At 47.1% G+C, this 60,948-nt stretch overlaps 2 long non-coding RNA genes across 2 annotated transcripts; both read left to right on the top strand.

Annotated features, from left to right (window-relative positions):
• The first annotated feature begins 23,693 nt into the window (after positions 1-23,693).
• On the top strand, positions 23,694-25,265 carry LOC139438474 (uncharacterized). The gene is made up of 3 exons (XR_011648145.1): positions 23,694-23,920; positions 24,382-24,477; positions 25,098-25,265. It is a non-coding gene; the product is annotated as an uncharacterized lncRNA (long non-coding RNA).
• Positions 25,266-54,636: 29,371 nt separating this feature from the next.
• LOC139438473 (uncharacterized) lies at positions 54,637-56,208 on the top strand. Its single transcript, XR_011648144.1, has 3 exons — positions 54,637-54,863; positions 55,325-55,420; positions 56,041-56,208. It is a non-coding gene; the product is annotated as an uncharacterized lncRNA (long non-coding RNA).
• Positions 56,209-60,948: the final 4,740 nt, after the last annotated feature.

Below are 60,948 nucleotides of genomic sequence, written 5' to 3'. Positions count from 1 at the left end.
CGCTTTGGACAGTTCATATCGTTGTGAATATATCTCAATAAAACTGCTTAATACATCAATAATTGTGCTGGAGCTGCCAGAAAGGGAAGTTATATCCAGCAGGCAAACAGAGGGTGTGAAGAATTTTCTCATTAGTTTATTTTTCTTATTATTGAAATAATGAAAATATTCTAATGATGACCAAGGTAATGAATGCACATCCATGTAATTATACTAAATACCATGCATTGTACACTTTGAATGACTTGTATGCTTTCTTAATATCAATAAAACTGAATTGTTAAAACATACATGTATCAATAAAATTAATTTGTTAAAAAAAAACAAAAAGGACTGCTAATCCTCATCTAAAGATTTCATTGCTACGGTTTTCTTATAAAACCACTGAGAGTAGCACTGTATTCTTCCTCGTCACACTTAGCATCTGCTGAGCGACAGGGCACTAGGAGAACAGCCTGGTCATCTGCATGGAAGTGACAGGGCCCCAGCAGCCCTGCCTGGCTCCCCTTCCAGGAGGCAACCCTGTGAAAACCACCTTCAGAAGTGCAGGGGGAAGTGCAGGGGACAAGAGAAGGGGGTGGGCTGAGAAGGTCCAGCCATCTGTCCTGAGTGAGAGCAGCGGCTCCACAGCCCTGAGCTGCTTCCCTACAACGGGACCAACTCTTCTAAGAGGCCGAGAACAGTAAGCACAGAGGCGTCCTCTGCAGCCAGGCTCCTTTAAGGCCAGCTGGGTGACTGCTCCTGGTAGACAAAGCAGGCGACAGTGGTGTCCCCAAGACACCCAGGTCACCCCCCTGCCAAGGAGAGGCTCCTGGAGCTCCTGGAAATGCTCAGCACACCCCTGGGACCGTCAGCAGCCTCGGGCAGGCGGTCTGACCAGCAGGCGCCCTTTCCCAGGCTGTGCAGAGGGTCCTAGCAGGCACCCAAACTCAGTGGCCCCCACCGGCCAGCTGCCCTCCTCCGGCCCTAGCAAGCTATCACCTGAGCAAGAGCTCTCCAACCGTTTCCACCCAGCGTTACTCCAGGAAACCACACTTCTAAGAAAACCTGTAACCACCACCAAAAGGAAAGAGTGTCCTGGGACCAGGGGGAGCTCTGAGGGAAGCCAAGGCTGAGGCTGTCCTGGGCCTACAGTGCAGCCACAGCCAGGAGGGGACACAGTGGTGGGGGCCCTAGAACCCAGCCCTCACCTGCCCTGTGGAATCCCAGAAAGCAGAAAGGAATGAAACAGGACACACAGACAAGGAAAGGCTCAAGTGACTCACCAGGGCTGTGACCCCAAGAACGCAAATGCCTGAGAGCAGGAGGAGCCGCACCTGCAGACCTCTGGGGCCAGACACACACTTTTAGACGCACACTGTGGTGGTCCCTGCAAAGCTCCCAGGCCGGGCACAAACCTGCACCCAGAGGCCCCTCCCGCGAGGGCCCCACTCACTGTGCTCCCTGCAGGCACACACCGGGGGTCAGTCACGCTCCCCCTGGGCCTCCCAGGAGCCCTTCCCCAGGAGCCCCCAATTCCCCCTCAGCAGTGACCCCTGGAAGAGCCACTGCTGCAGGCCAGTCCCTGAGCCTGGCCTTTCCAGGTGGGAGAAGAAGAGGGAGAAGCAGCCTCCGCCTGGCTCCAGGGGCCATCTGAAGTGTAGGGCCTTGGCAAGGGGGCGCTGAAAGGGGAAGCACCCAGGGACCTGGGAGGGCCAGGAGGGTGCAGGGCAGGGCCAAGGGGTGGACCATGGTGGACCCTGGGCAGTGCAGGGAGGGAGGGGGGACTGTGGAGAGGGAGAAGGGACCATGGAGGGGAGGGGGGACCACAGGGGTGCAGGAGGGATCATGGGGGGCAGGAAGGGCTGTGGGGGGCAGGAGAGACCAAGGGGAGGCAGGAGGGACTGAGGGGGAAGGAGGGAATGTGGGGGTGGGCAGCTGGGACAGTGGGGGGAGAAAGGACCTTGGAGGGGACCATGGGCAGGGAAGACCATAGGCGGGAGGGACCAATGAGGAGGACAAACTTTGAGGGGACACTGAGGGTGGGGAATCATGGGGGGAGAGAGAAAGAGGGACTTTGGGAGGACAGGAGGAACTGTGGGGTGACAGGAGGACCGTGGGAGTGCTGGAAGGAAAGTTGGAGGAAGGGAAGACGGTGGGGGGACAGGAGGGACCATGTGGGGGGACCGGGGTTGGGGAGGATCATGGGAAGGAGGGAACATGGAGGAGGATGGACTTTGGGGGGGACACAGTGGGTGGGGGGACAATCACGGGGAGGAGGGACCGTAGGAGAGGAGGAGGAACTGTGGAAGGGCAGGAGGGACCGTGGGGGGGATGAGGGACCATGTGGGGGAGGAACTGTGGGGAGGCAGGGACCGCGAGGGGAGGTGATACTGTGGGGGGCACGAGGGAGTGTGGAGGTGGTAGGAGGGACTGCGGGGGCGAGGAGGACCATGGGGGTGGGGAAGAACCCTGGGGAGGAGGGAGGAGCCGTGGGAGTGGAGGGAGAATGGCACACCAGGAGGTGCGTGGGGGGAGCAGGAGGGACCATGGAGGAATAAGAGGGACCATGGGGGGATAGGAGGGACCTTGGCGGGGGAGAAGGGACCATGGGGGGATAGGAGGGACCTTGGCGGGGGAGGAGGGATCATGGGGGGGATAGGAGGGACCTTGGCCGGGGAGGAGGGGCCATGGGGGAGGCAGGAAGGGGGGGCAGGAGGAGCCATGTGGGGGTAGAAAGGATTGTGGGGAGGATGGACTGTGTGTGGGGGTGATTCATGGGAGGGGCAGGATGGCCTGTTTGGGGAGGGACAATGGGGGGACAGTAAGCGGGAAGGAGGGACCATGGGGGGATAGGAGGGACCTGGGGGGGACAGGAGGAACCTTGGCGGGGGAGGAGATACTGTGGGGGGGCAGGAGGGTTCGTGGAGGGAAGTAGAGGCCGTGAGGGGGCTAAAGGGACCTTGGGGGAAGGGACTGTGGGGGAGAAGGGAAGGTAGGGGTGCAGGAGTGACTGTGAAGGGGCAGGAGAGAACTTGAGAGTGAGGGACCTTGGTGAGGTGGGAGTAACCATGAGGATGGAGGGAGCGTGGGGCACCAGGAGGGACCATCAGGAAACAGGAGGTACTGTGCGGGGAAGAAGAGGGACCTGGGAGGGGACAGGAGGGACTGCGGGAGGAGGAGGGAGAGTGGGGGGACAGGAGGAGCCATGGGGGACAGGAGCCTTGGGGGGGGCAGAAAACATTGCGTGGGGGAGGGACCGTGGATGGGGGCTGGTTCATGGGGGGGATAAAGGAGGGGACTTTGGAGGGTCAGGGACCAAGGGGGGGCTGGACGGCCTGTTCGGGGAGGGACAACGGGGGGGTGGTCTTGGGGGAAAGGGACAGTAGACGGGGAAGAGGGACTTTGGGGTGAGGGCAGGAAGGACCATGGGAGCCAAGGAGGGACCTGGTGTGGAGAGGGACAGCGGGGGTTAGGAGGGAGAGTGGGGGGGAGGAAGTGGGGGGGGACAGGCGGGAGTGGGGGGGACAGGGAGCGTTGGGGGGGTAGGACCTTGCAGGAAGGGGGACTGTGAGGAAAAGGGGGGCTAAGTGGGAGGACGAAGCGCTGTGGGACTGGAGGAACCCTGGGGGCAACATTCAGGGGCCAGAGGGGCCCTGGGGGGGACACGGGGGACCGTGGGGGTGTTCAGGACCATGGGGGGCGCAGGAGGGGCGGGGGTGAGGGCGGGCCACCCTTCCCGTGAACCCCCGGGACCTTACTGTGCCAGGGGCCCGGCACCACAGTCCCGCCGGGCCAGGACCCCGACAGCAACCTGCGCCCCCCCCCCCCCGCACCCTGCGCCCCCCGCCGACTACAACCTGCACCACCCCCCGAGTGCACCACGCCCCACCCCGACTGCACCCCGTGCCCCCTCGACTGCACCCCCGCCCCCGGCACCGCGCCGCCCCGGAAGCAGCGCCCCCGCCAGGCCCCGCCCGGGCCCCACCAGGCCCTGAGGGCGCGCAGGACCGGGGCCCCGCACGACTTCCCGGGACCCGCGCCCCCGACGCCGCCAGCGGGGAGCTCCTCGCCCCCTTCTCCGCGCCCCGGGGGTCCCCGCCCGCCTGTCCCGCCCCGACGCCAACTCCGTCCCAAACTTACCGCTACCCGGGCGGGACACGGGCGGGGTCCCTGGGCAAGGGCCGAGCGCTCCCGCAGACCCCACGCCCGCCGACCACACGCTACCCGCCCTCGGGCTCCCGGGCGGCGCCCCCGGAACACCCAGCAGGGCCTCGTGCGCCCCACACGCCGCCAGCTCTTCTAGAGACCTCCGGCCCGGGACGGGGCGGGGCTTGAGGGGCGGAGCGTCTGCGTCGGCGCCAGCGCTTGAGCCAATGAGCTCCCGCCCCGCTCCGGGACGCCACGCCCCTACGGGGGCCTGTCCTACCCTTGACGGACAGCCACAGGCACCCAATCACCTACTACCCGGCTTGATCCCCGCACACCTGTGCAAAAACCAAACACCTACACCAATAATGACCAATAGAAGGAGGAAATCAAGAAATAAACCGTCATTTGTAATAATAATATAAAAACATCACATACTTAGGAATACATTTAAATAAAGATGTAAATGACAAACACAGAAGTCTACACTTTAATCAAAGAAGACGTAAACAAATGGAAAAATATTCCCTGTCCATCAATAGGAAGAATAAACGTCATTAAGGTGTCTAAACTGCCCGAAATAATCTACAGGGTGAATGCAATCCTAATAAAAATAAACACAGCATTTTTTACTGATTTGGAAATACTCCCTGTGAAATGTATTTGGAAGGGCAAGGTACCCTGAACAGTCACAGACATATTGAAAATGGAAAATGAAATCAAGGAAGGGCACTACCTGACGTTAAATCATACTACAAACCTACAGTGGTCAAAACTGCATTATACTGTCACAAGGACAGACATACTAACCAATGGAACTGGACTGAGAGTCGGGATATAGATCCTGACGTATAGAGTCACCTGATATTCGACAGGGCACCAAGCCCAATCAACTTGGGAGAGAACGGCCTCTGCAACAAATGAGCCTTGGAGAACTGCATATCCATATGCATAGGAATGAGAGATGAACACCTGATATAAAAATCAACACAAGGTGCATCAAAGATCTAAATAGAAAAGCCAAGACCATAAAGACCTTGTAAGATAACCTAAGGAAGAATCTACAGGACCTTGTGATAGGAAATGGCTTCATGAACTTCACACTCAAAGCAGGAGCAGAAAAAGAAATAATAGATGAAAGGGACCTCCTCAAAATTAAAACCTTTTGTACCTCAAAGAAGTTTCTCAAGAAAGTGACAAGGCAGCCTCCCTAATGCAAGGAAATATTTGGTAACCAGATACCTGAGGGAGCCTAATATCCAGCATATGGAAAGGAATCCTTGATCTCAAAATAAGGAGACAAACAACCCATTTTAAAAAATGGGCACGAGATTTGAACAGACATTTCTCCAAAGAAGAAATACAAATGGCTAAAAAGCACATGAAAAGATGCTCAACATCAATAATTAGAAGGGAAATGCAAATCAAATCTATAGTGAGATACCATCTTACACCCATTAGACTGGCTACTATTAAAAACGAAAGGACTTCAAGTGTTGGAGAGGATGTGGAGGAAGGGGAACCCTCATTCCCTGCTGGTGGGAATGTACAATGGCCAGGCATTGTGGAGGACAGATTGGCACTTCCTCCAAAAACTAACTATAGATCTGCCACATGACCCAGAAATTTCACTACTGAGTGTATACCTACAACTAAAAACAAGGATGCGAACAGATGTATGCACACCAGTATGCATACTGGCATTATGCATACTGGCATTATTCACTATTGCCAAATGGAATCACCCCAAATGCCCTTCAACAGACGAATGGATACACAAAATGTGGGATACACATACAATGGAATGCTACTCAGCTGTAAGAAGGAATACAGTGTGAACATACGGGATACCGTGGATGAATATTGAGAACCTTATGTTGAGTGAAGCAAGTCACGTCTTTAAGGACAAACATTACGTGACCTCTCAGATATGAGTTAAGCAAATCGAGCCGACTCAGAGAGCTACAGTCTGGAAGACAGGTTTACAGGAAAGAGAAGGTTGTGAGCGAATACCCACACAGGCAAAATCTATGATAACGTGGATAACGTGCGCAGGGAAGGGATATGGTAGGGGTATAAGTATACCATTGGGTTGAGCAGTGCAAGCGTCACAACTTCTAGGGTGGGAAGGATGGATCGGATGTCCATGGAACTCAGGGGAATGTTGGGGGAAGGAGCAGATGAACACTGGGGATTCACAGGTATGTGGCTGAATCTACAGTGCTGAGTAAACACTCTGGCAATATGACAAGGAAGGAATACTAGTTTAGGGGGCTGAATCGAGGCATCTGGCGTAGAATGCACCTGGAGCAGGCTTCTAGGGAGGGTGTGAGTGCTCATCATGTCACAGTGTGTTATACTGCTGAGTGGAGAGCCATACAATGAGTGGGAAGGGGTTGTACCCACTTCCTGGGGAGGCCTGATGTTCTCAAACAGAGGGGAGGGTGTCTCTCGAGAGCATGGGTGACAGACACCTAATGGGGGAGGACAGACTAGCGTGTCAAGCCCTCAGCATTGTTGCAAGTATCGACGAGTCTTGTTCTTCAAGTAGTGAAGCGTCATTGTCACGGTGGTCTCCGAGGGGAGGGGAACAGAGGAATAGGATAGATGGAAGAGGGAAACTGGGGGCAATGGAAGTGTTCTGCATGATCATCAAATGATGGATACGGGTCATGTTAAATTTCACTAAAAACTTATAAACCTGTACGGTCGGAAATATAAACCAAAATGTAAACTACTGACCATGGTTAGTAGCCATGTTTCAATACTTACACATCAGTAGAGCAAATGTAATGTCCACATGGAAAAAGATCATTGGTGGGGAAGGTATAAAGGGAGGATGTTGGGGTATATGGGAGTCCCTTATGTTCTGTATGTGACTTTAATGTGACCTAAAACTTCTTTGAAGACATAAAGAAGAAAATAAAGAGGTAAGACCCTGAGGAAAAAATGGAAGAGATGGCCTTGACACTGTACAGTCAAGACAACACCTATTACAGTGATGAAAGGAAAAACGTCAAAAAAATTTTTGTAGCATTTTTCCTTTTCCAATACCCCAATTTTTTTAAGTTTTCTTACTTTTTTCTAAATTAATATGTATTTGCATTGTAATGCTTAAACTAATCAGTATTATTTCATTTTCCTCTTAACGAAATCTGGCAATATATTAGGCTTAATTTTTTAAGAAGTTTTGGATAGCAGAGGCAGTCAGCTATGGCAGTGGAGGAGCACTGGTGTGGGTGTCATTGATGGGGATGCATGGGAGGGAGTTCACATTGGCAAGCATATGACTTAGACATATTTGGATGTTCATTGGGTATTGTCCTAGTGGGGAGAGTTTCACACTACAACTGATGGAGGGCTGGGTTCCCATCTGGGGAACTCTGCCACATTCCCCATGGAACAGCAACAATCCCCCAAGTGCAAGGGCAATGACCAGCTAAGAAGGATGGTCCAAGGATGGGCCCTTGATACTGAGGACTATGCTTATGACCCTGTTGCGCTTCAAGTGTCAGCTGGCCTAGTGTTGCAGGCTGCCTAAGAGTTACCTCTGAAATACCTCCACGTTGCTCCAATATGGCCACTCTCTAAATAAACAGTATATAAACGCATTACCTTCCCCCAAGCATAGGACATGACTCTCAGGGACGAGGCTCCCTGGCACCCAGGGATTACAACCAAGCACGAGCTGGTGATGCAGCTGGAAAAAGACCTTGAATTAAAGGGGAATTGGTAAAAACAAATGAGTTTATATGGCTAAGAGACTTCAAAATGAGTCGGGAGGTCATCAGAGGGCTTGTGCTTAAGCACTTCTCAGCAGGATCTCATAGACAGCCAAAGATGACACAACACAACCCCAGGTAGTGGTGCTCCCAGGGGCTATGGGGACACCCTCGTCCTATGGTCATGGCAGATACATGCAGGGTTCAGTGCCTTAAGAGTAGGCCCTAATTAGCAATTTGTCCTCCTGTGATGGAGTTAGACTCAGATATGACTTTCCACAGTGCCTCTTCTGTCCCTTTTTATTGAACTTCTGGTGGGTGCTGGGTTTGCTGTATGCCCAGGAGACTTCAATCTCTGGGCTATCCAGGTTCCACCTGAGCCTCAGTGGTGTTGCTGCACCACCTACACTCCACTTCATTGGACTTACCCAGGTCAGCTGAGAGGGAGATGAGGACGGACAACAACCACACCAGGGAACCAAGACAGTCTACGGCTGTGGGCACGAGAGTCACATCCACCAGCCATGTGGGAAAGAAGCCCCTTCTCAATCGAGAGAAGGAGTGGGCATCGCCATCCCAGGGTCCTAGGGATAGACAAAGAAAATATGGACTAGAGTGGACTTAATGGTATTCAACTACAGGAATTATTTTTACTCTAGCAATAGGAGCAATTGTATCATTGATGTGGACACAGTGGCCTCTGGAGTTGCTAAACGCAGGGAAAGGGAAAAGGAGGTGTGATGCGGAGGCATTTTCAGGACTTAGAGATGTGCTGATTGATATTGCAGGGACAGATGCAGGACATGACATATCCTACCAGAATCCACTGGATGGACTGAAGAGAGTTTAAACTACACTGTAAGTAATAGCCCATGCTGTGTAGCGGTGCTTCAAAATGTATTCATCAAATGCAATGCATGTACCACACTAATGAAAAAGTTCTTGATGTGGGATAAGTGTGGGGTGTGGGGTGGGGCATCGGGACCTCCTACCGCTTTTAATGTCACATTTTGTGTGATCTACGTATCTTTTGAAAGTAAATAAAAATATATATCTAGGCAAATTATGTCCAGATTGTATTAGTTTTGAAAGGATTGAAAGAAGTCAGTTAAATTAAAAAAAAGAGTACCTATATAAAAACAATGAGGGTGGCGGACTTGGCCCAGTGGTTAGGGCGTCTGTCTACCAGGCAGGAGGTCCGCGATTCAAACCCCGGGCCTCCTTGACCCGTGTGGAGATGGCCCATGTGCAGTGCTGACACGCGCAAGGACCACCATGCTGCACAGGGGTTTCCCCGCATGGGGAGCCCAACCCGCAAGGAGTACGCCCCGGAAGGAGAGCTGCACAGCGCAAAAGAAAGTGCAGCCTGCCCACGAATGGCACAGCACACACAGAGCACTGACACAACAAGATGATGCAACAAAAAGAAACACAGATTCCCGTGCGGCTGACAACAACAGAAGCAGACAAAGAAGAACACACAGCAAAACAGACACAGAGGACAACTGGGATGGGGGAGGGGAGGGGAGATAAATAAATAAATAAATAAATAAACCTTTAAAAAAAGAAGACACCAGTCACGAATTCCAAGAAGATAGCAGAATACAAAGACATGGGACTCTCTCCTCCTCCAGAAAAGTATCTGCAGGACAGGCTGAAACAGACTGGAAAAAAGATCTCTAGGCTTTAGGACAGCAGCTGAACGCTGGACAGCACCCAGAACAGAGACAGACAAAGGAGGGGAATCGCGGCAGAAGAACTGTGACTTGAAAGCAGCAGCTACTGCTCCTGGCACCCTCCCCGACTCTAAGGACTTTACAATACTCAGGCCTCTCAGCCAACTTTAGACAAAGGGGTCTCCAGGGATCCACAGCCCGTGGAAAGTGGATGGAGTGGGACACCATCTAAGGCTGCACATTCTAACCCACAAATCTGGTCTGCTGTGTCCCCACCAGCCTTTCCAGGCCAGGTGGGACCCCTCAATCTCACTCTCTTATAGCCAGGACTGAGTGTGGAGGACTCGCCTCTGCAGCAAAGAGGAGAGAGAGGGACACAGCCTAAGGCTGAAAACTTTGAACCCACAAATTTGGTCTGTGGAGTTCCAGGAGCTCTACTGGGCTGGGCAGTACTGGCCCATTGTTTGCCTTGGGAGCCTGCAAAGGACTAAGGAGATCTGACCCTCTCAATCTCCTACTCTACTAACCTGGAATGACTGTGGAGGACCCAGAGGGGAGTGGAACAATTTCCTACCCAGGAAAAGAGAGGGGATTGCCGAAGAAGGTTGAAGAATTCTTTCTGAGAAAGTTTAAATTACAAGGCTCTTCATCTCCAGGCAAGAACCTCTACCACATTGTTCCAGTCTGTGTCACAGCAAAAACACTCCAGCCAGGCACTGACCTGAAAGGGCTGCCAAAGAGTACCTTCTACTAGCAGAACTAGGTAGAACACATGAGTAAATTAAAAATAAATTGCAGAGGCTTTTGCTAGCCTTTATGGCTTCCCTCCGAAGGCCCCAGGAAGCAAGTCTGCAACTCATTACTGGGCATAGCAGTTTGATATTACTGATGAATTCCAAAAAGAAATATTGGATTATGCTCCTAAATTGGTCTTTTCCTCAGGGTATAGTACATTCTCTTGGTTTCAAAGGTTTATGTGATTAAATAATGATCAAGGCTTTGATGGGGCCACATCAGCAGGACGTTGCATCCCTGCCCCTTGGTGGATGGGACTCACAGAGAAAACAACATGTCAAAAGAGATGGCTGGAGTTTTTGAGCTGGAGCCCAGGAAATGAACACACAGGAGATCATCGCCAGAGGAACAGAGAGAGCTCTTTAGACACAGCTGAAGCCCAAGGGAGAGGACAGATATATTTGCCTGATACTCTACAGCTGACCTCGTAGAGAGAGGCAAAGCCTAGAGAGCCTTCTAGTCTAGAGCTGAACTTGTGGTGAACAGACAGGAGCTGGACGTGGAGAGAAATGAACCCCGGGAAGAGAGGAGCCCAGGAAGCCTGAACCCTGGCACACATCGGCAGCCATCTTCCTCCAACGTGTGGCAACAGACTTTGGTGAGAGAAGTAACTTGCACTTCAGAGCGTGGTAAATAAGCTTCTACCCCAAATAAATACCTTGTATAAAGGCAACAGATTAATGATATTTTGCATCAGCACCCCTTTGGCTGACACTGGGTGTGGAGCCCTGTTTTGAGCAAAGAACAGGGACAAGACAAACCATTCAGGAAGAACACAGAATCAAAGAGCAGCAATAACACACAGCCTCCCACCACCAAAGCCCAACAAAAAGAAAGAAACTGAGCATCTGAGGAAACTGCATCCTAATCAGATGTCTAGCATCAGCAAAAATTTACAAGCCAGACTAAAAAAATGGCAGACATGACCCAGGAAAAGGAATATAACAAAGCCTCAAAAGAGACACAGGATTTGAGAAAACTAATTAATGAGATGCATACACAGTTCCAAAATCAAATTGAAAGGAAAATATAGCTAAAGAAATTAATGAGATAGATCAAGAAGATACGAAACAAGCACACAAAAAAATGTGAAACCCGAAATAGAAAAGTAACAGAGCTAATGGGAAGGAAAGACACGGTAGATAAGATTAAAAACACATTAAAGACACACAGCAAACTCGAAATGAGAGAAGAAAGAATAAGTGATATCAAAGACAGAAGAGCTAAAATTATAGAGAGAAAGGAGTAGGAAAAAATGAACATGGGTTCACAGAGGTTGAATGACAACTCAAAAACCAACAACAAACATGTCATAAGAGATCCAGAAGGAGAAGAGAGGGGAGTGGGGGGGGGGAAGTATTTGAGGAAATAATAGTTGAAAATTTCCCAACTCCGAGGAAAGAAATTAAGCTACAAGTCTAAGAGGCCCACTGTATCCCAATCAGAATAAATCCAAATAGACCTATTCCAAGACACATACTACTGAGAAAATCAAACGTCAGAGATAAAGAGAAAATTCTGAGAGCAGTAAGAGAGAAGAGAACCATTACTTACAAGGGACACCCAGTAAGATTTAGTACAGATTCCTCATGAGAAACCATGGAGGCAAGCACACAGCACTATGATAAAATTAGGAGACCAAAAGAGAAAAACTGCCAGCCAAGAATTCTGCATTCAGCAAAATTGTCCTTCAAATATGAAGGTGGGTATACAATATTCACAAGCCAATGCAAATATAGTTCATAATAAAGAATCCATCTTGCAGGATATATTAAGGGAAGCCTTAGAACCTGAAAGAAAAAGGAGAGTGAAGCTTGGAGGAGAGAATAGAAGAATAGAAGGAGAACCAAAAAAGTAAAAAGACAGACCAAAATGTGTATGACATATGATAACTAAAGAAGAAAATGGTGGAAAGAAATAACCCATTTGCAGTAATATCACTGAATAAGAATAGATTAAACTCACCAATTAGGAAATATAGGCTGAAAGGATGTATTAAAAAAAAGCATGAGTCAGTCGTATACTGCGTACGAGAGACCCACCTTAGACCCACGGATACAAACTGCCTGAAAGTGAAAGGCTGGAAAAAGATACTCCATGCAAATAGTAACCAAAGACAAGCAGGCTTACCTATACTATACTGGAGAAAACTGACTGTAAGTGCAAAAAGTTAAGAGACATACAGAAGGCCATTAAATATTAATAAAAGGGACAAGCAACCAGGAAGATATAACAGACATAAATATCTATGCACCAAACCAAGGTCTCCCAAATACATGGAACAAACTCTGGGAAAATTGAACAGAGAAACAGCCCTCTCTACAATAATCAGTGGAGACTTTAACACACCTCTCACAACATTAGATAGAACTAGACAGAAGACCAACAAGGAAATAGAGACCTGAAACAATCTGATCAGTCAGTTAGACCTAACACACATATACAGAACACAGCATCCAAACTCAGTGCATTAGACATTCTTTGAACGTACCCCTGAATCCTTCTCAAGGACAGACCACATATCAGGGCACAATACAGCACTCAATAAATATAAACATCATCAATTTCTACAAAGCATCTTCTCAGACCAGAAGGGAATCAAAATCAAAATCAATGTCAGAGAGAAAAAGGTAAATTCACAAATGTATGTAGTCTGAACAACACACTCCTAAGTAATCAGCGGGTCAAATAAGAAATTGCAAGTGAGATCAGTAAAGGTATTCAGACAAATGAAAGCGAGATCACAACTTATCAAAACTTACAGGATACAGGAAATGCAGTCCTGAGAGGGAAATTTAAAGACTTAAAAAAAAAAGCCTATATTAAAAAAGAAGAAAGAGCTAAAATCCAAGAATTAACTGAACAACAGAAGAAACAAGAAAAAGAACAGCAAACCATCCTCAAAGCAAGCAGAAGAGGTAAGAAAGATTAGAATAGAATTGAAGGAAATTGAGAAAGAAAAAAAAAAACAGACAAAACCAAAAGCCAGTTATTTGAGATGGAGATCGGTAAAATTCACAAACCCCTGCCAAGATTAACAATGAAAAATAAAGATCCTAATAAATACAATTGGAAATGAAAGAGGGGAAGTTATGACTGATCCCACAGAACTAAAAAGGATCATAAGAGGATATTCTGAGAAACTGTATGCCAACACACTAAACAACCTAGATGAAATGAGCAAATGCCAAGAAAAGCACAACCAGCCTACATTAACACTACAAGAAATACAAGAACTTACCAAACCAATCACATTGAAGGACACTGAAACTGTCTTTAAAAATCGCCCAACAATGGAAAAATCTAGAACCATGTCACTTCACAGGTGAATTCTACCAAACATTTTAAAAAGAATTATCACCAATCCTGTTTAAACTCTTCCAGAAAGTTGAAAAGGAGGGAAAATAACCCACCATTTTTTAGAAAGCCAACATCACTGTAATACCAAACCCAAATAAAGACACAGTAAAGAAAAGAAATTACAGACCAATCTCTCTAATGAACATTGAAGCAAAAATTCTTACCAAAATATTTATAAATCGAATCCAGCACCATATCAAAAGTCCTATACATCACAATCAAGTGGGATTTATTCCTGGTGGGCCTGCGCAGGAGTGGTGCCATGCACACGGAGAGCTGACACAGCAAGACGACACAACAAAAAGAGACACAGATTCCCGGTTCCAATGACAAGAATGCAAGCAAACTCAGAAGAACACACAATGAATGGACACAGAGAACAGACAATGGGTATGGGGGAAGGGAAGGGAAGAGAAGTATATTTAAAAGCTTTCTAAAAAATTAATAAATAAATAAATGATAATAACATAAAAAAAAAAGAATCAACTCAAAATGGATACAAAGACCTAAATATAAAAGCAAGTACCAATAAACTACTAGAAGAAAATGTAGGGAAGCATCTTAAAAACCTTGTGTTATGTGGTGGTTTCTTGGACCTTACACCCAAAGCACAAACATCAAAAGAGAAATTACATAAATTGGACCTCCTTAAAACTAAACACTTTTGCACCTCCCAGGACTTTGTCAAAAGAAGGAAAAGGCAGCCAATTCAATGGAAGAAAATACTTAGTAATCACATGTCGGATAAGGGTTTAATATCCCAGATATAGAGAGAGATGTTACAACTCAACAATAAAAAGACAAATGACGCAAAAGACATGAATAGACATTTGTTGAAAGAAGAAATACAAATGCAAAAAAGCACATGAAAAAATATTCAACATCATTAATGATTACGGAAATGCAAATCACGACGAGATATCATTTCACAGCTATCAGAAGGGCCACTATTAAAAAGTCAGAGAACTACAAGTGTTGGGGAGGATGTGGAAAGACAGGAACATTTATTCACTATTGGTAGGAATGCAGAATGCTACGGCCACTGTGCACGACTGTTTGGCAGTTCCTAGAGAAGTGGAATATAGATTCACCACGTGATCCTGCACCACCACTACTGGGTACATTCCCGGAAGAACTGAGAACAGTGATATCAACAGAAATCTGCACACCTACCTTCATAGTGGCGTTATTCACAATTGCCAAAACCTGGAAACAGCCCACGTGTCCAACAGCTGATGAACAGATAAACTGTGTTGTATTCACAGGACGGAAGATCATGCAGTGCTAAGAAGAAATAAAGTCATCAACCACAGGACAACAGGAATGCACCTGGAGGACAGGATGGTGAGTGAAGCACATCCCAGGCAACAGCAAAAAGATATTTGTATTTTTTTTCCAGTTGTGGCTGTCAGGCACTTGCCCTGATAAAAAAAACTGTGGTGTATTGACATGACAGAACATTATGCGGGCAGTAAGAAGAAATGACGTCATAAAGCATATGACAACGTGGATGAATCTAGAGGACGTTATGTTGAGGGAAGCCAGCCGGACACAAAAGGACAAATACTATATGAGCAAGTTACCATTGACCAAATATATTCTGTAATATATTGTATGATTGAAAAAAAGTGTATATGTATGCAATATATTTTAGAAATGTATGATTTTATCCAACAGGGTTTTCTTTTTAAAATATTCTTTATATATTCTATTATGAAATGTAAAAAATGAAGTAAAAAATAAAGTGAGGTTACACTAAAGAGTTGAGCATTGGAGACTTTAAACTTTGTTACTTAAGAAAAAGATGTAACAAACAAGAGAGAGTATTCAAACGTTATTTTTCAGCATAGTAAAACCAAGTGTGAAATATGACTATGGATAAAACTGCAGGTATGACTGTTCTCTTTGAAATTGAACAAATGTATGTTAACACTACAAAATGCTAATATTTTATTATCACTTATGCTATCTGAAAGAAACCTGACACAAATTACTACCTACTGCATGTTCCTATTTATATAAAATGTAAATCAGTTTATAAAGATGAAATTACATTTGTGGTTATGTAGGGATGGGGAAGGACTGCTAAGGGGCGTGGTTTTTTTAAAAGTACTAAAAATGCTCTAAAAATTTTTATGGTGATGAATGCACAACATTGTGATTATACTAAAAGTCACTGATTATAAACTTTGGATAGATTGTGTGGTATATGAATATATCTCAATAAAATTCCTAAATACATAAATATAATTGTGCTTCTATTTCCAGCATGGAAATCCATTAGAGTTTTGAAGAATTTTCTTATTACTTTATTTTTCTTCTTATTGAAATAATGAAAATATTCTGATGCTGACTGAGGTAACGATTCACATCAACGCGATTACACCAAATACCATGGGTTGTACACTTTGAATCAACTGTATGCTTCTCTTAAAACATCAATAAAACACTGATTTCCTAAAAACCTATACATGGATCAATAAAAGCAATTTATTAAAAAAGAAAAGAAAAGAAAAGAAAAGGACTGCTAATCCTCATCCAAAGATTTCACTGCTAAGGTTTTCTTATAAAACCTTTCTGGATTTTCCCACTGAGAGCACATTGTATTCTTCCTCGTCACACTTAGGATCTGCTCAGTGACAGGGCACTAGGAGAACAGCGTGGTCATCTGCATGGAAGTGACAGGGCCCCAGCAGCCCTGCCTGGCTCCCCTTCCAGGAGGCAACCCTGTGAAAACCACCTTCAGAAGTGCAGGGGGAAGAGCAGGGGACAAGAGAAGGGGGTAGGGGTGAGAAGGTCCAGCCATCTGTCCTGAGTGAGAGCAGCGGCTCCACAGCCCTGAGCTGCTTCCCTAGAAGGGGACCAACTCTTCTAAGAGGCTGAGTACAGTAAGCACAGAGGAAGTGCCAATCTGTCCTCCACAATGCCTGGCCATTGTACATTCCCACCAACAGGGAATGAGGGTTCCCCTTCCTCCACATCCTCTCCAACACTTGAAGTCCTTTCGTTTTTAATAGTAGCCAGTCTAATGGGTGTAAGATGGTATCTCACTATAGATTTGATTTGCATTTCCCTTCTAATTATTGATGTTGAGCATCTTTTCATGTGCTTTTTAGCCATTTGTATTTCTTCTTTGGAGAAATGTCTGTTCAAATCTCGTGCCCATTTTTTAAAATGGGTTGTTTGTCTCCTTATTTTGAGATCAAGGATTCCTTTCCATATGCTGGATATTAGGCTCCCTCAGGTATCTGGTTACCAAATATTTCCTTGCATTAGGGAGGCTGCCTTGTCACTTTCTTGAGAAACTTCTTTGAGGTACAAAAGGTTTTAATTTTGAGGAGGTCCCTTTCATCTATTATTTCTTTTTCTGCTCCTGCTTTGAGTGTGAAGTTCATGAAGCCATTTCCTATCACAAGGTCCTGTAGATCCTTCCTTAGGTTATCTTCCAAGGTCTTTATGGTCTTGGCTTTTCTATTTAGATCTTTGATGCACCTTGTGTTGATTTTTATATCAGGTGTTCATCTCTCATTCCTATGCATATGGATATGCAGTTCTCCAAGGCTCATTTGTTGCAGAGGCCGTTCTCTCCCAGTTGATTGGGCTTGGTGCCCTGTCGAATATCAGGTGACTCTATACGTCAGGATCTATATCCCGACTCTCAGTCCAGTTCCATTGGTTAGTATGTCTGTCCTTGTGACAGTATAATGCAGTTTTGACCACTGTAGGTTTGTAGTATGTTTTAACATCAGGTAGTGCCCTTCCTTGATTTCATTTTCCTTTTTCAATATGTCTGTGACTGTTCAGGGTACCTTGCCCTTCCAAATACATTTCACAGGGAGTATTTCCAAATCAGTAAAAAATGCTGTGTTTATTTTTATTAGGATTGCATTCACCCTGTAGATTATTTCGGGCAGTTTAGACACCTTAATGACGTTTATTCTTCCTATTGATGGACAGGGAATATTTTTCCATTTGTTTACGTCTTCTTTGATTAAAGTGTTGTGTAGATTTCTGTGTTTGTCATTTACATCTTTATTTAAATGTATTCCTAAGTATGTGATGTTTTTATATTATTATTACAAATGACGGTTTATTTCTTGATTTCCTCCTTCTATTGGTCATTATTGGTGTAGGTGTTTGGTTTTTGCACAGGTGTGCGGGGATCAAGCCGGGTAGTAGGTGATTGGGTGCCTGTGGCTGTCCATCAAGGGTAGGACAGGCCCCCGTAGGGGCGTGGCGTCCCGGAGCGGGGCGGGAGCTCATTGGCTCAAGCGCTGGCGCCGACGCAGACGCTCCGCCCCTGAAGCCCCGCCCCGTCCCGGGCGGCGGCCCCTAGAAGAGCTGGCGGCGTGTGGGGCGCACGAGGCCCTGCTGGGTGTTCCGGGGGCGCCGCCCGGGAGCCCGAGGGCGGGGGAGCGTGTGGTCGGCGGGCGTGGGGGCTGCGGGAGCGCTCGGCCCTTGCCCAGGGACCCCGCCCGTGTCCCGCCCGGGTAGCGGTAAGTTTGGGACGGAGTTGGCGTCGGGGCGGGACAGGCGGGCGGGGACCCCCCGGGGCGCGGAGAAGGGGGCGAGGAGCTCCCCGCTGGCGGCGTCGGGGGCGCGGGTCCCGGGAAGTCGTGCGGGGCCCCGGTCCTGCGCGCCCTCAGGGCCTGGTGGGGCCCGGGCGGGGCCTGGCGGGGGCGCTGCTTCCGGGGCGGCGCGGGGCCGTGGGCGGGGGTGCAGTCGAGGGGGCGCGGGGTGCAGTCGGGGTGGGGCGTGGTGCACTCGGGGGGTGGTGCAGGTTGCAGTCGGGGGGGGGGGCGCAGGGTGCGGGGGGGGGGCGCAGGTTGCTATCGGGGTCCTGGCCCGGCGGGACTGTGGTGCCGGGGCCCGTGGCACAGTAAGGTCCCGGGGGTTCACGGGAAGGGTGGCCCGCCCTCACCCCCGCCCCTCCTGCGCCCCCCATGGTCCTGAACACCCCCACCGTCCCCCGTGTCCCCCCCAGGGCCCCTCTGGCCCCTGAATGTTGCCCCCAGGGTTCCTCCAGTCCCACAGCGCTTCCTCCTCCCACTTAGTCCCCCCTTTTCCTCACAGTCCCCCTTCCTGCAATGTCCTACCCCCCCAACGCTCCCTGTCCCCCCCACTCCCGCCTGTCCCCCCCCACTCCCTCCCCCCCACTCTCCCTCCTAACCCCCGCTGTCCCTCTCCACACCAGGTCCCTCCTTGGCTCCCATGGTCCTTCCTGCCCTCACCCCAAAGTCCCTCTTTCCCGTCTACTGTCCCTTTCCCTCAAGACCACCACCCCGTTGTCCCTCCCCGAACAGGCCGTCCAGCCCCCCCTTGGTCCCTGACCCTCCAAAGTCCCCTCCTTTATCCCCCCCATGAACCAGCCCCCATCCACTGTCCCTCCCCCACACAATGTTTTCTGCCCCCCCAAGGCTCCTGTCCCCCATGGCTCCTCCTGTCCCCCCACTCTCCCTCCTCCCCCCGCAGTCCCTCCTGTCCCCTCCCAGGTCCCTCTTCTTCCCCGCACAGTACCTCCTGTTTCCTGATGGTCCCTCCTGGTGCCCCACGCTCCCTCCATCCTCATGGTTACTCCCACCTCACCAAGTTCCCTCACCCTCAAGTTCTCTCCTGCCCCTTCACAGTCACTCCTGCACCCCTACCTTCCCTTCTCCCCCACAGTCCCTTCCCCCAAGGTCCCTTTAGCCCCCTCACGGCCTCTACTTCCCTCCACGAACCCTCCTGCCCCCCCACAGTATCTCCTCCCCCACCAAGGTTCCTCCTGTCCCCCCCAGGTCCCTCCTATCCCCCCATGGTCCCTCCTTCCCGCTTACTGTCCCCCCATTGTCCCTCCCCAAACAGGCCATCCTGCCCCTCCCATGAATCACCCCCACACACAGTCCATCCTCCCCACAATCCTTTCTACCCCCACATGGCTCCTCCTGCCCCCCCCTTCCTGCCTCCCCCATGGCCCCTCCTCCCCGGCCAAGGTCCCTCCTATCCCCCCCATGATCCCTCCTCCCCCGCCAAGGTCCCTCCTATCCCCCCATGGTCCCTTCTCCCCCGCCAAGGTCCCTCCTATCCCCCCATGGTCCCTCTTATTCCTCCATGGTCCCTCCTGCTCCCCCCACGCACCTCCTGGTGTGCCATTCTCCCTCCACTCCCACGGCTCCTCCCTCCTCCCCAGGGTTCTTCCCCACCCCCATGGTCCTCCTCGCCCCCGCAGTCCCTCCTACCACCTCCACACTCCCTCGTGCCCCCCACAGTATCACCTCCCCTCGCGGTCCCTGCCTCTGCCTCCCCACAGTTCCTCCCCCACATGGTCCCTCATCCCCCCCACAGTCCCTCCTGCCCTTCCACAGTTCCTCCTCCTCTCCTACGGTCCCTCCTCCCCGTGATTGTCCCCCCACCCACTGTGTCCCCCCCAAAGTCCATCCTCCTCCATGTTCCCTCCTTCCCATGATCCTCCCCAACCCCGGTCCCCCCACATGGTCCCTCCTGTCCCCCCACCGTCTTCCCTTCCTCCAACTTTCCTTCCAGCACTCCCACGGTCCTCCTGTCACCCCACAGTTCCTCCTGTCCTCCCAAAGTCCCTCTTTCTCTCTCCCCCCATGATTCCCCACCCTCAGTGTCCCCTCAAAGTTTGTCCTCCTCATTGGTCCCTCCCGCCTATGGTCTTCCCTGCCCATGGTCCCCTCCAAGGTCCTTTCTCCCCCCACTGTCCCAGCTGCCCACCCCCACATTCCCTCCTTCCCCCTCAGTCCCTCCTGCCTCCCCTTGGTCTCTCCTGCCCCCCACAGCCCTTCCTGCCCCCCATGATCCCTCCTGCACCCCTGTGGTCCCCCCTCCCCTCCATGGTCCCTTCTCCCTCTCCACAGTCCCCCCTCCCTCCCTGCACTGCCCAGGGTCCCCCATGGTCCACCCCTTGGCCCTGCCCTGCACCCTCCTGGCCCTCCCAGGTCCCTGGGTGCTTCCCCTTTCAGCGCCCCCTTGCCAAGGCCCTACACTTCAGATGGCCCCTGGAGCCAGGCGGAGGCTGCTTCTCCCTCTTCTCCTCCCACCTGGAAAGGCCAGGCTCAGGGACTGGCCTGCAGCAGTGGCTCTTCCAGGGGTCACTGCTGAGGGGGAATTGGGGGCTCCTGGGGAAGGGCTCCTGGGAGGCCCAGGGGGAGCGTGACTGACCCCCGGTGTGTGCCTGCAGGGAGCACAGTGAGTGGGGCCCTCGCGGGAGGGGCCTCTGGGTGCAGGTTTGTGCCCGGCCTGGGAGCTTTGCAGGGACCACCACAGTTTGCGTCTAAAAGTGTGTGTCTGGCCCCAGAGGTCTGCAGGTGCGGCTCCTCCTGCTCTCAGGCATTTGCGTTCTTGGGGTCACAGCCCTGGTGAGTCACTTGAGCCTTTCCTTGTCTGTGTGTCCTGTTTCATTCTTTTCTGGTTTCTGGGATTCCACAGGGCAGGTGAGGGCTGGGTTCTAGGGCCCCCACCACTGTGTCCCCTCCTGGCTGTGGCTGCACTGTAGGCCCAGGACAGCCTCAGCCTTGGCTTCCCTCAGAGCTCCCCCTGGTCCCAGGACACTCTTTCCTTTTGGTGGTGGTGACAGGTTTTCTTAGAAGTGTGGTTTCCTGGAGTAACGCTGGGTGGAAATGGTTGGAGAGCTCTTGCTCAGGTGATAGCTTGCTAGGGCCGGAGGAGAGCAGCTGGCCGGTGGGGGCCACTGAGTTTGGGTGCCTGCTAGGACCCTCTGCACAGCCTGGGAAAGGGCGCCTGCTGGTCAGACCGCCTGCCCGAGGCTGCTGACGGTCCCAGGGGTGTGCTGAGCATTTCCAGGAGCTCCAGGAGCCTCTCCTTGGCAGGGGGGTGACCTGGGTGTCTTGGGGACACCACTGTCGCCTGCTTTGTCTACCAGGAGCAGTCACCCAGCTGGCCTTAAAGGAGCCTGGCTGCAGAGGACGCCTCTGTGCTTACTGTTCTCGGCCTCTTAGAAGAGTTGGTCCCGTTGTAGGGAAGCAGCTCAGGGCTGTGGAGCCGCTGCTCTCACTCAGGACAGATGGCTGGACCTTCTCAGCCCACCCCCTTCTCTTGTCCCCTGCACTTCCCCCTGCACTTCTGAAGGTGGTTTTCACAGGGTTGCCTCCTGGAAGGGGAGCCAGGCAGGGCTGCTGGGGCCCTGTCACTTCCATGCAGATGACCAGGCTGTTCTCCTAGTGCCCTGTTGCTCAGCAGATGCTAAGTGTGACGAGGAAGAATACAGTGCTACTCTCAGTGGTTTTATAAGAAAACCGTAGCAATGAAATCTTTAGATGAGGATTAGCAGTCCTTTTTGTTTTTTTTTAACAAATTAATTTTATTGATACATGTATGTTTTAACAATTCAGTTTTATTGATATTAAGAAAGCATACAAGTCATTCAAAGTGTACAATGCATGGTATTTAGTATAATTACATGGATGTGCATTCATTACCTTGGTCATCATTAGAATATTTTCATTATTTCAATAATAAGAAAAATAAACTAATGAGAAAATTCTTCACACCCTCTGTTTGCCTGCTGGATATAACTTCCCTTTCTGGCAGCTCCAGCACAATTATTGATGTATTAAGCAGTTTTATTGAGATATATTCACAACGATATGAACTGTCCAAAGCGTGCCATCAGTGGCTTTTAGTATAATCACAGTGTGGTGCATTCATCGTTATAAAAATTTTTAGAATCTTTTTCAGTACTTTAAAAGGAAAATCTCAAGCCCCTTAGCAGTCATTCCCCAGCCCTATATAACCACTAACCTAACTTCATCTTTATAAACTGATTTACATTTTATATCAGTGGAATCATGCAGTATGTAGTACTTAGAGTCAGGTTTCTTTCCCTTAACATAAGGGATATATTAATATTTTGTAGTGTTAACGTACATTTGTTCAATTTCAAAAATTACACTGATATATGCAGTTTTATCCATATTCGTATTTCACACGTGATCTTTCCTATGCTAAGAAAGAACCTTTTGGTTACTCTATCTCTTTTGTTACCTCTGTTTCTTGAGCAACAGATCACATTTTAAAGTCTCCAAACTCAACTCTTCGGTGTAACCTCATCTATTTTCTTTTTCTTTTGTGCATTTAATAATTGAATATATAAACAATTTAAAGAAAAGAAAACACTTGAATAAAAACAATACAATTATAAATTGAATATTTTGGGTATCTGATAAGTTTTTTCCAATCCTACATTATATTACACGATACGTTTGGTTCATAGTCAACACAACCATATAGTATTTGATCTTTTGTGTCTGGCTTGCTTCCCTCAGCATAATGTCCCCTAGATTCAGCCATGGTGTCATGCGCTTTATGACTTCATTTCTTTTTACTGCTGCATAATGTTCCTTCATGTGAATACACCGCAGTACGTTTATCCATTCATCAACGGATGGACACCCGGGGTGTTCCCAACTTCCGGCGATAGCGAATGATACTGCTTTGAACATGGGTGTGCTGATGTCCGTTTGTGTCCCTGCTATCAGGGCTGTATACCCAGTAGTGATGTTGCAGTGTCATGTGGCAAGTTTATCTTTAACTGCTTTAGTAACTGCCAAACAGTCCTCCACAGGAGCTGTACCACTGTGCTTTCCCACCCACAGTGAGTTAGCGTTCCTGTGTCTCCACGTCCTCTCCAGCACTGTGGTTCTCTGTCTGTGGCAGGATCACTGGAGTGGGATGTCAGGGACGGGATAACGTGGGAGGAAGCCCACCTCGCGTCCATATAAGGCCCATAAATGTACGTTCGTGGGGCATCGCCTCGGTGGATGGAGGTTCAGACGGTAACCGAAGGAATGTCAAATTCCCATCCTGGGGAGCTCTGCCACGTTCTCTAAGACGTCAGCAAGATTCCCCCTAGAGTACAGGGACAGTGACTAGTGGAGGAAGATGGTCTCCTGATGGACACTTGATATTGATGACTGTGTGTGCTTATGAACCTTCACACTCGAAATTGAAACTTAGCCTTCTGTTACAGGGTGCCTAAGAGTTGCCTCCTGGGAGCCTCCTCGTTCCTCACGTGCGGCCTCTCTCTAAGCCAAACTCAGCCTATAAATACATTGTCTGTCCCCCAGTGTGGGATATGACTCCAGGGTATGAGACTCCCTGGCACCGAGGGATTACTACCAAGTACCAACTAGCAATGCCACTGGAAAAAGACCTCGACCAAAATGAGGAAAAGATAAAAGAGAAATCAGTTGAGGTGCTAAGAGTCTGCAAAGGGAGGTGAGCCCAGAGGTTATCCCAGGGTTGATGCTTATGCATGTCTCAGCAGGGTCTCTCACTGCCAAAGTCGATGCTACCCCAGAGAGCTGGTGTCCTGAGTGTTCTGAAACATCCAGGCGCTGGAGCCAGGCAGACAGCTCAGGAGTTTGGTGCCCTGCCAGTGGTCCCTACTTTGGAATTTATGGTCCCGCCGAGTGCACTGACTTGGGCCCAGTTGTTTCCCCACACGTGGCTCTTCTGTCCTTCTATTTATGTCTGTAATTAGCACTGAAGTTAGTCCTGTAGAGGCCTGCGTGTCCTCCAGGTAGGTTGTAGACAGGCCTTGGTGGGCTGCTTCCAAGGGCAGCGTGGTGGGGAGGTGCCTGAGATTAGATAGGTAGAGGTGCAGGTCTGTTGATGGATGCAGCGCCTTTTGTTATCCATGCTCCAGCTCATAGACGTGTGTGTTTTTTTTCCTCCAGTTTTGGCTGCCGTACAGTTGCTCTAGGAATCATTGCACGGATACAGTTTCGTTTGTTTAGGAAAGACTTTTTGGAGTGGAGTCAGGATGAATTACGGTAAGTTCACATTTTTAAGAAACTGACAAAATGTTTCCCAAAGTGGCAGCACCATTTTGCATTCTCACCGGAAATGTGTGAGGATTCCAGTTTTTCCACATTTTCTTTAACGGTTGGCATTACGTCTCTTGATTTTAGCCATTTTATTATCTATAGCAGATTTTAGCATGTATTTCCCTAGTGATGAAAAGGATCATACGTTTCTCCTTTGGTAAATGTGTATTCTCGTATTTCTCCCATTTTTAAGTGCTGTTTGCCTTTGTTTTAAAGAAGCATACAGTTCATCCACAGTGCACAATCGGTGGTATTTGGCACAATCACAAAGTCATGAGTTGATCCCCTCAGTCATCATTAGAGCATTTTCGTTAGTTCAATAATAATAATAAATGAAAAAAACAACTAGTAAAATACATCACCTCTTGATCTCTCTGTGCTTCCCCTGCTGTCCGCAGATCCCATTTCTAGGTATTTTTGCACAAATACTTTTTTTCCCTCTATACGTTGATTTATAGTGACATCTTACGTAGATGGAATCATACGTTATGTTACACAGTGCAATTAGGTGAGAGTAGTGCAAGCCTCCTGTATTTGTCCCGTTGTGTCTGGCTTGCTTCACTCAGCATCCCGTCCTCCAGTTCATCCATGTTGTCATCGGGTTCACGACTTGACTTCTTCACACCCCGGCACGATGTTCCTCCGTGTGAATACAGCACAGTGTGTTTCTCCAGTCACCGGCTGATGGACACCCGGGCTGTTTCCGGCTTCTGGCAGTTGGGATAACGGCACTCTGAAGGTAGGTGTGCAGGTGTCTGACATGTCAGTGCTCTCAGTTCTCCTGGGAATATGCCCAGTAGTGCTGTTGCAGGGTCCCGTGGCAAGTCTATATTCAGCTTCTTTAGGAACTGCCCGACAGTCCTCCACCGTGGCTGTGGCCTTCTGCATTCCCACCAACAGTGAATAAGTGTTCCTGTCTTTCCTCATCCTCTCCAACACTTGCACTTCTCTGACTTTTTCATAGTGGCTATTCTGATAGCTGTGAAATCACATCTCATTTTGATTTGCGTTTCTCTAATCATTAATGATGTTGAATATTTTTTCATGTGTTTTTTGCCATTTGTATTTCTTCTTTGGACAAATGTCTATTCATGTCTTTTGTCCATTTTTCTATTGGGTCGTTTGTCTTTTTATTGTTGAGTTGTTACATCTCTCTCTATATCTTGTACATTAATCCCTAATTGGACATGTGGTGTCTAAGTGTTTTCTCCCATTGAATTGGCTGCCTTTTCCCCCGTTTGATAAAGTCCTGGGAGGTGCAAAAGTGTTTAATTTTCAGAAAGTCCCATTTATTTAATTTTTCTTTTGTCGTTTGTGCTTTGGGAGTAAGGTCCAAGAAACCACCACATACTACAAGGTCTTTAAGACATTTCTCTACATTTTCTACTAGTAGTTTTATGGTCCTTTTTTTTTTTTTTTACAGAAACAATAAATGTATAATAGTTGTGAACTTAAAAAACATGTAACATCTCACTCTACCACCAGTAACTTGTATTGTTTTTAAACCTTTTAAACTAATGATTAAAGAACATTGTCAAAATATTACTACTAAACAAAGTATTTTTCCTCTAACCAATACAATTATTATCTTTATATCATTTATATATGAACATACATAAAAAAGTCTATAGCAAAAGTTGCGAACTTACAAAGCAAACATGCATAACGTCATGCAGGGGTCCCATACATCAACCCTCCACCAAAACCTTGTATTGTCATGGGACGTTTGCTGCAAACTATGAAAGAACACTGTCAAAATCTTACCACTAATCATAGTTCTTATCTTACATTTGGTGTGTTTTTTGGCCAAACCGCCCTATTATTTTTTAAATATGTATATTTTTATGACAAAAGTTGTAAACTTATCAAACAATTATGCACATGTGCAGAAATCTGATTATTGTCATGTCCATAGCGTACATTTGGCTCACTTTTCCATACTGCCTCAGTATCAACACAGTACATCTTTTGCATAGATGCAAGAATAGTATATTATGACTACTAACCACAGTCCATAGGTCCCTCCAGCTGTATTATTCCCATGCTTCTCCACATTCCCAACACCTGCCCTGGTAATATACATTTGTTGTAGCTCACAAAGGACACTCGTGCATCTGTGCCATCAACCACAATTCTCACCCACCTCTTGGTTTACCGTGCTATCCAGTTCCTAGATCATTCCCAAGCATTCCGTCAATTGGCATTTACATAACTAGACTACGATTTTCAGTCACATCCCCATTTATAAAGTAGCTGTTACTCACTGTGTGTTACCATCCACTCTATACATTTCCCCAATTTTACAGCACAGCTAACTAAAACTTCTACATACATTAAACATCAGTAGTCCACTCAGTTCCCCTCTTTTCTCCTTCAAGAATCCACCCCCTACCACTCGGTCTTGAAGATATTTTCCAATAATTTCTTCTAGAAGTTTTACGGTTCTTGTTTTCATTTTTAGTTTTTTGATCCATTTTGAGTTAATTTTTGGATAAGGTGTGAGATAGGTGTCCTCTTTTCCTTCTTTCAGCTATGGATGTCCAATTCTTTCAGCACCGTTTGTTGAATGGATTGTTCTGCCCAAGCTGTGTGAGTTTGACAGGCTAGTCAACAATCACTTGACCATACCTGTGAGGGTCTGTTTGTGAACCAGAAATTTGGTTCCACTGGTCTATTGTGTCTGTCTTTAGGCCAGTACCACGCTGTTTTTACCACTATAGGTAGGTATTATGATTTAAAGTCTGGAGATGAGGGTTTGCTTTTCCTTTTTATGGTGTTTCTGGCTATTCAAGACTCCTTTCCCTTCCAAATAAATTTAATGATTGTGTTTTCAATTTTTTCTTTAATGCTGGTGGAATTTTTATCAGGATTGCATTAACTCTGTATATCAATTTGAGTAGAACTGGTATCTTAATGATATTTAGCCTTCTAATCCATGAGCATGGAGTGTGCTTCCAGTTATTTAGGCCTTTTTTAATTTGTTTTAACACTGAGGTGCAGTTTTCTGAATACAAGTGCTTTCCATCATTGGTTAAGTTTATTCCTATTTGAGTTTTATCTGTCGTATTATTTTCCCCACTTTTTTGACACTCTTGGTTACTTTTTTTGATATAATCTTCATTTCTAGACTCTCTTCCAGGCCTCTCTCTCCTGTCTTTCTTTTGCACACCCTTTAGTATCTCCTGAAATTCTAGTCTCTTGCTTAGAAATTCTATCAGTTTCTGTTTATCTGTGAATATTCTAATTTCACCCTCATTTTTGAAAGGCAGTCTTGCTGGATATAAGATTCTTGGCTGGAAGTTTTTCTCTTGTAATATCTTTAATATATCGGACCACTGTCTTCTTGCCTCCATGGTTTCTGGTGAGAAATCCGTACTTAACCTTACTGAATATCCCTTATATGTTATGCATTGGTTTTCTCTTGCTGCTCTCAGAATTCTCTGTCTTTGGCCTTTGACATTCTGATGAGTATGTGTCGGAGTCGGTCTATTCGGATTTTTTCGGATGGGAGTATGTTGTACTTCCTGGACAGCGATATCTATTTTCTTCAATAGGGTTGGGAACTTTTCTACCATTATTTCTTTAAATAGTCCTTCTGCCCCTTTTCCCTTCTTTTCTCCTTCTGGGACACCCATGACACATATGTTTGCATGCCTTTTGCTGTCATTTAGTTCCCTGAGACCTTTTACAATTTTTTTCCATTCTTTTCTTCAACTCTTCTTTTGTAAGTTCACTTTCAGAGGCCATTTCTTCAAGCTCACCAATCCTTTCTTCTGCCTCCTCAAACCTGCTATTATATGATTCCAATGTTTTTTTTAATTTCATGTGTTGCACCTTCATTCCCATAAGATCTGCTATTTTTCTATGTCTGCTTTCAAAGTCTTCTTTGTGCTCCTCCAATGTCGTCTTAATATCCTTAATCTCTTTAGCCATCTCATTGAATTTATTAAGGGGATTTGTTTGAACATGTATAATTAGTTGTCTCAACTCCTTTATGTCATCTGGAGGCTTATCTTGTTCTTTTAACTGGGCCGTAGCTTCCTGTTTCTTGGTGTGGATTGTAATTTTTTGTTGGTGTCTTTGCATCTGGCTTCCTAGAGTATTTATTCTGGGTGCAATCTTTCTCTTTAGTTTAGGGCTTCCTATCCTTCCTCCCTTGCTGATTGTGCAGTAGGAGCCAAGCATGTAGTTGATGCTGTGAGCTGTGGAGTTTCAAGCCCCCTTCATTGCGCCGGGACCAGTGAAGCTTCTTCCAACTTTCTCCTTTGCCAGGGGTAGGGACAGAGTCACAGCCCCTGTGACTGGAATAATCCACGTGCAGGCCTAGACTGTAGTTGCCCAGAGAGACTGATGGAGCCTCACATCCCTTTCGCCCCTGCCTGGGGCAGGGATGGAGCTGCAGGTGTGGGCAGCAATCTATGCAGTGCGGGTCCTAAGATGACCACAGTGGCGCTGGTAGACTTCTGATTTTCAGTCTGTGCCAGCCAGAGTTCCCTGCAGTTACCTGTACAGGCTGGTGCAGGGCTCCTCAGTGTCCTCCCTGCCAGAGGCAGGGCTGAAACTTAGGCAGGCTGCAGGCTGATCTGCGGGAAAGAAACTGGTTCCTGCTGACCCTGAGAGTTTCAGTCAGCCCGGCTTCCCCTCAGGCTGGGGGTGGAGTCAGAATGGCGTCTGCTGGCCTGTTTCTGACTTTCGGCTTGGCTCGTTCTCACCCTTCCTGTTCCCAGGGTTATCTCTTAGCCAGCCAAGTCTCCCAATCAGTAGGTGAAATGGGCAGCCAACTGTCTTCTCCTCCTGTTTCTGGGAAGTGGATCTTCCAATTCCTGTCACAGAGCAGCTCCTGGGGCGGCTCGTGCCGCCAGAGTAGGATGATCACGGGCCTCCCTGGCTTGGCCGGTAATTTCCCAGAGAGGCTGGCTCAGGTCCCCGCAGCTTCCTCCCTGCTGGCTGGCGGTGGCACTGGGGCCTAGGCTGGAGCTGCAATGTGATCTTGGTGGGAAGAAGCCGGTCCCCGCCAGCACTGGGATCCTCAGTCCACCCCGCTTCCCCTCGTGACAGGCGTGGAGTTAAGATGGCAGCTCCCGGCCTCTTTCTGACTTGGACAGGCTCAAACTTCTTCTCAGGATTATACTGTAGCCCGCTGAATTTCCTCATCAGTAGCTGAAGTTGGTGCCCATCCATCTCTTCCTCACCCATTTTTTTAAAAATTGTATTTACTTATTTATTTATTTATTTCTCTCCCCTTCCTCCCCCACCCCGGGAATCTGTGTCTCTTTTTGTTGCATCATCTTGTCGTGTCAGCTGTCCGTGTGTGCCACACCACTACTGGGCACTCTGCACTTTGTTTTGCGCTGGGCCGCTCTCCTTACGGGGCACACACCCTGCGCGTGGGTGTCCTGCGTGGCACGGCACTCCTTGCGCGCATCAGCACTGCACATGGGCCAGCTCCACACGGGTCAAGGAGGCCCGGGGTTTGACCTGTGGACCTCCCATGTGGTAGACGGACGCCCTAACCACTGGGCCAAGTCTGCCGCCTCTCACCAGTTTTGGGAAGTGGAGCTTTGATTCCAGCCTCGGAGCTGCTCCTGAGGCGGCTTGTACCTCCAGTGGAGGATGGCACCGGCCCCCAGGGTGTGGAGCCTCTACTTACGAGTCTTCTCTGCAGACGGGCATCTCCTCCTTCCACTCCCCCAAGGATGTTGCAGGAAGCTCTTCTGGCCTCCTGGAGCCCCCAAACGATGCTTCAGCTGGCTCAGAGAGCTCTGGGTGTTTGCTAACTGCCCTGCAGCAGGAGCGGACTGTAGGAGCCCCTTACTCCTCTGCCATCTTCCTGGTTCTCCGGTACTTGCTTTGACATTTAGGTGTTTGATCCATTTTGAGTTGATTCTTGTATGGAGAGTGAGATGGGGGTCTTTTTTTAATTCTTTTGGTTATTTATAACCTGTTCTATAGGAATTTGTTGAAGAGTCTGTTTTTTCCCATTAACACAGACTTGGTAGGCTTGTCAAAAACTGCTTGACCATAGAGGTGAGAGTATATTTCTGTACTCTCAATCTTATTGCACTGATTGGTGTATCTCTTTTTATGGCAGTGTCATGCTGATTTGTCCACTGTAGCTTTGTAATATGTTTCAAGGTCAGTGAAATTTTTCCTACGTTGGTCTTCTTTTTCAGAATACTTTTGGCGCCTCATGTGCACTTTCCCTTCCAAATGATTTGGCAATTGTCTTTCCTATTTCTGTAAAGTAGACTGTTGGAATTCTCATTGGTATGGCAGTGAATATATCAATCAATCTGGGTACGATTCACCTCTTTATGATATTTAGTCTTCCAGTCCATGAACACGGAATGTCTTTCCAATTGTTTCGGTCTTTTTAAATTTCTTTTAGCATTGTTTTGTAATTTTCTCCTTATAGGTCCTGTGCTGCTTTTGTTAAATCGATTGCTAGATGTTGGAGTCTTTTTGTTGCTCTTGTACATGAAATTTTCCCCTGATTTCCTCCTCAGGTTGTGCAGCGCTAGTGTACCTAAACATTACTGATTTCTCCGTGTCGATCTTGCTGCCTGTCACTGTGCTGAACTCAGTTATTAGCTCAAGTAGCTTCGGTGTAGACATTTCAGAATTTCCTAAATATAAGGTCATGCCTTCCGAAAACAGAGTTTTCCTTCCTCTTTTCTTATTTGGATGCCTTTATTTTTTTTTCTAGTTGCTCTACCTAGAGCGTCTATTGCAATGTCAAAGAACAATGGTGCTAGTGGACATCCTTGTCTTGTTCCCGGTCTCAGAGAAAAAGCTTTCAGCCATTCCCCCTGGGTACGATGTTAGCTGTGGGTTTTTTCTTATGTGCCTGTTACCATATTCAGGAATTTCCCTTCTACTCGTCTGTTTTGAAATGTTTTTATAAGAAACAGTGTTGGATTTTGTCAAATGCTTTTTCTGCCTTGATTGAGACGATCATTTGGTTTCATTTCGTTCACTTTGTTAATGTGGTGTATTTCATTGATTGATTTTCTTATGTTGAACCAGCTTTGCCTACCGAATAAATCCCATTTGGTTTTGATAGATAAGTCTTTTGATGTGCTGCTGGATTTGATTTATAAATATTTTGTTGAGAATTTTTGCATCAATCTTAATTAGAGAGATTGGTCTGTAATTTTCTTTTCCTTCCAGTGTCTTTGTTTGGCTTTGGTATTACGGTGATGTTGGCTTCCTAAAATGTGTTGGGTTATTTTTCTTCCTCTTCAATATTTGGAAGATTTTAAGCAGGATTGGTGTTAATTCTTTTTGAAATGTTTAGGAGAATTCACCTGGGAAGGCAGATGGTCCTGGAGTTTTCTCTGTTGGGAGATTTTTGAAAACAGATTCAGTGTCTTTAATTGTAATTGGTTTGTTAAGTTCTTATGTATCTTGTAGTGTCAATGTAGGTTAGGTTGTGCATTTCTAGAAATGTGAGCATTTCATCTAGGTTGATTAGTTTATTGACATACAGCGTCTGGGAATATCTTCTTATGATCCTTTCTAGTTCTTGGGTTGCCCCTTTTCATTTCAAATTGTATGTATTAGGTTCTTCTTTTTTTTTTTTCCTTTGTTAATCTTGCTAGGAGTTTGTGAATTTTACTAATCTTCTCAAAGAATCTGCTTTTGTTTTGATTTTCTCTATTTCTTTTTCTTCTCAATTTCATTTATTTCTTCTCTAATCTTTATTATTTCTTCTCTTTTCTTTGAGGACTGGTTTGCTGTTCTTTTTCTAATTTCTCATTTTGTTCCCTTAATTCTTTGAGTTTCGCTCTTTTTTCTTTTTTAATACAGGCTTTTAGGTCTATAACTTTCCCTCTCAAGACTGCCTTTGCTGTATCCCATTAGTTTTGATAAATTGTGGTCTCATTTTCATTTGTCTGATTTCACTTGCACTTTCTTCTTTCACCCAGTAATTATCTTAGAGTGTGTTGTTTAACCTGCACACATTTGCCAAGTTACCTTTTGCCTGTCTGTTATTGATTTTATTTCATTCCCCTATGATCTGAGAAGATGCTTTATATAATTTCAGTCTTTTTATATTTATTGAGAGCTGCATTATGCCCTACCATGTGGTCTATCCTGGAGAAGGATCCTTGGGCACGTGTAAAGAATGTATATCCCAGTGAATTTGAATGCTGCCTTCTGTCTATGTCTGTTAGGTCTAACTCATTGATCGTATTGTTTCAGTTCCCTCTTTCCTCGTTGGTCTTCCATCTAGTTCCATCTAATGATGTGAGAGGTATTTTGAAGTCACCAATGATTATTGTAGAGATGTCTGTTTCTCCCTTCAGTTTTCCCAGAGTTTCTTTCATGTATTTTGGGGACCTCGGTTAGGTGCGTAGATATTTATGCCTGTGACATCTTTTTTTAAAAAAATTATTTATTTATTATTATTTTTTTAAATTACATTAAAAAAAATATGAGGTCCCATTCAACCCCACCGCCCCCGCCCCCCACTCCCCCCGCAGCAACACTCTCTCCCATCATCATGACACATCCATTGCACCTGGTAAGTTCATCTCTGAGCATCACTGCACCCCATAGTCAATGGTCCACATCATAGCCCAGACTCTCTCACGTTCCATCCAGTGGGCCCTGGGGGGATCTACAATGTCCCGTAATTGTCCGTGAAGCACTATCCAGGACAACTCCACGTCCCGAAAACGCCTCCACATCTCCTCTCTTCCTCCCGTTCCCCACACCCAGCAGCCACCATGGCTACCGTTCCCACACCCATTCCACATTTTCTCTGTGGACATTGGATTGGTTGTGTCCATTGCACACCTATGTCAAGTGAGGGCTTAGATTCCACATGGGCACTGGATGCACTCCTCCCGCTTCCAGTTGTAGACACTCTAGGCTCCATGTTGTGGTGGTTGACCTTCTTCAACTCCACGTTAGCTGAGTGGAGTAAGTCCAGTAAATCAAAGTGTAGGAGCTGAAGTCTGTTGAGGCTCTGGGCCTGGGTGTCATATTATCAGTCCAGAGATTCAAATCCCCTACATATATCTTAAACCCAGCACCAACTACAATTCCAGTAAAGTAGCATGCAAGTCTTGTGAAAAGAGATCCCCTCTGAGTCCAATTCCATCACGCAGAAACACCAGCTCCAAAGAAGGGCCATCTGTCATGGCAGTGAACCCCTTCTGCCATGACCATAGAACCCGTGGGTCTCTTTATCCCTCAAAAGAACCAATACCTGGGGTTGTATCTACCTTATCTGTCTCTTAGACTCTGTTCAGTTGTACATAGGGGTATTCCTTCTGACAACCTCCAGACTCTTTTTTAGAGGCTCACAGCCTTATAATCTCATTTCTCCTTTCCATTTCCCCCTTACATTAGGTCAAACAGCCTCCCGAAGTCATGTTATTATATGTAGACAGGTATATTCTGCTGTTCCGCATTGAATCTTTAATTCAAGGTCATTTTCTAGTTGCTTCTTCAGCTGGTATGTGGTAGTGATCCCTCGGTGCCAGGGAGGCTCATCCCCGGGTGTCGTGTCCCACGCTGGGGGGAATGCATCGCATCTACACGCTGAGTTTGGCTGTGAGAGTGGCCACATTTGAGTAACATGAAGGCTGTCAGGAGGAAACCCCCAGGCACAATGCTACTCTAGGCCTTGTTCTTATTGCAGGTGTATAGGCTCAAAAGTGCAGCCATTAGTATCAAGAGCCCACTGTTGGGCCGTCCTTCCTTCCTGGTTCTTGCCGTTGCACCTGGAGGATTGCCGCTGCTCTCCCAGGGCCCACAACAGTGACCCCCCGGCCAGGAGCCCAGTACCCCCCCACCTGTTGTTTTTAATTGTTTCCACTATGAGTATATGTAGACATTACCATATACCCTGGGCAAATGCCCTGTATAACTCCCTGTCAACCATATATATCCTGTCAATAACATCCCATATCAGTATTCCTCCACTGCCATTGTTGAACCACTCTGTGATCCAAAACTTCCCGTAAAGTGAATCCCAACATAATGTCAGCTTCAGAAGAGTCTTAGATCACCGAAATTCATATATACAATATACAGTATTTCCCCAGATCCACCATAAAACCTTTTCCCTTCCACAGCAATAATCTTTTAACTTATTCATATCATATTTCCTGAAACTGATGTACAGATTCCGAAACTATAGTTTTCAAACAAGGTGACATTTGTGCTTACTATGTGTTCCATACTTTAGGTTGTACAGTTTTCTAAATTTTTTAGTTATCCTATGTTTTGTCTTATGGTTTTCATTATTAGTCTGTCGTCCCCTATATGTTTTTGGTGTAATATTAGCTGTTTTATATTCATCCTCGTGTACTCTCACATAACTCCTGCCTGTGACCTCTTGTTTGTTGATTGTCCCTTTTGTTAATATTTCATGGCCGTGTGTATCTCTTCTTACATTTTTGCATTTATAGTCTGTTTTGTCCAATATTAGGATAGCTACCCCTGCTCTTTTTTGGTTACCATTTGGATGGAGTATCTTTTTCCGACCTTTCGCTTTCAGGTCTCTGGTTTGGCATACAGTGTGTTTACGTATTGCTTGGCTGAGCAGCCTTGGTATAAATTTCCCCTGAAGAGTGACACTGATGGAGAGGAGAGGGGAGGGTCTTGGACTCTGGGATGGCAGAGGTGATACCACACTTGGGACATGTGATGAGCGGGAGTTGTGAAGGAAAGAGGTTGACATAATGATTTTATGATATTATATGATTTAATGATTCATTATGACCCCTACCCTCAACACTGTCCAGTACCGACAGCTGCATATCAAGAAATGGCAGCTTCCTGGTGCTCTTCTTTTTTTCTCTCTAATAACTTTTTTAAAAAAGATTTGATTTATTTCTTTCTCTCCCTTCCTCCTCCCCCCGCCCCATTGTCTGCTGTCCCTGTCTGTTCCCCGTGTGTTCTTAGCAGCACTGGGAAACTGTGTCTCTTTTTTTGTTGCGTCATCTTGCTGCATCAGCTGTGTGTGTGGCGCCAATCCTTGGCGGGATGCACTTTATTCACGTGGGGCGGCTCTCCTTGTGGGGCGCGCTCCTTCTGTATGGGGCACCCCTACCTGGGGGCCCCCGTGCGTGGCGCAGCACTCCTTGTGCGCGGCGGCACTGCGTGTCGGCCAGCTTACCCCACGGGTCAGGAGGCCCTGGTGATTGAACCCTGAACCCTCCGTAAGTAGAGGGACGCTGTAGCAGTTGAGACACATCTGCTTCCTGCCATTTTTTTTGGTAAAGCCACTAGCAACCTTTACCTTTGCCTTTAAATTTAAAAAAAAAAGATTGTTTGGTTTAAAAAACATACATTTTTTTACTTTAGTAAATTTTAACCTAAAACAGTTATAAAAAATACTCTAAAATATAATAAAACCCGTTATATTTTTTTTAATTTTAATAGTAGAAAATAAAAAAAGGAACTTATCCATTCACTCATTCCAAGTGATCACTGCAAGTACATTTTCCTTCAGGCTTTGTTTTCGTTGGTATTTTACATACATATTATTACAGAATTTTATGTAACCTCAGTTTGGGACAAGGTGCCATGGGGTGACCTGGGCCCTGAACAGGCCTCCACTGGGGCAGAGGGCCCTCAGCACTTGGGCAGCTCCCAGTCGCGCCTGCTGAGTACCCACTAGATAGAAAGCTGGGCCAGAGGAGCTCCCCTGCTTGCATGGGGGGGCACCCCAGAGTGCCTCTGTCTTTATTATGGGTTGCATCGTGGCCTCCCACAATGACATGTCAGGTCCTAATCTCCTACACTATGGCTGTGAACTCATTTATGAACATGACCTTCAAAGATCCCATTCACGACAGTGAAGCCAGTCTGCATAAGGGTGGACCTCAACTCAGTACGACTGGAGTGCTTATGAGTAGAGGAAATTGGGACCCACTCAGGAGTGGGAGACAGAGAAGAGATGGCCAGGTGGTGGAGGCAGGGATGCAGTTGTGCATTGCTGGCAACCTGCCACAAGAATGCTGCTGACCGTAAAAGTGATCCTGCTGACATGCCGATTTTGGACATCTAGCCTCTCACCCTGCAAGACCATAAATTCCTGTTGTTTAAGGCAGTGAGGCAGTGGTATTTGTTAGAGCAGCCCAGCAAGTGAAGAGTGTTAATGTAACCTTTCCCCTGGAAAGCTTACCCTGAGGCAGTCAAGGCCACCCCAAACTCTCCACCCCTCTCAGTACTTAACTGGTGAAACTCCTTGTTGACCTTAAGGTGATTGGGAGGGCAGGGATCAGTCCTGCAGGACTGATGTTGAACAGTTCCAAGCACACACTTCACCAGAATGCATTGGGAATGGACATGTGGCCTTACAGTAGAGCCCTCTCCTCGTCTCTGTTGGCTGAAAGTGACTCTAGTGGCCTGGAGAGTCTGGTACAAGTCCCCAGCTTCCTCCATGTTGGAGTCGTGGCTTGAGCCCAGTCTAGGTCAGCAGTCACACCTGCGTGGAAAGAAGCCTGTCCCTACCTTCACTGTGAATTTAAAGTAGCCCTGCTTCCTCTTACGCTGGAGGCATTGTTTAAATGAAGGCTGCCAGTCTCTTTCTGAGTTGTGCGGATCCAATCTTCAGCTGTACTTCATCCAGCCAAATTTACTCATCAGTGACTGAAGTAGGCACCCAGTCATTTCTTCCTCCCCTGTTTATGGGAAATGAAGCTTCCAACTCCATCCAGGAACTAGTTCCCAAGGCATCTTGCCCTGCCAGTGGGGACTGGGCACCAGGCTCCGCAGCATGTAGTGCTTTCCTCATGAATCTTCAGTGCAGATATGCAGTCTCCTCCTCCCGTTCTTCCAAGGATCTTGTAGAATGCTCTTCAGGCCTCCTGGGTCCCACAAACAGGTTGAATCGCCAGGTAGCTCTGGATGATTCTTAACTGCCCTGAAGGGAACTCCCTACTCTGCCAACATCTTACCCTTCTTACAGTACACGTATTCTCCAGGTTCCCTATTAAGGAAACTAATTAGTGCATTTCATGCAACCATTGATTTAGTGATTCCATGAGTGGATATAACTATCAGTACTCTGGTGGAGCTTTGGAAACCCATCACAATTGCTCTTTTGTCCACAATATTTTCCTCTACCTGAGGATGGGTGGGATCAAGGGAGTTCACTTCTGCCCAGTGGTTTATCAAAAATTGGGAATAGAGCTCACTGAGAGCAATCTGAAATGGGAGGTGAAACTTCATCATGAGGAGATTGTTGTTGTTGTAGCTTCATTCAAGTTTAGTGCTAATTTGGCCCCAGCATTGATTCAAGTATTCAGCTAAGTTCTGGGAGCTTGTCAAGACTGGAAACACCAGAGCACCTACCCAGGTATTAGTTGCATCATAGTCATCAGACTGTGCAGATTTTTTAATTTTTATTTATTTATTTATTCATTTTCTTTTTAAAAAGTTACTTTGATTACGTGAATGTTACATAAAATTATAGGGGTTTCTCACATACCCCAATCCCTACACCTCCCACATTTTCCCATATTAGCCGTATCCGTCATTTGCGTGGTCTGTATCTGCCACTGCAATGTCATTCAGGCAATGCCCAAGTCCCAAAATTACCCCGGTATTACACCTGATTTTCCCTCTCCCTGCCCTCAGAACCTCCTGTGACCCCTGCCTCCACATCAGTCATATAAGTTCTTACATTGCTAGAATCACAGTAAGTCTATAGTCGATTATCAGTAATTCTATTTTAGTGCATAGTTCACTCCTCAATCCTGAGTATTCTGGGATGGTGATGCCCACTCCACATCTAATTGAGAGGGGGCTTTGATTCCGTAGGGCAGATGGATGGGACTCTCTTGCTTGTAGTTATTTGTAGACTCTCAGTTCCGTGGGATGGTTGTTGTCCATCATCATCTCCTTCTTTGTTGTCCTAGGTGAGTCCAATGAACTAGAGAGTAGGTGTTGCAACTCTGATGAGATTCAGGACCCAGCTGATACAGAGGCAGCAGAAAGATTGAAGTCTCTTAGACATATGCTATACTAATTATAGGTTCAAATAGAAGGGTCAGAAAAGCCATGTGTAGGGAAACCACAACCTAGTCCAACTCTTTCACACTGGGGAGCATAAGTTCTAAAGTACGGCCCATTGTCAAGGCAACAAGTTCCTCAGCTCTCTGCCCTGACTTTAGTGTCTGCCTGTCTCCAGAGCCAGCAGTAGCCCTGCTACTTGAGGTAGTATTTACTTTGGCAGTCAGTGAGATCCTGCTGAAATTTGCATTAGCATAACCTCTAGAATGACCTTTGATTCACTTTGAAGTGTTCAGCCACATAAACTCATTTTTCTTTAACTTTTCCCCCTTTGATCACAGTCTTTCTCCAGTTGCATTGCCAGTTGGTGCTTGGTAGTAATCCCTCGGTGCCAGGGATGCTCATCCCTGGAGTCATGTCTCACGCTGGGGGAAGTTTTCTAAGGTGTTTCATTTTTATTTTTTTTTAACAATTTTCATTTATTTCTCTCCCTTTCTCCCCACCCCCCAGTTGTCTGCTCTCTGTGTCCATTCACTGTGTGTTCTTCGGTGTCCGCTTGCGTTCTTGTCAGCAGCACCAGGAGTCTGTGTTTCTTTTTGTTGCATCATCTTGCTGTGTTAGCTCTCTGTGTGTGTGCGGCTCTCTTGTGGGGCAGGCTGTACATTTTTTTGCATGGGGCAGCTCTCCTTACAGGGCATACTCCTTGAAGTGGGGCCCCCCTACGTGGGGGACACCACTGTGTGGCACGGCATTCCTTGTGCGCATCATCACTACACATGGGTCAGCTCACCAAAGGGGCAGGATGCCCTGGGTTTGGACCCTGGACCTCACATGTGGTAGGCGGACGCTCTGTCAGTTAAGCCAAATCCACTTCCTGTAATCTGTTTTTAATCTCATCCATCATGTCTTTAATTCTCATAAGCTCTGTTACTTTTCTTTGCTTGCTGTCAGATAGTTCTTTAAACTCACCCAGTGTTTTCTTAATATCCTTAATTCTTCAGTCATATTTTCCTTTAGCTCCTTGAATTGATTTAGGAGATTTCTGTGATTATTATTGATTCATTGCCTCAAATCCTGTATTTCCTCAGGATATTTGGTTTGTTCCTTTGACTCGCCCATCTCCTCCTGTTTCCTAGTATGGCTTGTAATTTTTTGGTGATGTCTTGGCATCTGAATATGTCTGCGAATTTATGCCGATGGCAAATTTCTTTCTGTTACTTAGCGTTTTTTATCACAGCTCTTCTTTGATTTTTGGTTCAGCTTTTTCTAAGTCTCGAAAATTGCCTAGTTTGTGTTATCAAAATTGACCAGAGATCACTGTACATACAGGGCAACACCTATTCCAGTGATGAAAAGCAAAACGTCAAAACATTTTTTTATGATATTTTTCATTTTTTAATACCCCAGTTTATTTTTACTTTTAGTTTTTCTAAATTATTATGTATTCTATTTCTTATCATTAAACCTGCCGTAACTATTTCATTTTCCTATTTATTGGCAGTATATTAGTCTTCACTTTTGAAGTTTTGGATCACAGTTTCCAGTCCGGCCAGCAGTTGGCACTCATCAGTGAAATAGTTCTTTCAACTTCCGCTTTGAGTGCGTTTAGTCTGGACGGTGCCAAGATTTAAAGGAAGCTCTCCTGGGCAAATTCACTGAAGAGAAGCTCTCCAACTCACCCTCCCTCTTCCCTTGTGACAGTTGACAGGGAGGAAGGCATCTGTTTCCCTCTAGGTCAGCTGCAGTGAGGCAGGGGTTTTATCCAGGTTTAAAGTCTTGATGGTGGGTAGAGGGAGCCCTTCCTGGTCTCCATTCAGGTTTAGTAACTCCTGTTTGTTTTTTCAGGTCCTTTGACTTTCTGTGCCTTGTACCCCTAGCGTTGTGCAACACTGTCCTGGTCTGCTGACCGCAGAGAAGGTCCCGCACACAGTTTTTGGCCCTTCCTCTATTGTTTTTTCATGAGAGAGTTGAGCCCTGCCTTCCTACTTTGGTACCAGCTTCCCAGAACCTGTCCAATTTGTTTTATTTTTGATCCTTCGTTAAGATCTGTAGAGTAAAGTATAGGGAACCCCATTCTGTATTTATAAGAAAATGCAAGCTCAGGAAAGAACTGGCTTGTTCAGCAAGTGTCCGAAGTGGCACTGGGCCAAGGCTTGAGAGGATCCAAAACTGCACTCTGCCTAATACACCCCATCACTGCCAGGGGTACCGTCTTGACAGAGAAACCCTCTCAAGACAGAGTCTAAGGCTTTAGAAAATATTTGACGTCATTAGCCACATTCTCCTGTTTTCTTCCCACCTTACAGCAATTCAGACCAGCTACCCTTTGTCCCTACTTAGAAGAGTGTTAAGAAAATCCAACAGGAAAAGTAGATTATAACATTTCACATTCATTGAGGTTTTGTTGTCAGGATAGCTCAAGAAAAATCAGGAGACATTACCTTTTATGTTTTCAAACTTATACCAAAAGGATAATATTTTTGAGAATAACTTAATGTATTCTCAGGTTCATGTGGATAACAGTTTCCTCTTCCATTTCTCCCCTCTCTCTTTTGTAAAAAGGAGCTCTGAGTAGATCAACACTTACTTTTTCCATTTCTTTGAAGTCATCATCTAGCTTGGTTCCTTCACCTCCTCCAAACTTCTCCCTCACTTTCTGTTGAAAATAGCCAAAAAAGATAATTTTTATAAATTAGGTTTCTTTTAAAAAGACATGGTAAAAATAGCATGCCCTTTTACCAGCATCATCTAATGTAATCCCACATCATGCTATGACATACGTGAATAGTCCATTTTCAGAGGATGAAACTGAGGCTCTAAGAGTTTAAACAGTTTACCATGAAGGACGGATTCAAACTAGCACCTTCTGAATTCAAGCCCATTACATTGATGTTTCGAATGTATAAATTATTTTATGACTAGTAAATAACATTTTTCTCTTGAAACTTCTGAGGGAAAACTGCCGCAGACATGAATCCTTTGCTTCTGGTAAGGGATCTAACATGCTACCTAAGTAGAAAATTGCTGCTGTTTCAACCGATTCCTCAGTGGGCTATTGAACAGATAATGGCAGACATCTATCAAACTGATAAAAAAGTCAGCCAAGCTGATCTTATGTCTTGTTGTTTTATAAAGCTCCTTGTAGCTATCTCCATCCATATGTACATAAGATGAACCACGTGGAAAGATGTAGGGGGCATTTCTTTGGTACCAAATCATTTCTCATTATCAGACATTTTATATTAATTAACTTACATATACAAATCATTTTTCACATGGAAAATTCATGTGTGTAGAAAACCTAGATTTAGTATTCTATTCTGAAATAAACGTTCAAATTAAGTCTATTAAGAATGAATAGCGGGATGAGAAGGAAAATACTTTGGCTTCAGAGACAGGAAATTAAATGTTAATGACATAGACTTCATTCCTCTTAAAATCCTTCAGTATAAAGTTAGATGCTTTTCACTAATATGCCCCTGCATTGCCTAAGGTATCACACAGATATCAAAGTTCATTTTTCATTTCCTTCAATAGACACTGGGTTGAGGGTCTTTGCAGAGAATCCCCACCATGGCCAGACCTTCAGCACAAAGGGGTCTCTGGACAGCTATATCTCCATCTCCTGGTCATGGAAGTCCATACGTTCTCTTCTAGAGCTGAGGTGTGCTTTTTCACTCTCTGTTCCATCTGTCCTTCACTCACATGTTCTGAAATCAAGAAACCCCTGAGAAGTGACTACTCGTGGAAAAGCCATGAGTCTGAGTTTTGACACCACTCTAGGCTGACATACAAGATGCCATTCATTTCAGGCCATTCAGGAACATGGCTGATGAAACAGCATGGCATGTTCTTACTCCCTGCTACTCTGTGGGTAATACCGAAGAGTTATGAAAATGAGACACCATAACACATTTAAGAACCCTTGTCTGAACCTACAATGTCAACAATAAGTCCTCATTCTCTCCCCGATAAAGTGTCTATTTATTGTATTCTCGTTTCTTTCATAAGGTTATTTAACTGCTGAGATGTTTAGTAACTCCTTGAGAAGAATCTAGCAATTTCATTAATATATTACAGTATTATGTAGAGAAAGGTCATTCATTAGAAGTGAAAGTGAATAAAAACCATTTTAACATCTTTGATTTGTACAACTGCGATACAGCTCTTACTAATCATTTGGTATGTATGCACTGAGAACTACCTAGAGCATATTTAATTTCTATCTGATGGTGATATAAATTAAATTTCCTGCCCATGGTAGTGACCTTCAGCTAGGAAGAGGTGGAACCAGGATCGGCAAGCAGTTCTCCCTCTAAGCCTTAGGCTTCTTTGCATTTGAGGCACAGCCTTGGAGAACTGTCCGTGGTGCTGGCCTTGTCTCGCTGAAGTTTCTTTAGCTTCAGATGGTCATAGTCTGAGTGACCACGTTAACTTTTTTTGATTAGAAAAAGAAAATATTTTATTTAAACCTCATTACTCCAACAATAATGCTGTAACTTTCATTCAGAAGATGAGATTTTCGGATCTATATTGCGGCTGGGGCGGCTTGCACCCCGACGCTGACGGGGGGGTTTGGAGGGGTCAGCTGGCTGCAAAGGCGTCTGAGGCTGCGGCAGACAGCCTCAGAGGGGCTCTCAGGCGTGGAGGACGCGCGGCGAGGGGAGAAAGAATGCCGCGGAGACCAGGTCTGGTACGCAAGTCCGGTTTATTGCGGAAGGGGACATAGCTTTATAGGGTTAGGGACTGCGTGGAGGGATTTGATAGGTGCGGGCGGGTACTGCTTCCTGATAGGTGATTGTAAGTGGTTGCTAGGCAGAGGGCTGGCAGAGAGGTTTGGAATAGGAGAGGGGAAAGGGGGAGTGAGAGCTGGCCCGATGTTGGGCTAGGCGGGAGATAAAAAGGGGGAGGGCAGCACCGGCCAGCCGTTAGCAGCAAAGGCCTAGTCAGGCGTGGTCACCTTATCTAGGCCCAGTGGGCAGAGGCGGTATCACTTCTTGCCGCACCGTTTGCTACTGTGGCAAGCCGGGCGCCCTTCCTCCCACACTATATCTTTTTCTTTCTCCCGGACAAATTTTTGAAGGTTTCTTTTAGGGCATGGTTGTTAGGAAGAGGCTTTTCTACTTTATTTCTCCCTAGGAAAGTATTTATTCTTAAGATTTAATTCATAATTTCTCTACATACAGAGAATTTGACTGTATAGGTTTGGAATTTTTCAACATTATATATTACAAGTAACCCTCTTCTTAGTTGCATGACTTTTCAGAATTTATTTTCCTTAATTCTATCATTGTTTTTGTTTTTATTTTTTTTAATTAAAGATTTATTTATTTATTAATTTCTCTCCCCTTCTTCCCCACCCCCGTTGCCTGTTCTCTGTACGTATTTGCTGCGTCTTTTTGTCTGCTTCTGTTGTTCTCAGCGGCTGGGAATCTGTGTTTCTTTTTGTTGCGTCATCTTGTTGTGTCAGCTCTCCGTGTGTGCTGCGCCATTCCTGGGCAGGCTGCACTTTCTTTCGCACTGGGCGGCTCTCCTTACGGGGCGCACTCCTTGCGTGTGTGGCTTCCCTGTGCGGGGACACCCCTGCATGACATGGCAGTCCTTGCGCGTGTCAGCATTGCCCGTGGGCCACCTCCACACGAGTCAAGGAGGCCCAGGGTTTGAATCGCGGACCTCCCACCTGGTAGACAGACGCCCTAACCACTGGGCCAAGTCCTCCGCCATCATTGTTTTTTTATATAGGTAATCTTTTTTGTTTAGTTAACTGACTTCTTTCAATCCTTTCAAAACTAATACAATCTGGACATAATTTGCCTAGATATATATTTTTATTTACTTTCAAAAGATACGTAGATCACACAAAATGTGACATTAAAAGCGGTAGGAGGTCCCGATGCCCCACCCCACACCCCACACTTATCCCACATCAAGAACTTTTTCATTAGTGTGGTACATGCATTGCATTTGATGAATACATTTTGAAGCACCGCTACACAGCATGGGCTATTACTTACAGTGTAGTTTAAACTCTCTTCAGTCCATCCAGTGGATTCTGGTAGGATATGTCATGTCCTGCATCTGTCCCTGCAATATCAATCAGCACATCTCTAAGTCCTGAAAATGCCTCCGCATCACACCTCCTTTTCCCTTTCCCTGCGTTTAGCAACTCCAGAGGCCACTGTGTCCACATCAATGATACAATTGCTCCTATTGCTAGAGTAAAAATAATTCCTGTAGTTGAATACCATTAAGTCCACTCTAGTCCATATTTTCTTTGTCTATCCCTAGGACCCTGGGATGGCGATGCCCACTCCTTCTCTCGATTGAGAAGGGGCTTCTTTCCCACATGGCTGGTGGATGTGACTCTCGTGCCCACAGCCGTAGACTGTCTTGGTTCCCTGGTGTGGTTGTTGTCCATCCTCATCTCCCTCTCAGCTGACCTGGGTAAGTCCAATGAAGTGGAGTGTAGGTGGTGCAGCAACACCACTGAGGCTCAGGTGGAACCTGGATAGCCCAGAGATTGAAGTCTCCTGGGCATACAGCAAACCCAGCACCCACCAGAAGTTCAATAAAAAGGGACAGAAGAGGCACTGTGGAAAGTCATATCTGAGTCTAACTCCATCACAGGAGGACAAATTGCTAATTAGGGCCTACTCTTAAGGCACTGAACCCTGCATGTATCTGCCATGACCATAGGACGAGGGTGTCCCCATAGCCCCTGGGAGCACCACTACCTGGGGTTGTGTTGTGTCATCTTTGGCTGTCTATGAGATCCTGCTGAGAAGTGCTTAAGCACAAGCCCTCTGATGACCTCCCGACTCATTTTGAAGTCTCTTAGCCATATAAACTCATTTGTTTTTACCAATTCCCCTTTAATTCAAGGTCTTTTTCCAGCTGCATCACCAGCTCGTGCTTGGTTGTAATCCCTGGGTGCCAGGGAGCCTCGTCCCTGAGAGTCATGTCCTATGCTTGGGGGAAGGTAATGCGTTTATATACTGTTTATTTAGAGAGTGGCCATATTGGAGCAACGTGGAGGTATTTCAGAGGTAACTCTTAGGCAGCCTGCAATACTAGGCCAGCTGACACTTGAAGCGCAACAGGGTCATAAGCATAGTCCTCAGTATCAAGGGCCCATCCTTGGACCATCCTTCTTAGCTGGTCATTGCCCTTGCACTTGGGGGATTGTTGCTGTTCCATGGGGAATGTGGCAGAGTTCCCCAGATGGGAACCCAGCCCTCCATCAGTTGTAGTGTGAAACTCTCCCCACTAGGACAATACCCAATGAACATCCAAATATGTCTAAGTCATATGCTTGCCAATGTGAACTCCCTCCCATGCATCCCCATCAATGACACCCACACCAGTGCTCCTCCACTGCCATAGCTGACTGCCTCTGCTATCCAAAACTTCTTAAAAAATTAAGCCTAATATATTGCCAGATTTCGTTAAGAGGAAAATGAAATAATACTGATTAGTTTAAGCATTACAATGCAAATACATATTAATTTAGAAGAAAGTAAGAAAACTTAAAAAAATTGGGGTATTGGAAAAGGAAAAATGCTACAAAAATTTTTGGACGTTTTTCCTTTCATCACTGTAATAGGTGTTGTCTTGACTGTACAGTGTCAAGGCCATCTCTTCCATTTTTTCCTCAGGGTCTTACCTCTTTATTTTCTTCTTTATGTCTTCAAAGAAGTTTTAGGTCACATTAAAGTCACATACAGAACATAAGGGACTCCCATATACCCCAACATCCTCCCTTTATACCTTCCCCACCAATGATCTTTTTCCATGTGGACATTACATTTGCTCTACTGATGTGTAAGTATTGAAACATGGCTACTAACCATGGTCAGTAGTTTACATTTTGGTTTATATTTCCGACCGTACAGGTTTATAAGTTTTTAGTGAAATTTAACATGACCCGTATCCATCATTTGATGATCATGCAGAACACTTCCATTGCCCCCAGTTTCCCTCTTCCATCTATCCTATTCCTCTGTTCCCCTCCCCTCGGAGACCACCGTGACAATGACGCTTCACTACTTGAAGAACAAGACTCGTCGATACTTGCAACAATGCTGAGGGCTTGACACGCTAGTCTGTCCTCCCCCATTAGGTGTCTGTCACCCATGCTCTCGAGAGACACCCTCCCCTCTGTTTGAGAACATCAGGCCTCCCCAGGAAGTGGGTACAACCCCTTCCCACTCATTGTATGGCTCTCCACTCAGCAGTATAACACACTGTGACATGATGAGCACTCACACCCTCCCTAGAAGCCTGCTCCAGGTGCATTCTACGCCAGATGCCTCCTATTCAGCCCCCTAAACTAGTATTCCTTCCTTGTCATATTGCCAGAGTGTTTACTCAACACTGTAGTTTCAGCCACATACCTGTGAATCCCCAGTGTTCATCTGCCCCTTCCCCCAACATTCCCCTGAGTTCCATGGACATCCGATCCATCCTTCCCACCCTAGAAGTTGTGACGCTTGCACTGCTCAACCCAATGGTATACTTATACCCCTACCATATCCCTTCCCTGCGCAACTACTCATTTCCACGTTATCATAGATTTTGCCTGTGTGGGTATTCGCTCACAACCTTCTCTTTCCTGTAAACCTGTCTTCCAGACTGTAGCTCTCTGAGTCGGCTCGATTTGCTTAACTCATATCTGAGAGGTCACGTAATGTTTGTCCTTAAAGACGTGACTTGCTTCACTCAACATAAGGTTCTCAATATTCATCCATGGTATCCCGTATGTTCACACTGTATTCCTTCTTACAGCTGAGTAGCATTCCATTGTATGTGTATCCCACATTTTGTGTATCCATTCGTCTGTTGAAGGGCATTTGGGGTGATTCCATTTGGCAATAGTGAATAATGCCAGTATGCATAATGCCAGTATGCATACTGGTGTGCATACATCTGTTCGCATCCTTGTTTTTAGTTGTAGGTATACACTCAGTAGTGAAATTTCTGGGTCATGTGGCAGATCTATAGTTAGTTTTTGGAGGAAGTGCCAATCTGTCCTCCACAATGCCTGGCCATTGTACATTCCCACCAGCAGGGAATGAGGGTTCCCCTTCCTCCACATCCTCTCCAACACTTGAAGTCCTTTCGTTTTTAATAGTAGCCAGTCTAATGGGTGTAAGATGGTATCTCACTATAGATTTGATTTGCATTTCCCTTCTAATTATTGATGTTGAGCATCTTTTCATGTGCTTTTTAGCCATTTGTATTTCTTCTTTGGAGAAATGTCTGTTCAAATCTCGTGCCCATTTTTTAAAATGGGTTGTTTGTCTCCTTATTTTGAGATCAAGGATTCCTTTCCATATGCTGGATATTAGGCTCCCTCAGGTATCTGGTTACCAAATATTTCCTTGCATTAGGGAGGCTGCCTTGTCACTTTCTTGAGAAACTTCTTTGAGGTACAAAAGGTTTTAATTTTGAGGAGGTCCCTTTCATCTATTATTTCTTTTTCTGCTCCTGCTTTGAGTGTGAAGTTCATGAAGCCATTTCCTATCACAAGGTCCTGTAGATTCTTCCTTAGGTTATCTTACAAGGTCTTTATGGTCTTGGCTTTTCTATTTAGATCTTTGATGCACCTTGTGTTGATTTTTATATCAGGTGTTCATCTCTCATTCCTATGCATATGGATATGCAGTTCTCCAAGGCTCATTTGTTGCAGAGGCCGTTCTCTCCCAGTTGATTGGGCTTGGTGCCCTGTCGAATATCAGGTGACTCTATACGTCAGGATCTATATCCCGACTCTCAGTCCAGTTCCATTGGTTAGTATGTCTGTCCTTGTGACAGTATAATGCAGTTTTGACCACTGTAGGTTTGTAGTATGTTTTAACGTCAGGTAGTGCCCTTCCTTGATTTCATTTTCCTTTTTCAATATGTCTGTGACTGTTCAGGGTACCTTGCCCTTCCAAATACATTTCACAGGGAGTATTTCCAAATCAGTAAAAAATGCTGTGTTTATTTTTATTAGGATTGCATTCACCCTGTAGATTATTTCGGGCAGTTTAGACACCTTAATGACGTTTATTCTTCCTATTGATGGACAGGGAATATTTTTCCATTTGTTTACGTCTTCTTTGATTAAAGTGTTGTGTAGATTTCTGTGTTTGTCATTTACATCTTTATTTAAATGTATTCCTAAGTATGTGATGTTTTTATATTATTATTACAAATGACGGTTTATTTCTTGATTTCCTCCTTCTATTGGTCATTATTGGTGTAGGTGTTTGGTTTTTGCACAGGTGTGCTTGGATCAAGCCGGGTAGTAGGTGATTGGGTGCCTGTGGCTGTCCGTCAAGGGTAGGACAGGCCCCCGTAGGGGCGTGGCGTCCGGGAGCGGGGCGGGAGCTCATTGGCTCAAGCGCTGGCGCCGACGCAGACGCTCCGCCCCTCAAGCCCCGCCCCGTCCCGGGCGGCGGCCCCTAGAAGAGCTGGCGGCGTGTGGGGCGCACGAGGCCCTGCTGGGTGTTCCGGGGGCGCCGCCCGGGAGCCCGAGGGCGGGGGAGCGTGTGGTCGGCGGGCGTGGGGGCTGCGGGAGCGCTCGGCCCTTGCCCAGGGACCCCGCCCGTGTCCCGCCCGGGTAGCGGTAAGTTTGGGACGGAGTTGGCGTCGGGGCGGGACAGGCGGGCGGCGACCCCCGGGGCGCGGAGAAGGGGGCGAGGAGCTCCCCGCTGGCGGCGTCGGGGGCGCGGGTCCCGGGAAGTCGTGCGGGGCCCGGGTCCTGCGCGCCCTCAGGGCCTGGTGGGGCCCGGGCGGGGCCTGGCGGGGGCGCTGCTTCCGGGGCGGCGCGGGGCCGTGGGCGGGGGTGCAGTCGAGGGGGCGCGGGGTGCAGTCGGGGTGGGGCGTGGTGCACTCGGGGGGTGGTGCAGGTTGCAGTCGGGGGGGGGGGGGGGATGCGCATGGTGCAGAGGTGGGGGGGGCGCAGGTTGCTGTCGGGGTCCTGGCCCGGCGGGACTGTGGTGCCGGGGCCCGTGGCACAATAAGGTCCCGGGGGTTCACGGGAAGGGTGGCCCGCCCTCACCCCCGCCCCTCCTGCGCCCCCCATGGTCCTGAACACCCCCACGGTCCCCCGTGTCCCCTCCAGGGCCCCTCTGGCCCCTGAATGTTGCCCCCAGGGTTCCTCCAGTCCCACAGCGCTTCCTCCTCCCACTTAGTCCCCCCTTTTCCTCACAGTCCCCCTTCCTGCAAGGTCCTACCCCCCCAACGCTCCCTGTCCCCCCCACTCCCGCCTGTCCCCCCCCACTCCCTCCCCCCCACTCTCCCTCCTAACCCCCGCTGTCCCTCTCCACACCAGGTCCCTCCTTGGCTCCCATGGTCCTTCCTGCCCTCACCCCAAAGTCCCTCTTCCCCGTCTACTGTCCCTTTCCCCCAAGACCACCCCCCCGTTGTCCCTCCCCGAACAGGCCGTCCAGCCCCCCCTTGGTCCCTGACCCTCCAAAGTCCCCTCCTTTATCCCCCCCATGAACCAGCCCCCATCCACGGACCCTCCCCCACACAATGTTTTCTGCCCCCCCAAGGCTCCTGTCCCCCATGGCTCCTCCTGTCCCCCCACTCTCCCTCCTCCCCCCCAGTCCCTCCTGTCCCCTCCCAGGTCCCTCTTCTTCCCCGCACAGTACCTCCTGTTTCCTGATGGTCCCTCCTGGTGCCCCACGCTCCCTCCATCCTCATGGTTACTCCCACCTCACCAAGGTCCCTCACCCTCAAGTTCTCTCCTGCTTCTTCACAGTCACTCCTGCACCCCTACCTTCCCTTCTCCCCCACAGTCCCTTCCCCCAAGGTCCCTTTAGCCCCCTCATGGCCTCTACTTCCCTCCACGAACCCTCCTGCCCCCCCACAGTATCTCCTCCCCCGCCAAGGTTCCTCCTGTCCCCCCCAGGTCCCTCCTATCCCCCCATGGTCCCTCCTTCCCGCTTACTGTCCCCCCATTGTCCCTCCCCAAACAGGCCATCCTGCCCCTCCCATGAATCACCCCCACACACAGTCCATCCTCCCCACAATCCTTTCTACCCCCACATGGCTCCTCCTGCCCCCCCCTTCCTGCCTCCCCCATGGCCCCTCCTCCCCGGCCAAGGTCCCTCCTATCCCCCCCATGATCCCTCCTCCCCCGCCAAGGTCCCTCCTATCCCCCCATGGTCCCTTCTCCCCCGCCAAGGTCCCTCCTATCCCCCCATGGTCCCTCTTATTCCTCCATGGTCCCTCCTGCTCCCCCCACGCACCTCCTGGTGTGCCATTCTCCCTCCACTCCCACGGCTCCTCCCTCCTCCCCAGGGTTCTTCCCCACCCCCATGGTCCTCCTCGCCCCCGCGGTCCCTCCTACCACCTCCACACTCCCTCGTGCCCCCCACAGTATCACCTCCCCTCGCGGTCCCTGCCTCCCCACAGTTCCTCCCCCACATGGTCCCTCATCCCCCCCACGGTCCCTCCTGCCCTTCCACAGTTCCTCCTCCTCTCCTACGGTCCCTCCTCCCCGTGATTGTCCCCCCACCCACTGTGTCCCCCCCAAAGTCCATCCTCCTCCATGTTCCCTCCTTCCCATGATCCTCCCCAACCCCGGTCCCCCCACATGGTCCCTCCTGTCCCCCCACCGTCTTCCCTTCCTCCAACTTTCCTTCCAGCACTCCCACGGTCCTCCTGTCACCCCACAGTTCCTCCTGTCCTCCCAAAGTCCCTCTTTCTCTCTCCCCCCATGATTCCCCACCCTCAGTGTCCCCTCAAAGTTTGTCCTCCTCATTGGTCCCTCCCGCCTATGGTCTTCCCTGCCCATGGTCCCCTCCAAGGTCCTTTCTCCCCCCACTGTCCCAGCTGCCCACCCCCACATTCCCTCCTTCCCCCTCAGTCCCTCCTGCCTCCCCTTGGTCTCTCCTGCCCCCCACAGCCCTTCCTGCCCCCCATGATCCCTCCTGCACCCCTGTGGTCCCCCCTCCCCTCCATGGTCCCTTCTCCCTCTCCACAGTCCCCCCTCCCTCCCTGCACTGCCCAGGGTCCCCCATGGTCCACCCCTTGGCCCTGCCCTGCACCCTCCTGGCCCTCCCAGGTCCCTGGGTGCTTCCCCTTTCAGCGCCCCCTTGCCAAGGCCCTACACTTCAGATGGCCCCTGGAGCCAGGCGGAGGCTGCTTCTCCCTCTTCTCCTCCCACCTGGAAAGGCCAGGCTCAGGGACTGGCCTGCAGCAGTGGCTCTTCCAGGGGTCACTGCTGAGGGGGAATTGGGGGCTCCTGGGGAAGGGCTCCTGGGAGGCCCAGGGGGAGCGTGACTGACCCCCGGTGTGTGCCTGCAGGGAGCACAGTGAGTGGGGCCCTCGCGGGAGGGGCCTCTGGGTGCAGGTTTGTGCCCGGCCTGGGAGCTTTGCAGGGACCACCACAGTTTGCGTCTAAAAGTGTGTGTCTGGCCCCAGAGGTCTGCAGGTGCGGCTCCTCCTGCTCTCAGGCATTTGCGTTCTTGGGGTCACAGCCCTGGTGAGTCACTTGAGCCTTTCCTTGTCTGTGTGTCCTGTTTCATTCTTTTCTGGTTTCTGGGATTCCACAGGGCAGGTGAGGGCTGGGTTCTAGGGCCCCCACCACTGTGTCCCCTCCTGGCTGTGGCTGCACTGTAGGCCCAGGACAGCCTCAGCCTTGGCTTCCCTCAGAGCTCCCCCTGGTCCCAGGACACTCTTTCCTTTTGGTGGTGGTTACAGGTTTTCTTAGAAGTGTGGTTTCCTGGAGTAACGCTGGGTGGAAACGGTTGGAGAGCTCTTGCTCAGGTGATAGCTTGCTAGGGCCGGAGGAGGGCAGCTGGCCGGTGGGGGCCACTGGATTTGGGTGCCTGCTAGGACCCTCTGCACAGCCTGGGAAAGGGCGCCTGCTGGCCAGGCCGCCTGCCCGAGGCTGCTGACGGTCCCAGGGGTGTGCTGAGCATTTCCAGGGGCTCCAGGAGCCTCTCCTTGGCAGGGGGGTGACCTGGGTGTCTTGGGGACACCACTGTCGCCCTGCTTTGTCTACCAGGAGCAGTCACCCAGCTGGCCTTAAAGGAGCCTGGCTGCAGAGGACGCCTCTGTGCTTACTGTTCTCGGCCTCTTAGAAGAGTTGGTCCCGTTGTAGGGAAGCAGCTCAGGGCTGTGGAGCCGCTGCTCTCACTCAGGACAGATGGCTGGACCTTCTCAGCCCACCCTCTTCTCTTGTCCCCTGCACTTCCCCCTGCACTTCTGAAGGTGGTTTTCACAGGGTTGCCTCCTGGAAGGGGAGCCAGGCAGGGCTGCTGGGGCCCTGTCACTTCCATGCAGATGACCACGCTGTTCTCCTAGTGCCCTGTCGCTCAGCAGATCCTAAGTGTGACGAGGAAGAATACAGTGCTACTCTCAGTGGTTTTATAAGAAAACCGTAGCAATGAAATCTTTAGATGAGGATTAGCAGTCCTTTTTCTTTTTTTTAACAAATTAATTTTATTGATACATGTATGTTTTAACAATTCAGTTTTATTGATATTAAGAAAGCCTACAAGTCATTCAAAGTGTACAATGCATGGTATTTAGTATAATTACATGGATGTGCATTCATTACCTTGGTCATCATTAGAATATTTTCATTATTTCAATAATAAGAAAAATAAACTAATGAGAAAATTCTTCACACCCTCTGTTTGCCTGCTGGATATAACTTCCCTTTCTGGCAGCTCCAGCACAATTATTGATGTATTAAGCAGTTTTATTGAGATATATTCACAACGATATGAACTGTCCAAAGCGTGCCATCAGTGGCTTTTAGTATAATCACAGTGTGGTGCATTCATCGTTATAAAAATTTTTAGAATCTTTTTCAGTACTTTAAAAGGAAAATCTCAAGCCCCTTAGCAGTCATTCCCCAGCCCTATATAACCACTAACCTAACTTCCTCTTTATAAACTGATTTACATTTTCTATCAGTGGAATCATGCAGTATGTAGTACTTAGAGTCAGGTTTCTTTCCCTTAACATAAGGGATATATTAATATTTTGTAGTGTTAACGTACATTTGTTCAATTTCAAAAATTACACTGATATATGCAGTTTTATCCATATTCATATTTCACACGTGATCTTTCCTATGCTAAGAAAGAACCTTTTGGTTACTCTATCTCTTTTGTTACCTCTGTTTCTTGAGCAACAGATCACATTTTAAAGTCTCCAAACTCAACTCTTCGGTGTAACCTCATCTATTTTCTTTTTCTTTTGTGCATTTAATAATTGAATATATAAACAATTTAAAGAAAAGAAAACACTTGAATAAAAACAATACAATTATAAATTGAATATTTTGGGTATCTGATAAGTTTTTTCCAATCCTACATTATATTACACGATACGTTTGGTTCATAGTCAACACAACCATATAGTATTTGATCTTTTGTGTCTGGCTTGCTTCCCTCAGCATAATGTCCCCTAGATTCAGCCATGGTGTCATGCGCTTTATGACTTCATTTCTTTTTACTGCTGCATAATGTTCCTTCATGTGAATACACCGCAGTACGTTTATCCATTCATCAACGGATGGACACCCGGGGTGTTCCCAACTTCCGGCGATAGCGAATGATACTGCTTTGAACATGGGTGTGCTGATGTCCGTTTGTGTCCCTGCTATCAGGGCTGTATACCCAGTAGTGATGTTGCAGTGTCATGTGGCAAGTTTATCTTTAACTGCTTTAGTAACTGCCAAACAGTCCTCCACAGGAGCTGTACCACTGTGCTTTCCCACCCACAGTGAGTTAGCGTTCCTGTGTCTCCACGTCCTCTCCAGCACTGTGGTTCTCTGTCTGTGGCAGGATCACTGGAGTGGGATGTCAGGGACGGGATAACGTGGGAGGAAGCCCACCTCGCGTCCATATAAGGCCCATAAATGTACGTTCGTGGGGCATCGCCTCGGTGGATGGAGGTTCAGACGGTAACCGAAGGAATGTCAAATTCCCATCCTGGGGAGCTCTGCCACGTTCTCTAAGACGTCAGCAAGATTCCCCCTAGAGTACAGGGACAGTGACTAGTGGAGGAAGATGGTCTCCTGATGGACACTTGATATTGATGACTGTGTGTGCTTATGAACCTTCACACTCGAAATTGAAACTTAGCCTTCTGTTACAGGGTGCCTAAGAGTTGCCTCCTGGGAGCCTCCTCGTTCCTCACGTGCGGCCTCTCTCTAAGCCAAACTCAGCCTATAAATACATTGTCTGTCCCCCAGTGTGGGATATGACTCCAGGGTATGAGACTCCCTGGCACCGAGGGATTACTACCAAGTACCAACTAGCAATGCCACTGGAAAAAGACCTCGACCAAAATGAGGAAAAGATAAAAGAGAAATCAGTTGAGGTGCTAAGAGTCTGCAAAGGGAGGTGAGCCCAGAGGTTATCCCAGGGTTGATGCTTATGCATGTCTCAGCAGGGTCTCTCACTGCCAAAGTCGATGCTACCCCAGAGAGCTGGTGTCCTGAGTGTTCTGAAACATCCAGGCGCTGGAGCCAGGCAGACAGCTCAGGAGTTTGGTGCCCTGCCAGTGGTCCCTACTTTGGAATTTATGGTCCCGCCGAGTGCACTGACTTGGGCCCAGTTGTTTCCCCACACGTGGCTCTTCTGTCCTTCTATTTATGTCTGTAATTAGCACTGAAGTTAGTCCTGTAGAGGCCTGCGTGTCCTCCAGGTAGGTTGTAGACAGGCCTTGGTGGGCTGCTTCCAAGGGCAGCGTGGTGGGGAGGTGCCTGAGATTAGATAGGTAGAGGTGCAGGTCTGTTGATGGATGCAGCGCCTTTTGTTATCCATGCTCCAGCTCATAGACGTGTGTGTTTTTTTTCCTCCAGTTTTGGCTGCCGTACAGTTGCTCTAGGAATCATTGCACGGATACAGTTTCGTTTGTTTAGGAAAGACTTTTTGGAGTGGAGTCAGGATGAATTACGGTAAGTTCACATTTTTAAGAAACTGACAAAATGTTTCCCAAAGTGGCAGCACCATTTTGCATTCTCACCGGAAATGTGTGAGGATTCCAGTTTTTCCACATTTTCTTTAACGGTTGGCATTACGTCTCTTGATTTTAGCCATTTTATTATCTATAGCAGATTTTAGCATGTATTTCCCTAGTGATGAAAAGGATCATACGTTTCTCCTTTGGTAAATGTGTATTCTCGTATTTCTCCCATTTTTAAGTGCTGTTTGCCTTTGTTTTAAAGAAGCATACAGTTCATCCACAGTGCACAATCGGTGGTATTTGGCACAATCACAAAGTCATGAGTTGATCCCCTCAGTCATCATTAGAGCATTTTCGTTAGTTCAATAATAATAATAAATGAAAAAAACAACTAGTAAAATACATCACCTCTTGATCTCTCTGTGCTTCCCCTGCTGTCCGCAGATCCCATTTCTAGGTATTTTTGCACAAATACTTTTTTTCCCTCTATACGTTGATTTATAGTGACATCTTACGTAGATGGAATCATACGTTATGTTACACAGTGCAATTAGGTGAGAGTAGTGCAAGCCTCCTGTATTTGTCCCGTTGTGTCTGGCTTGCTTCACTCAGCATCCCGTCCTCCAGTTCATCCATGTTGTCATCGGGTTCACGACTTGACTTCTTCACACCCCGGCACGATGTTCCTCCGTGTGAATACAGCACAGTGTGTTTCTCCAGTCACCGGCTGATGGACACCCGGGCTGTTTCCGGCTTCTGGCAGTTGGGATAACGGCACTCTGAAGGTAGGTGTGCAGGTGTCTGACATGTCAGTGCTCTCAGTTCTCCTGGGAATATGCCCAGTAGTGCTGTTGCAGGGTCCCGTGGCAAGTCTATATTCAGCTTCTTTAGGAACTGCCCGACAGTCCTCCACCGTGGCTGTGGCCTTCTGCATTCCCACCAACAGTGAATAAGTGTTCCTGTCTTTCCTCATCCTCTCCAACACTTGCACTTCTCTGACTTTTTCATAGTGGCTATTCTGATAGCTGTGAAATCACATCTCATTTTGATTTGCGTTTCTCTAATCATTAATGATGTTGAATATTTTTTCATGTGTTTTTTGCCATTTGTATTTCTTCTTTGGACAAATGTCTATTCATGTCTTTTGTCCATTTTTCTATTGGGTCGTTTGTCTTTTTATTGTTGAGTTGTTACATCTCTCTCTATATCTTGTACATTAATCCCTAATTGGACATGTGGTGTCTAAGTGTTTTCTCCCATTGAATTGGCTGCCTTTTCCCCCGTTTGATAAAGTCCTGGGAGGTGCAAAAGTGTTTAATTTTCAGAAAGTCCCATTTATTTAATTTTTCTTTTGTCGTTTGTGCTTTGGGAGTAAGGTCCAAGAAACCACCACATACTACAAGGTCTTTAAGACATTTCTCTACATTTTCTACTAGTAGTTTTATGGTCCTTTTTTTTTTTTTTTACAGAAACAATAAATGTATAATAGTTGTGAACTTAAAAAACATGTAACATCTCACTCTACCACCAGTAACTTGTATTGTTTTTAAACCTTTTAAACTAATGATTAAAGAACATTGTCAAAATATTACTACTAAACAAAGTATTTTTCCTCTAACCAATACAATTATTATCTTTATATCATTTATATATGAACATACATAAAAAAGTCTATAGCAAAAGTTGCGAACTTACAAAGCAAACATGCATAACGTCATGCAGGGGTCCCATACATCAACCCTCCACCAAAACCTTGTATTGTCATGGGACGTTTGCTGCAAACTATGAAAGAACACTGTCAAAATCTTACCACTAATCATAGTTCTTATCTTACATTTGGTGTGTTTTTTGGCCAAACCGCCCTATTATTTTTTAAATATGTATATTTTTATGACAAAAGTTGTAAACTTATCAAACAATTATGCACATGTGCAGAAATCTGATTATTGTCATGTCCATAGCGTACATTTGGCTCACTTTTCCATACTGCCTCAGTATCAACACAGTACATCTTTTGCATAGATGCAAGAATAGTATATTATGACTACTAACCACAGTCCATAGGTCCCTCCAGCTGTATTATTCCCATGCTTCTCCACATTCCCAACACCTGCCCTGGTAATATACATTTGTTGTAGCTCACAAAGGACACTCGTGCATCTGTGCCATCAACCACAATTCTCACCCACCTCTTGGTTTACCGTGCTATCCAGTTCCTAGATCATTCCCAAGCATTCCGTCAATTGGCATTTACATAACTAGACTACGATTTTCAGTCACATCCCCATTTATAAAGTAGCTGTTACTCACTGTGTGTTACCATCCACTCTATACATTTCCCCAATTTTACAGCACAGCTAACTAAAACTTCTACATACATTAAACATCAGTAGTCCACTCAGTTCCCCTCTTTTCTCCTTCAAGAATCCACCCCCTACCACTCGGTCTTGAAGATATTTTCCAATAATTTCTTCTAGAAGTTTTACGGTTCTTGTTTTCATTTTTAGTTTTTTGATCCATTTTGAGTTAATTTTTGGATAAGGTGTGAGATAGGTGTCCTCTTTTCCTTCTTTCAGCTATGGATGTCCAATTCTTTCAGCACCGTTTGTTGAATGGATTGTTCTGCCCAAGCTGTGTGAGTTTGACAGGCTAGTCAACAATCACTTGACCATACCTGTGAGGGTCTGTTTGTGAACCAGAAATTTGGTTCCACTGGTCTATTGTGTCTGTCTTTAGGCCAGTACCACGCTGTTTTTACCACTATAGGTAGGTATTATGATTTAAAGTCTGGAGATGAGGGTTTGCTTTTCCTTTTTATGGTGTTTCTGGCTATTCAAGACTCCTTTCCCTTCCAAATAAATTTAATGATTGTGTTTTCAATTTTTTCTTTAATGCTGGTGGAATTTTTATCAGGATTGCATTAACTCTGTATATCAATTTGAGTAGAACTGGTATCTTAATGATATTTAGCCTTCTAATCCATGAGCATGGAGTGTGCTTCCAGTTATTTAGGCCTTTTTTAATTTGTTTTAACACTGAGGTGCAGTTTTCTGAATACAAGTGCTTTCCATCATTGGTTAAGTTTATTCCTATTTGAGTTTTATCTGTCGTATTATTTTCCCCACTTTTTTGACACTCTTGGTTACTTTTTTTGATATAATCTTCATTTCTAGACTCTCTTCCAGGCCTCTCTCTCCTGTCTTTCTTTTGCACACCCTTTAGTATCTCCTGAAATTCTAGTCTCTTGCTTAGAAATTCTATCAGTTTCTGTTTATCTGTGAATATTCTAATTTCACCCTCATTTTTGAAAGGCAGTCTTGCTGGATATAAGATTCTTGGCTGGAAGTTTTTCTCTTGTAATATCTTTAATATATCGGACCACTGTCTTCTTGCCTCCATGGTTTCTGGTGAGAAATCCGTACTTAACCTTACTGAATATCCCTTATATGTTATGCATTGGTTTTCTCTTGCTGCTCTCAGAATTCTCTGTCTTTGGCCTTTGACATTCTGATGAGTATGTGTCGGAGTCGGTCTATTCGGATTTTTTCGGATGGGAGTATGTTGTACTTCCTGGACAGCGATATCTATTTTCTTCAATAGGGTTGGGAACTTTTCTACCATTATTTCTTTAAATAGTCCTTCTGCCCCTTTTCCCTTCTTTTCTCCTTCTGGGACACCCATGACACATATGTTTGCATGCCTTTTGCTGTCATTTAGTTCCCTGAGACCTTTTACAATTTTTTTCCATTCTTTTCTTCAACTCTTCTTTTGTAAGTTCACTTTCAGAGGCCATTTCTTCAAGCTCACCAATCCTTTCTTCTGCCTCCTCAAACCTGCTATTATATGATTCCAATGTTTTTTTTAATTTCATGTGTTGCACCTTCATTCCCATAAGATCTGCTATTTTTCTATGTCTGCTTTCAAAGTCTTCTTTGTGCTCCTCCAATGTCGTCTTAATATCCTTAATCTCTTTAGCCATCTCATTGAATTTATTAAGGGGATTTGTTTGAACATGTATAATTAGTTGTCTCAACTCCTTTATGTCATCTGGAGGCTTATCTTGTTCTTTTAACTGGGCCGTAGCTTCCTGTTTCTTGGTGTGGATTGTAATTTTTTGTTGGTGTCTTTGCATCTGGCTTCCTAGAGTATTTATTCTGGGTGCAATCTTTCTCTTTAGTTTAGGGCTTCCTATCCTTCCTCCCTTGCTGATTGTGCAGTAGGAGCCAAGCATGTAGTTGATGCTGTGAGCTGTGGAGTTTCAAGCCCCCTTCATTGCGCCGGGACCAGTGAAGCTTCTTCCAACTTTCTCCTTTGCCAGGGGTAGGGACAGAGTCACAGCCCCTGTGACTGGAATAATCCACGTGCAGGCCTAGACTGTAGTTGCCCAGAGAGACTGATGGAGCCTCACATCCCTTTCGCCCCTGCCTGGGGCAGGGATGGAGCTGCAGGTGTGGGCAGCAATCTATGCAGTGCGGGTCCTAAGATGACCACAGTGGCGCTGGTAGACTTCTGATTTTCAGTCTGTGCCAGCCAGAGTTCCCTGCAGTTACCTGTACAGGCTGGTGCAGGGCTCCTCAGTGTCCTCCCTGCCAGAGGCAGGGCTGAAACTTAGGCAGGCTGCAGGCTGATCTGCGGGAAAGAAACTGGTTCCTGCTGACCCTGAGAGTTTCAGTCAGCCCGGCTTCCCCTCAGGCTGGGGGTGGAGTCAGAATGGCGTCTGCTGGCCTGTTTCTGACTTTCGGCTTGGCTCGTTCTCACCCTTCCTGTTCCCAGGGTTATCTCTTAGCCAGCCAAGTCTCCCAATCAGTAGGTGAAATGGGCAGCCAACTGTCTTCTCCTCCTGTTTCTGGGAAGTGGATCTTCCAATTCCTGTCACAGAGCAGCTCCTGGGGCGGCTCGTGCCGCCAGAGTAGGATGATCACGGGCCTCCCTGGCTTGGCCGGTAATTTCCCAGAGAGGCTGGCTCAGGTCCCCGCAGCTTCCTCCCTGCTGGCTGGCGGTGGCACTGGGGCCTAGGCTGGAGCTGCAATGTGATCTTGGTGGGAAGAAGCCGGTCCCCGCCAGCACTGGGATCCTCAGTCCACCCCGCTTCCCCTCGTGACAGGCGTGGAGTTAAGATGGCAGCTCCCGGCCTCTTTCTGACTTGGACAGGCTCAAACTTCTTCTCAGGATTATACTGTAGCCCGCTGAATTTCCTCATCAGTAGCTGAAGTTGGTGCCCATCCATCTCTTCCTCACCCATTTTTTAAAAAATTGTATTTACTTATTTATTTATTTATTTCTCTCCCCTTCCTCCCCCACCCCGGGAATCTGTGTCTCTTTTTGTTGCATCATCTTGTCGTGTCAGCTGTCCGTGTGTGCCACACCACTACTGGGCACTCTGCACTTTGTTTTGCGCTGGGCCGCTCTCCTTACGGGGCACACACCCTGCGCGTGGGTGTCCTGCGTGGCACGGCACTCCTTGCGCGCATCAGCACTGCACATGGGCCAGCTCCACACGGGTCAAGGAGGCCCGGGGTT

This window comes from Dasypus novemcinctus, assembly GCF_030445035.2.
Source record: "Dasypus novemcinctus isolate mDasNov1 chromosome 12 unlocalized genomic scaffold, mDasNov1.1.hap2 SUPER_12_unloc_2, whole genome shotgun sequence".
NCBI lineage: Eukaryota > Metazoa > Chordata > Mammalia > Cingulata > Dasypodidae > Dasypus > Dasypus novemcinctus.
This window is presented reverse-complemented; position numbering and strand designations above follow the sequence as displayed.